Genomic DNA, 65,649 nt, shown 5'->3' on the forward strand with positions numbered 1-65,649 from the left:
GTGCCCAATTTCCTTTCTCACTACGCGCGTTGACTAGTGTGCCCCATCTAGGTGTAACTCTATTCGTTTTTATAACAATTAATCTTTACGTAATGTGATACATTTTAGATAAACAACTTGAAGACACGCTCCGGTCAATAGATGGGTTATTTAGCATTCAATGTAAAATTAATTGTTTGGTGTCTTTGACGGTATGCTTCAGCAGTTCAACTGTCATAGAACACCGATATTTTAGATTTCTCAAACTTGTCGGTAACATCCCAAGCAAGGGCGAGAATATGTCAACCCCACGAAAATATGCCAACCCCATGAAAATATGTCAACCCCGCGAAAATATGTTAACCCCGCGAAAATATGTCAACCTCGCGAAAATATGTGTCAACCACGCGAAAATATGTGTCAACCCCGCGAAAAAATGTAAACCCCGCGAAAATATGTCAACCCCGCGAAAATATGTCAAACCCCGCGAAAATATATCAACCCCGCAAAAATATGTGTCAATCAAGCGAAAATATGTAAGACCCGCCAATATAACCAGCTATACGGTATCTCAACTGATCAAATATACAATATGTACTGCAAGAGCTGCTGAGGTCAATAGACGGGTCATTGACTACTTCATAAGGAAATCATTTCGAAGGATGAGAGTACCTACCGTGAAGATGTGTACATTTCTCTCAGCCACTTAAATGTTCTTTTATCCAATATTGACTTGTATTTGTGCAAAACAATGACAACGTGACATTGTTGTTTTATTATCGTAAAACCAATAGTTCAGAACGTGAAAAGGCCTCAGGTATCATGTTTCTCCCCCTTGGATAAAATCAAGTTTCTATCGATCTAGTATGAAACCAAAGAGCGACCTCTTATCGGTGGGAAACATTTTCAACTAATTTTATCCCAAATAGAGGGTATTGGTAGGTTGATTGCACATTTTGATATTATGACTCAGCTGCCTTCGGTCATTTTAGACGTTATTCGCACATACAAATACAATGGTATTCAAACTTTATGAATGAATCAACGAGGAACTAAATGATTCAAGTCCCAAGTATCCAATCAGAATACTGGACGCCCTTTACCGAACAATCCCGCCTAGGAATATTTGTTCCAGTTCCTATACCTTCATGCTTGACTTAATAGGAACAATAAGCATGACATAAGTGTTCTAGGATGATCGATAAACACCCATTTCTTCTTATTATATTAGGCCTGTTTTCCGCGAACTCTGATACGAACGCGTCCCAACGAGTTAAACTGGGGAATGGCGACCAGTTTGAAAAGTGTATAAATCTCACAGTTTGCACCTTTGCATAACACAAACTGTAGCTTTGTTATAAAATAAAGTGGAAACATTTTAATGCAAAGATGTTCAATGTTTGACCTAAACAAAAAGGATACCAAAGAAACGCTATACATTCAGCTTCAGCGTTACCGGACTGCAAGGGAATGGATTCGTAGTTATCAAAACTACTGATTTTAAAGCGAATCGCGTGACAAGAGAAACTTAACCACAAAGCTAAGGATTTCCTAGTCAGTTATTAGTGAACGTTCGAATAGGGTGATGCAGTTCACAAGTAACTATTCAGAACCTAACTTTACCAGTTGTATAAACTATAAAAGTATGGCTACATCTAAACATTTACCTTTAGTAAATTAAAAAATGCAACTGAAGGAAATAATACTAAGGTTGAATGTTTCCAATTTGCAATAATATTCTCAAATTTCTTCCATGAACTTTGTGTCCCAAATGATTTAAATCCTAATTGTAACCGTGTTTTGGGGAATTGAAACCAGGAAAATAATTCAACTTAGTATTTGCATTTGTATATAGAAATTGTTGTTAGTATTTGTTATTACGGAGGCCGCTTCTTACAAGTGACAAGTTCAATCATGCTCTTTTTCACTCCATTCCGAGAAGCTTATCTCGCAACATTTACGCGTAAATCGTCACATTGGTATTTCCAAAATAGGCAACACGGAATAACTAAGATATTCACTATATTTAACTAGCAACAAAGCTCGTTTCCCCCTTTTTCTCGTTTTTCTTTTTTTATTATTTAACGGAAGAAGTACGATAATAGAACGATGACTTAACCTTTGAATCTACTTTCATTAGTTTTATTCAAACATTATTCATCATTCATACAATTACATAGATAATTTATACTAATTTTGAAATATTTCTTTGGTTGTTTTTTTGTTTATTTAATTTTTGTTCTGTTTTTGTATCATTTGTATAAATTTTGTGATCACCATGGCTATCATCACCCCAAATCAAGTTAGAGTCTTTCCTAAATCTGAAAAAAAACTAGAAGGACGAAGCATTTGAATTATCTCAATACACAGCGTATATTTCTTCGAATCATATACGTCTGTAAATATTGTATTTAATTGTTTGGTTGATTAGAACAACGGCATATAAACAGTCAGGGTCATTGCCATTTGAGGCCGGCCTTCCGTACACTCGTATGCCTTGCGTGTGTGACGTGTATGGAAGACAGCAACATTTTCGTGTTGTGTCTCCTTGTGCATGGAGCTCTTGTCATTTTTATAGTGCTATATCACTGAAGCAGGCCGCCAGAGACACCGAACAAGTACTTCCCAACCGGACACTTTAAATTTGCAGTGATGGGTCTAATTTTGGTGACCACAGTCTAATATTCCAGCCGTGGTCTTACTTTCAGTGACGGGTCTAATTTTCAGTAACCGGTCTAATTTTCAGTGACCGGTCTAATTTTGGTGACCAAGGTCTAATATTCCAGCCGTGGTCTTACTTTGAGTGACGGGTCTAATTTTCAGTGACGGGTCTAATTTTCAGTGACGGGTCTAATTTTCAGTGACCGGTCTAATTTTGGTGACCACAGTCTAATATTCCAGCCGTGGTCTTACTTTCAGTGACGGGTCTAATTTTCAGTGACCGGTCTAATTTTGGTGACCACAGTCTAATATTCCAGCCGTGGTCTTACTTTCAGTGACGGGTCTAATTTTCAGTAACCGGTCTAATTTTCAGTGACCGGTCTAATTTTGGTGACCACAGTCTAATATTCCAGCCGTGGTCTTACTTTCAGTGACGGGTCTAATTTTCAGTGACCGGTCTAATTTTGGTGACCACAGTCTAATATTCCAGCCGTGGTCTTACTTTCAGTGACGGGTCTAATTTTCAGTGACCGGTCTAATTTTGGTGACCACAGTCTAATATTCCAGCCGTGGTCTTACTTTCAGTGACGGGTCTAATTTTCAGTGACCGGTCTAATTTTGGTGACCACAGGCTAATATTCCAGCCGTGGTCTAATTTTCAGTGACGGGTCTTATTTTCAGTGACGGGTCTAATTTTCAGTGACGGGTCTAATTTTCAGTAACCGGTCAAATTTTCAGTGATCGGTCTAATTTTGGTGACCACAGTCTAATATTTGTACCGTGGTCTTATTTTCAGTGACCGGTCTCAATTTGGTGACCACAGTCTAATATTCCAGCCGTGGTCTAATTTTCAGTGACGGGTCTATTTCAGTTACCGGGCTAATTTTGGTGACCACGGTCTAAAATTCCAGTAGTGATCTAATTTTCAGTGACGAGTCTAATTTTGATGATCTTGGCATATTGTAGCTCTTTATGCTGAGCGCTGAGCAGGAGTAGAAACTACCATTTTTACAGACGGTGGTGTGTCAAGGTCATGAAAAAGAACCTAGAGCCTTCCTCACATGGGGAGCGCTCGAGGCATTGGTTGGTTTTTGTGACTTCAGTGTAATCAAACAGCAGATTCCATAATTGTTTATACCACGTAACTAGTCATACTGACAAGGCTAAACTTCACAGACAGTTCCTCAAAGGATTGTATAGATATTAACTACAGGAGGATAAACACTTTAATGTCAGCCTAGCACCTGTAGAAATGCTACATTAACCGACATGTTTCAGTACGATTTCCAAGCTAAATAGAAATAATTACCATTGAATGAATAAGTTACAGCAGTAAATGAAAAGAGAGGAAGTCAAACTCAAAAAACATTGACATTGTCCTCTTTTGTATGTAACATGAGTACTGTTTTAGATACAAATGAAATATGATTTACGGTTTACGACCGTGATACGTATTTACTGTATGTAACGCGATAACTATATTCATGCTTAATAGAACTATATTCATGCTTAATAGATGTCTCACACGAAAATATGCAATGACAAATTGTTCAAAGACATTTTAGTTCAGAAATAATAATGCGCCAAACAAGGTTTTTTGAAGGTCACACTTTTACGACTGAATTATTTTATTGCATAATCCGGACAATCATTGTTAATAACTGTGTCTACAGTACCGGAAATACTCAATAAATCAATTAATTCTGAAGGAACATTTATTGACTTGAGAAAAAGATAGTGATTTCACCAACGATTGAAGGCTTTGTTTTCAGAACATCAAAATAATTACTTTTTACAGAAATACCCAATACTTTAGAGGATGCTTAAATGTCACCTTTCTATCTATCAAAACATGAATGAAACAGGGAACGAGCTTGGTATCATCAGTAAATACTCCTAGGCTTAAATCAAAATAACACGACGCTACATGACATCGCCTTTGTTATCACAATCTTATTTCGGATATTACACAGTTATCTTCCCTTGTGATAAGGTATTCATTGGGACGTCATGTGACGGCGGGTGTAACGTCATACTTTTGAGAGAAACCTTCATGAGTTTCGCTCACAAAATAATGACGTCACCATGGATACCTTCCTGTAAGGGAGACAACCCTGTAAAACGTAAAGACGGAACTCCTGATGCCCCAAATACTACCAGGGTCTTGGATGATACTACACGAATTTCTTGTATAAACTCTTGTCTTTATGTATCGAATAGATTACACTCCACTAGACTTTTTTTTTTTTTTTTACTTATGTTTGAATACCTGTATAATACAAGTTAGCCATTGTACTTATATTTGTATTTGGTTTGCAGGTAACACTTTGGTATCATTCAAGTTTTTTATGTACGTTTTTTTTTATATTAATGTCTGTGTTCAGTGCTGATACTCTGATGTCTCAGCTATACAACTATAAAATTTGCAAGAGTTTTTGCAATTATACACTACACGAACATACCGCAGCCTCTAAAATATATTTATGTTCACACAAACAGATTGCATACAGGGGACCGTTCTTTAATAACTCAAGGCCGTAAAAAACAACCAAGCAAATGATCTAACTTATGCTTATTTCTACGTTGCTGTTTCTATCCTTTGCTTTTGGATTATTTATAGTGGATTTCAGGTTAAAAGAGGGCGGGGGCGGGGGGAGATGTACCTGTACTCATCTATTTATATATTTCTGTTTGATGCATATCTGAATTATTTGATACATGAAATCAACACCTAGGTGCGAAAACCAACTACGTCACAAACATTGTATAATAAGATAGACCATCTTCGATACTCCAGGGCTTCCGATCACTTACGATCTCTAGTAGATGTAGAGACTGTAAGTGATCAGAAGCCCTGGAGTATCGAGGATGAAGATAGACGTGAATAGTAACAACACAGAGGTATGTAGCTCGAGACATTATGTAGTACAAAACAACGGCTTTAACATCAGAAGCCCTGGAGTATCGAGGATGTAGTAGATGTAGAGACTGTAAGTGATCAGAAGCCCTGGAGTATCGAGGATGTAGTAGATGTAGAGACTGTAAGTGATCAGAAGCCCTGGAGTATCGAGGATGTAGTAGATGTAGAGATTGTAAGTGATCAGAAGCCCTGGAGTATCGAGGATGTAGTAGATGTAGAGATTGTAAGTGATCAGAAGCCCTGGAGTATCGAGGATGAAGATAGACGTGAATGATAACAATACAAAGGTATGTAGCTCGAGACATTATGTAGTACAAAACAACGGCTTTAACATCACAAGGTATGTAGCTCGAGACATTATGTAGTACAAAACAACGGCTTTAACATCACAAGGTATGTAGCTCGAGACATTATGTAGTACAAAACAACGGCTTTAACATCACAAGGTATGTAGCTCGAGACATTATGTAGTACAAAACAACGGCTTTAACATCACAAGGTATGTAGCTCGAGACATTATGTAGTACAAAACAACGGCTTTAACATCACAAGGTATGTAGCTCGAGACATTATGTAGTACAAAACAACGGCTTTAACATCACAAGGTATGTAGCTCGAGACATTATGTAGTACAAAACAACGGCTTTAACATCACAAGGTATGTAGCTCGAGACATTATGTAGTACAAAACAACGGCTTTAACATCACAAGGTATGTAGCTCGAGACATTATGTAGTACAAAACAACGGCTTTAACATCACAAGGTATGTAGCTCGAGACATTATGTAGTACAAAACAACGGCTTTAACATCACAAGATATGTAGCTCGAGACATTATGTAGTACAAAACAACGGCTTAAACATCACAAGGTATGTAGCTCGAGACATTATGTAGTACAAAACAACGGCTTTAACATCACAAGGTATGTAGCTCGAGACATTATGTAGTACAAAACAACGGCTTTAACATCACAAGGTATGTAGCTCGAGACATTATGTAGTACAAAACAACGGCTTTAACATCACAAGGTATGTAGCTCGAGACATTATGTAGTACAAAACAACGGCTTTAACATCACAAGGTATGTAGCCTCGAGAACATTATGTAGTACAAAACAACGGCTTTAACATCACAAGGTATGTAGCTCGAGACATTATGTAGTACAAAACAACGGCTTTAACATCACAAGGTATGTAGCTCGAGACATTATGTAGTACAAAACAACGGCTTTAACATCACAAGGTATGTAGCTCGAGACATTATGTAGTACAAAACAACGGCTTTAACATCACAAGCATGGAACAATTGATATTGTTAAATGTTATTTATGTCCCGTCGTAATGTAAGGATAGAGTATGAAATAATAATAAAACAATATAATCAAATTTGTATAGATCACATTTGTAGATCCGATAATAAAGTTCATTGAACAATACATTTTAAAAGACAATAACAATAGGCACCCAAATTAGGAAGTTTAAATAACACTGTTAAGTATGGAAACAGACATCTCTACAGCAATAAAATGATGGCCAGGTACCTGGTATGTTTGTCACAGACACCGACTACTGATAGGTGGTGGAGGATTCGACTGACCTACTGGTCTTTTATAAAGGTATGAAGTTTCCTTCATCCTATAAAACATATCAGTCACAATATATAAAAGGTCTTGTGTGTTTGATAATTGTAGATAAACTCTGCAATGCCTTTCTTTAAAAAAATATGAGCTTTACTCGGATTTAATATTCGTTAGTGTGGAAGCGGCATTGGATGATGCAGAAGACGCTTAACTTTCTGGGACATTTCCCTTTTTCGTGATTCTACATGTCTAATATCCCGATGCATTATTAATGTCCTGTGTGTGATTTGTATTTTTCCAAGTCCAATTTTCCTATTTCCTATATACTTGACCGTTATGTATCGAGCTTCAATGCTATAAAAAAACAGCTGAAAGGCACAGGAACAGTTTTTAAAGGTGATATTTAAAATGCTGTCTTGATATGACCACATTAGCTTAATACAAGGATGTATCAGCCACTACATAGTTTGCGTCTAACATTTTACTTTAGTTATCAGTGATATAACTCTTATATCAATAAATTGGGAAAAATCAATAATCGTGTTCTACAAAAAAGTCAATGTTTAACGTGGATTTTGACCTATTTACTGACCCCGAATATTTGATTGAAATTTAAGAAATTGCTTCGATTCTATTTCTGCGTGGAAAAACCCTTATTGTCTATCAATGGATATATTTATCTTTTAAAACCGTATTTACTTTTGGCACGAAGGTAATGTAAGCGTCCATTATATTTATATCTACGGGGAACTATGGTTCGATAAATTGTACAACACCGGTATGGTGCCTTTCTGGTTTTGATCAATTGTACAATTTCGGTATGGTGCCTTTCTGGTTTTGATCAATTGTACAATTTCGGTATGGTGCCTTTCTGGTTTTGATCAACTGTACAGCATCGGTATGGTGCCTTTCTGGTTTTGATAAATTGTACAGCATCGGTATGGTGCCTTTCTGGTTTTGATAAATTGTACAGCATCGGTATGGTGCCTTTCTGGTTTTGATCAATTGTACAGCATCGGTATGGTGCCTTTCTGGTTTTGATAAAATGTATAACACCGGTATGGTGCCTTTCTGGTTTTGATAAAATGTATAACACCGGTATGGTGCCTTTCTGGTCTTGATAAAATGTACAGCATCGGTATGGTGCCTTTCTGTTTTGATAAAATGTACAGCATCGGTATGGTGCCTTTCTGGTTTTGATCAATTGTACAGCATCGGTATGGTGCCTTTCTGGTTTTGATAAAATGTACAGCATCGGTATGGTGCCTTTCTGATTTTGATAAAATGTACAGCATCGGTATGGTGCCTTTCTGGTTTTGATCAATTGTACAACATCGGTATGGTGCCTTTCTGGTTTTGATAAAATGTACAGCATCGGTATGGTGCCTTTCTGGTTTTGATAAATTGTATAACACCGGTATGGTGCCTTTCTGGTTTTGATAAAATGTACAGCATCGGTATGGTGCCTTTCTGTTTTGATAAAATGTACAGCATCGGTATGGTGCCTTTCTGGTATTGATCAATTGTACAGCATCGGTATGGTGCCTTCCTGGTTTTGATAAAATGTACAGCATCGGTATGGTGCCTTTCTGGTTTTGATCAATTGTACAACATCGGTATGGTGCCTTTCTGGTTTTGATAAAATGTACAGCATCGGTATGGTGCCTTTCTGGTTTTGATCAATTGTACAGCATCGGTATGGTGCCTTTCTGGTTTTGATCAATTGTACAACATCGGTATGGTGCCTTTCTGGTTTTGATAAAATGTACAGCATCGGTATGATGCCTTATTGGTTTTGATAAATTGTACAGCATCGGTATGGTGCCTTTATGGTTTTGATAAAATGTACAGCATCGGTATGGTGCCTTCCTGGTTTTGATAAAATGTACAGCATCGGTATGGTGCATTTCTGGTTTTGATCAATTGAACAACATCGGTATGGTGCATTTCTGGTTTTAATAAAATGTACAGCATCGGTATGATGCCTTATTGGTTTTGATAAATTGTACAACATCGGTATGGTGCCTTTCTGGTTTTGATCAATTGTACAGCATCGGTATGGTGCCTTATTGGTTTTGATAAATTGTACAGCATCGGTATGGTGCCTTTCTGTTTTGATCAATTGTACAGCATCGGTATGGTGCCTTTCTGGTTTTGATCAATTGTACAGCATCGGTATGGTGCCTTTCTGGTTTTGATAAAATGTACAGCATCGGTATGGTGCCTTTCTGTTTTGATCAATTGTACAACATCGGTATGATGCCTTATTGGTTTTGATAAAATGTACAACACCGGTATGGTGCCTTTCTGGTTTTGATCAATTGTACAGCATCGGTATGGTGCCTTTCTGGTTTTGATCAATTGTACAGCATCGGTATGGTGCCTTTCTGGTTTTGATAAAATGTACAGCATCGGTATGGTGCCTTTCTGGTTTTGATCAATTGTACAACATCGGTATGGTGCATTTCTGGTTTTGATAAAATGTGCAGCATCGGTATGATGCCTTATTGGTTTTGATAAATTGTATAACACCGGTATGGTGCCTTTCTGTTTTGATCAATTGTACAGCATCGGTATGGTGCCTTTCTGTTTTGATCAATTGTACAGCATCGGTATGGTGCCTTTCTGTTTTGATCAATTGTACAGCATCGGTATGATGCCTTATTGGTTTTGATAAATTGTATAACACCGGTATGGTGCCTTTCTGTTTTGATCAATTGTACAGCATCGGTATGGTGCCTTTCTGTTTTGATCAATTGTACAGCATCGGTATGGTGCCTTTCTGTTTTGATCAATTGTACAACATCGGTATGGTGCCTTTCTGGTTTTGATCAATTGTACAACATCGGTATGGTGCCTTTCTGGTTTTGATAAAATGTACAGCATCGGTATGATGCCTTATTGATTTTGATCAATTGTACAACACCGGTATGGTGCCTTTCTGGTTTTGATCAATTGTACAGCATCGGTATGGTGCCTTTCTGGTTTTGATCAATTGTACAGCATCGGTATGGTGCCTTTCTGGTTTTGATCAATTGTACAGCATCGGTATTGTGCCTTTCTGGTTTTGATAAAATGTACAGCATCGGTATGGTGCCTTTCTGGTTTTGATCAATTGTACAACATCGGTATGGTGCCTTTCTGGTTTTGATCAATTGTACAACATCGGTATGGTGCCTTTCTGGTTTTGATCAATTGTACAACATCGGTATGGTGCCTTTCTGGTTTTGATAAAATGTACAGCATCGGTATGGTGCCTTTCTGGTTTTGATCAATTGTACAACATCGGTATGGTGCATTTCTGGTTTTGATATACCGTACAGCACCTGTATGTTGCCTTCTGGTTGTCATTATTACGCTGTTACGCGTCAGCGACACAGGTGCCTTAATCAGGTCAGGCTTCTTTCCTCGGGAACTTAACAACTCGGATTTTATCAAACAAAATAACATATTTTGACATTTGCAGTTATTGGAATGAACAAAAGATACGGCCTATTTTTAAGTTTTTAAGATAGCATACCATGGTACGATTTTCTACCAATTTAGACGTAAATATTCAAGTAGCGTTTGTTTCCATTCAGAAGTAGAACAGGTTTGTTTGTGTAATTGGTGTTTAATTCATTCCAGATCTTTTTATCGGTATTTTTACTGTACTAAACAGGCAATCTCTCTACCTCTATATACCGCAATGTTGTGATATAAATCTCATGACAACTATACAGGCTGTGAGTTTGACACGCGTCTTATTCTGCCTGATTGACGCGAGACGATATCTGTACACGCGCTAGCATGGTAAATAATAGACTGATGATAACAATAACAGTATGTCAAATAACACTCAAGGTAAAAAATACAGACATAAGAAACCACTCTAAAGCAAACAATACCACCCGAAGCTTTGTAAATAAACCTCTATTATGAAGGCATTTTGTTGAATTGTGCGGTTGACATCTAAAGGAATCAAATGATTCACAAATTCTCAATTAAGATATTGGAAGATATGTATCAATTTAGCACTGTTCAGAGTTCTGCCATTAAAACCAGTATAATAAAATATTGATATCCCAATTGGTACATGGAATGGTTTGGCAAATTATAAAGCTTGATAATTTTGCCACTGGATAAATTAAGAATGGAGAAAATCCCAGTTCCATAGCAATTACGGTAATCGAGATAATGCAACATTTCTCGAAAACTTATCTGAACCCCAAAGCAATTCATCCCGATTCGGTAGCCTTTGACATGTGACGTCATATGGACAGCGAGATCGACTCTAGCAGAAGTTAGAGTGGCGATTTTCAATAAATAATAATATAATTAACTGTATATTTGTAAATAGTTATTTTGAAGACACAACTACTTTCGTACATGTCAGATGTCTATGTAATACGAAGTGCGAAGCACTGCTTAGGTAACACATACATGGAAATATAAGAAAAACACAATCTTCAAAATTCAATCCTACACACTGACAGCTTAAAGCTTGCAGCCGCCATGTTTTTACCCACTGTAAAAAATTCCATCAGCGTGAATGCGATGCTTTGAAGTCAGCTCAATAAATAATCAAGCGGTTCAAACGCTTTTATGACCCGACGAACGTAATCTTCATCCTGCAGAAGCTTAGTGCTATTGCTCTTTATTTGCAAGCGTTCAAGTGATAGACCACCTTCCAATATAATCATCTGACCCAAAACGGAATATCTGTTACGGAAAATTATTAAAAATTTCGTCTTTCTCTTATGTGAGCCTAACTCGATTTGCCCTCTTCTACTTCCAGAATATAACTTCCGTTCACTCGATTGTAGCTCTTCTACTTCTGGAAGCTCTTCCCTCTGTAGGCTGGAAATCTTCTGAGAAGACTTCTCTTCTTAGAAGAGCGCAAATCGAGTTGAGCTGTGGATTTCCTTCTCAAATGGGGGTTTTGGGACAAGGACAGAGTGTGAATATATGAATAAAAAATAAACAGAAAATTCGGCTCCGTTATTTCCATAAACTTTTTTTACATTGTATAATTAATGGTTTCTGAAACATCTGGCTGCGCCCTTTAAGGCCTTGCCTTCAGTCATATTATATGATAATACCTGATGCTATGCTTATCCTTCAAGATATCCAAGTAGAAACGCCTTTTCAAGCAGGATATGTGCTTATCAAGGGATAAAACCTCGAGAAAGCTAAGTTGATATTCACAATTAAAATTGAATGGTTACTCTTAATATTGAATCAAAAGTTTTGAGGATCAATATCGACTCAGCAATGTATCTTTTTGCACTTAAAATTAAATTCGACACGAAAATATCAGAATAATTAGCAACAAATAAGAACACTAAAGTTTATTGTTTAAACTTTAATTTGTTTTGGTAATACTATCATTCTTTACCGTTGATAATAATAATATGTGCCTATTTACAATTTTGCATCTGAGAGTTATATGCCCTCGCAGGAAGGTATTGGTTTCGATTTCATGTGTGCATAGAAAACGTTGTGAGTTTCGCCGACAAAATAATGTTATGCGCTTTCTGTATTACTACACTTAGTGAAAATATTAACACAACTGTATACCCTCTTCCGCGTTTAACCAGGAGCTATTTCTACGTGACAGTCAACCGGTTTACATCTGGAATTATTTAGTCGCTAGGAAATTTCTGAATTTCGATAACTATTATTTACAGTTTCAAGCTATAAAAAATGCGAAAAATATCGACAAGTTTTTTTGTTGTTTCCCCCATTTTTTTATATAAGTATGTTTCTTTTCTACTCTTAATGTATTCCCTAGTTTAACTTAGCGCTATCTGACATCTGAGATAACACGGATTAACACTGTGTCATATATGTGTGATATAAAAACTTGTCCAGACTCTCTAGGCCTATATAACTTCCGGGTTAACACTTAATCATAAAATGTCACCTAAACATTAACAATTTATATTTACTTCAAATCCCAAAGATATTTACCAAACTTTCAAACAATTTATATAGTTATGTATTGTTACTCCATATCATGATTTATAATTAACCAAGTATTACCTAACTATATAAATAGCTACTACGTTGGCCTGGGCTCCCAGTTGGTGGGATATGCACTAACATGTCGGGACGGTGAAGAAGTGTTTTCCGGATTTCATTACCCACGGAGACCGATTTAGGGCGAAATAGCCCGAGAAACTGGCACTATCGGATAACCTCTCTTCTCGGAAATGGATTGCCATAGAAACGAGTCCTGGAATAATTTAGGTCTTAAGGGACAGGGATATTTTGTTTTGTGTCGTTATGAATAAGACATAGTTGTGAAAGAAGGGTTTGAGAGGATTCTCATATCATTTATTCAATTATAGGATACTTTAAAGAATGAAAAGCAAACTCTTTGTTATGTTGGTGAGTATACTCGTTTTTTTCTTTTGAGCAGAATTACAGTTTTTGATATCGTATTGCGTGTATGTATGTGCAGCTAGAAATACGCCGGTTTTACAGTGTTAAAGCGCACACCTGTGTTTAAGTAAATATACAACGACCTCGATAAGAGATAATATCCCGTCCTGTGTCTACAATGTGATATAGCTGAGAATATACACAGTGATTATAAAATCAAAAATTAAATAGCTGTGATCTAAAAAGTAATCTCAAGAAAACGGTTCTAGACTGAAGTAAAATAGTTCTTTATGAAAGGAAATAGTTACAGCTAAAATTAAAAAGACAATGATTTATAATGAACACTGGTTCTAGGTTAAATGAAATAGATTCAGTTAGTTAGGACAAAAAATGATGTGAAATAAGTCTGAGCTAGAGAAAACATTTACAGGATTTTTTTTAAAAAAAATATAGACATGTAGTTATCGTTTTCAAAGAAACTGAAAATAAATATAAATAATAATAATAAATAACTTTAATAATAAAAAAAAATGAGAAAAGGATATCCCATCCATTCAAAATAAATATTCCGTTACACTTTTTTGCGAGACCCGATTCTCCTATGTTATTCCCCTCCTATCATCAATAACTTTGGGTTGGACTGAACTGGTCAATTTGTAATAAGTTCATCTTGAATTCTAAGTGTGTAAAATACATGGGAATGTCTATGAATTAAAAGAAACCTCGAAAACCATCAATACATTAGACCTTTCAATGAAAGATATTTATCAGCATCATATATTAATTGCAATTGGTTTCCCATGTTGATCCATACTGTCTATGATTTATTCAGGTAACCTGTAAACATAGTTGTACCCCTATATGCACACATAATCTTACAATATCCATGTCAACCTTGAAATGTAACGAAATCTATTTTTATGCATGCTCCACATAAAACTCGACACAAATGTGTGAATTGAAAATGGCCATCTTATAAAGATGATAACATCTTATATAAGATGACGGTTTATTAAAACTAAACCATGTTATATGTGTAAAAATCACATGAAAGTTATCAATTAACACATACAAAATAATGGAATGGTCATAACATCATAATAATTAGTACTCCATATCCAATTAACACATACATTGTAACTGGAGACTCTAAAAATGACCATTCCAATAAACATAGCTGTTCTCTTACAAATAGAGAACAATAAAGATAAAAAATTAAAATTTACAAATTATTACAAAATATTTTCCCTATTGTGGGGATTCGTCAGAATTACGCCTCAGAATTACGCAAAAGAGTCAGATTCGACAGAAATACGCCAAAATGACGTCACCCAAGATGATGCAAAAGAAAAGCTTGTATTAAAGGGAGGGAAGTAGGGTGGGTTTAAAACTTTCCGAAATTGTAAAAATTAATCGTAAAATGAGGTGAAAATGATGGCGCCTGTGAAAATTTTTTGCAGAGATGAAGCTTAATATAGCAACCAATCAGCAATCAGTATTAATATAACAGCCAATGAGAGAGCGCCTTATATTGGGGCTCTACACAGGGTAACTATATAAGATGACGGTTTATTAAAACTAAACCATGTTATATGTGTAAAAATCACATGAAAGTTATCAATTAACACATACAAAATAATGGAATGGTCATAACATCATAATAATTAGTACTCCATATTCAATTAACACATACATTGTAACTGGAGACTCTAAAAATGACCATTCCAATAAACATAGCTGTTCTCTTTTCAAATAGAGAACAATAAAGATAAAAAATTAAAATTTACAAATTATTACAAAATATTTTCCCTATTGTGGGGATTCGTCAGAATTACGCCACAAAGTGAAAATGCTGTCAATCTTGCACTTGCAAAAGAGTCAGCATATTCACTGCCCCACATTTTTGTGTATGGATTATCTAACTGAGGGATATTCATGACAACCCAAAAACGTTCAGTATAATGTATTTATAAGTATATATTATTTGTTCAACTTAGTACGGCAAAGGTTTTATAATATGACATTGTCATGAAGGCTATTTATTTTTTCCGCCGAAGGCTATACTTTAACTGAAGATAAAATCAATGACAATATACACTTCTTATATCATGTACATGTATCATACACGACCAAATCCCCGTCTTAGATACATGATTAACCGTCACCAAATATATATGCTATTAAAATCTGCACATACATGTACAAAAATATCAATCGTTAAAGGCCCACTACCTTTCCGAAACGGCTTTTTATTTTTAAAATGGGAATGTAAAACGAGATCGATAATTTTGTAGAGTCGCAAAAGTTATTGACTTACCGTTAATACTACATATATCATCACCTTCTGAACAATTTAATCAAAATAAATAAAGTGTTAATTGTCATAACGCGTGTCGTCTTATGATTCCCGCCGTCGTCCTAAATACGGCGCGGTAGTTGAATATCACTATGCCAGACAAAAACAGCGAAATGACTCTCCACTGTTTTCATATATTACGCGGTAAATCTTGCATATGTTTGGTGTTGCAACCTCTTCTTAGTCCATCGGTATATATTTTCTGATGTTATTAATGTTTTTAAGAAATCTTTATATTTTGCTCTGGAAAGGTAGTGGGCCTTTAAAACAATGTTAAAAAAAAAACCCAACAATAATACTTAGTGAGATAGTGTAAAGCCGTCATGTGGTAATAGAATTGCTAGGGATCGTCCACGATTCGTATGGGTAAAATCATTTTGATAGTATGCAACGCGCCATTAATGAAACTAAATAGTCCAGATACAAATTGTTAGCTCCTATCTTCATACATTCCCATTTTAAATAAAGTAATAAATGTAAAACATTTCATCAAGAAAAAGTGTTTGATTACTTAACTGTTTCACATGAGGCATCATACACGATTCGTATGGGCAAAATTCTTTTAATAGCATGCAAGGAATTCTTAATGAAATGAAATAATCCCGATATAAAATGTTAGCTCATATCTTCATATAATCTCGTTTTAAATATAGTAATAAATATAAAACATTTCATCAAGAAAAAGTGTTTCATAACTGGACTGTTTCATCTGAGTATTAATGCTTGCCAATTTAAAGGCATCACACACGATTCGTATGGGCAAAATTCTTTTAATAGCATGCAAGGAATTCTTAATGAAATGAAATAATCCCGATACAAAATGTTAGCTCATTTCGTAATATATTCTCATTTTAAATATAGTAATGAATATAAAACATTTCACCAAGAAAAAGTGTTTCATAACTGAACTGTTTCACCTGAGAACTTATGCTTGCTAATCAATTTGAAGGCATCATACTGAAGTAAAAGATACTGTATTGATATATGGTATATACAGGCAAGATTTCTTCACGCGAATATCACGTGAGATTCACGTAAACAATTTTTCGTGATATTCACATTTTTGTTCCGGTTCACGTGAAATCCACGCGAAGAAATACTGCCTGTGTAGGCTTGATAATAATAGGAAATCTTCATCTCAAACAACTCCAGCATCTTTGATTTATTTATAGTATTTAAAATAAAGTCAGTTGAGTTTTTAATTGATATGTTAGGTATATCATATATTATAATGAAAGGGAAAAACTCATGATATATTTATTTTATCGCCAATGTTTGATCTAATGTTCATTTAATTGGTCGCACCACATCTGATTTATTTAGCACTTTAAATTCTCAGGTATAGTGTGCACACATATTGGAGTATCATTAAAAGCACAATCTTCGATTAATCTTTCCACAAAGGAAAAAAAATACAAAAGATACACTAGTAAATTATTGTATTGACACACTACAGCTTTTGTATCAATACTAAAACATACCAGTGTACATATTGCAGTTGTACACTAAATAGATATACGATCTGATGTTACCGTAAGACTATCTTATTGTTAGATAAATATTTGTCTGTAGGACACGCGTGTCAAGCCTCCATACCTGCGACGGGAAGCGATTGGGCCTTAGACACGAAGGAGATGGTATTATTATAGGCCTTTATGAAAACTATTTACAAAAATGTTAACGCTTACGTTTGATTATTTACTAAACATACAAATATTTCCGCTCTTTTATCAATTCAAATGTAAAGGTTTTTCTTGTGGTTTACGTGTTTTACTTTTTTTGGCTTTGCTTATATCTTCCACTATCAGTTTTGGCCATTTAAGTAGTTGACAGGTTTGATAAAGTAGTCCATCAGAATTTCATGAGAAAATCAAAATCAAAATTTAAAACATGTGAAAACTAACATTTGTTTTTATTAGTTGCAGGTGATTGGAATTATACAGATACTATTGTTTGTCACCAATACTGGAGCATACACAAGTAAGAAAGTTACCAAATTGAAGTACGGTATCCAGAAATTTCATGATTTGTTTAAAAATGGCGACGAGAACCCCATGTTCACCCACATAGATCATACAAAGATTGGCTTCACAGATTCAAATTTATTCAAAAAGGACAGAGAGGACATACTATACTCTACCTCAGACGAGAACACGTGCAAACCCTCTACAATCAGCATCACATCCGAGCTAAAAGATTCATCTGTATGTCCTTGGTACACAAAGATGGGTTACGACAATAAAAGGATTCCGCAAACAATTCATATCGCCGAGTGCCTGTGTGAATCGTGCGCTGAAGGATGCTGCCGTGAGGTGTATATAGATTTACCGGTATTACGGTCTTACAGAGGTGAATATGTACCGACATTGGAACCCGTTAGTGTGGCGTGTGTATGTCAACATATGAGTGTGAGGGATCAACATATTCATTGTAGAAAAGGCAAGACATTCAAGCCAGGGCAAGACTCATCTACCTTGCAGGAAAGAAGAAGGGTAAATCAAAATACCCACAGACAATCATCGAAGAACGAAATGACTAAACTAAAAACTCGATCTAGTAAAAGAGTATACTCCCAGCATCGTCAAGGCAAAACAAGGAGAGACAGAAAATTACGCCATAAGAAAGGAAGGCGACGAAAACATAAAAGGAGGAAAAGCAACGTTACAAGATTAAGAACTAGGGAATTGGTATGGTGGAGGGATAAAAACTGTGCCTATTACAGGTATTGTAAACGATGAAATCATCACACCGTGTAAATCTTCACTATCAAGTGTTCTGTATTTGCATACTACACCGTTATAAATATGCCCTTGCAGGTAGGTATTGATTGTAATGTCATGCGTTTGCGAGCGTAACTTCATACTTTTCGGAGATAACGTCATACTTTTCGGAGAAAACGACGTGAATGGCGCTCACAAAATAATGACGGAACATTCGCTACCTACCCGCAACGAAATTAACTTTGTAATATGCAAAGACGGAATACCACAATGTAGCACACATAGTCAGGTTACTTGGTTAGTATTGGTGCAAAAGATATTTGAAATCCGGTTTGGTTGTTTGATATGCACCGTCTGACGTACATGTTCTAGTTTATCATAGGTAACAGGATTGACCAAAGTTAAATAAATTGCATTTGTGGCGTCTTTATTGGCGCGTTTTGTTAAAGATACGCACAATAATATGGCAGTCTTATATATACAGGGTATCCCATAAATCATGTTGTACTTAGAGGAAGAGAGCTCATCTTTTCGACGCAATCAATCGATTAAAAACGATTGTAAAGTTCCTGGTGCAAAACGCAAACCTTCATTGCTATTTCATTACCTAACTGTCCATTGACAGTTTGAAATCATTTATTTAAACAGCTAAAAGACTAGGGTTTTCGTGCTCTCTTATTTGATATGCGTATTCAAGACAACAGTGTATTGTGTATCAGATAACCGTCGACAGTTCAAGCTGTTAATAAAAAAAACCTCTCTATTATTTAAATTCTACTTATCGTATTATTTCTTATTATCTACTTAAAATGAAGTACGAAAAACCGTCTTCGTATTTGCATATTGTTGGTACATTTGTCCTTGAGTTTTGATATTTATTGCTACGTCATAACATCATAATAAATAGAAGAGTCTTTTCACACAAACTGATGACGTAACAATTCATGTTTACCCTGAAGAGCAGATAACTCTCGCAACGACTGAAAGTTATGAATATTATTTGACATTTATGAGTAATTGAACTATAGGGTAATATGCATTGAATGCGAAACATTGGTGGCTGGGAGGAAAATCCTTAGTCAGAATAAACGTACCATAATAGCAAAGATTTGGATAGAATACATGCTATCTTAATCTCTGATAATAGTAAATACACAATTTGAGTAAAAAAATAATCATAAATAATGTAGACTTCGGTTTGCTTCCTCCTGTGATGACTTTCATCCACTTGGTTTGGTCTCACACACCTTCCAAACGTAAATCAGAATTATATTTTGCAATTCAAAATGGCTTTTAATTTCATATGGCAGACACAGTTTGGTTTATTTCAACAAAGACTATATAACCAATTATACTACCCAGGACCCATGTGATTATGTAATCAATGTTTTATATTATTTTGTCATGCACACGTTTGTTATCAGTACGGTATCTAACACGTTAGAAGCATAATATTGCGAGTTATTGTCCTTGGTACACAAGGACAATACACAAAACATGGAATGTTTTCGATATTGTTCACATGTTTTAAAAATGATTATTTTACGGTTGAAAAATTTTGAAATAGTGGGTATTGGATTTAGCAACAAAGTGCTCGGTTCGGGATACAAGTGTTATTTATAGGTACTGATGTCAACTTGTACATACAATTACAAGCATTAACAACATACATACGACAGATTAGAGTCCCATTTTGCTTTTAACAATAATTAGATGAACGGCAAAATTTGTTACCTTTTACAACAAAAATATCACAAAAATATGGCACTTTAAGGGCATTAGTGTTTCGGATTTTACAACGATTAGTTGACAGCATATGTCATAAGATGGTTTTGCTGATGGGATTTATCGAAGATCACTCTAAATACCAGGTTAACATCGTGTGGGTAAGAACATCCTTTGCGGATCACCACTATTAATGCTGCTTAAGGTGACAGACACTACATGTGTAATATCTAATGAAGATAGCTCATCTGTCCATTGCCAGTCATTGTGGTCTTCCTAACCTTTATTCCGTTTCTGCATAATACAGAGTTATTTCCCTTTCAGGAAGAAATCGATTGTGACGTCATTATTTTGTGAGCGGACCTCAAGACATTGGTTTGCTCTGAAAAACATCATTTGTCCTTGTAAATATATGACGACAGTATCATTAGCTACCCGCAATGCGTATTTCTCTGAAAGATGTTCCACCACCGACAGAGCATAACTGATATTCATCATTTGAGCAATAATTGGTACTTAATCGTGTATATATATGTCTAATTAATACAAAAAAATAATATAAAATAATTTATTTTGCCTTTGGCGCATGCGCAATCAGTACTTCATTCCATATAGGATATAGTGACACGGAATTTTTTTCGGGATGCAATTAATTGTTTTTCATATTTTTAAGAATTAGAAGCTCAAATTTTTCAATGGTGGTAATAGGCACAGTAAGTAACTTTTGTAACTGAAGAAAAATCCTAAATCGTCTGCTCCTGTTTTGATAGTGAAAAAAATCCCATTTGTCGGCGGTGGAGCATCTTTAAACCAATGCAAAGACGTTAAAACACAGATTATATATATATGTATATACCAATGTAACGCAAACATATCTGATAGGAGTTTTTGTTACGTAATAAACCATTTAGTTTTCGAAGAAACATTTGCAGATTTTGACGAAAACAGTTGATAAGGTTATGAAAACAGTGTTTTATCTTAAAAGTTATCTTTAGATAGCAGTAAAAAAAAAGAAAAAAAAGGAAAATGAGTTACAGTTTAGATAAAGATTCAGTATACATCATATGGATACAACCATGATTTTACTGCTATATAAGTTTAAATCAATGTAGCTTAAAAGATTCAATGTCACATTATATTTTAGAAGTTTCTTATTACTGTTTTTGCTCTAGCAAAAGTCACATCAAATAATAAATTTAGCTATCTTAGAAGATTTGATGAAAGGTTAACGATTTTTGGCTGATGTAGCACTTGTTTTTATGCCCCAGTGTGACACAATGTGTTTAGGCCAGTTTCTCTGATGTAGCACTTGTTTTTATGCCCCAGTGTGACACAATGTGTTTAGGCCAGTTTCTCTGCAATTTAATTATTGCTGTAGATGTTTGTGAAGATAATTAATTAATCAATGTTTATTTATTTCGCCACAAGGATTGTGTGGATACTATGCATTTAAATTTTCTGTTTTATTTCTGTATATAAATACAATGACAATGGAAGCTCGTTTTACTTTGATGTCGTGTTGGGATTGTTTCGAGTTGTCCTGTGGACTCTTTCTTGAAACGCGAAAAAACCTGCCACGTGATATAGGTTGAATGAATGTCACATTTGGTTTCATTGGCTACAAAAGAGCCCTAACACGTAACTAAAATCACCTTTTATTTCATTTTCTTTTCTGTTGTCACTTTATTCTTTATCTTCACATATGGTGAATCTGTTTTGTTTTATCATATTTGGTTTTATTTAATCCTATTGTATTACATTACACTGTTATATTTATATATATTGTATCTATGCCTGGGTGTGAAAAACAGACAGGTAACATAACTTTAAATATAACGTGTAAAGTATTGCTTTATGATATTGTTTTATTTGACACGGCATCATTCCGTGGTTTTGCATATTACAAAGTAATCTGTTCTTCAGGGCATGCATTTATCTCTATGCTAATAATCCATGTGCAAATATCACATCGCTTTTACTTACAAAATATGATGTTAAAGATGCGCCACCACTGACGAATTATGTGTTTTTTCTCTGTTAAAAACATGAGTAGACGAATTCGTATTTTTGTTCAGTTACAAAAGTTAATTATTTTAGACCACTATTATCGTTCAATAGTTTGAGCTTCTTATTTCACTACAAGATAAAAAATGTTAAAAATAATTCATTGCATCCAGTAAAAATTCCATGACACAATGGCCTAAATAGAAAAGAAGTACTGATTGCTCATGTACAAAAAGCAAAATTAATTATTTTATAAGCATTTTTGTGTTAATTAGACATATATATATACATATATATACAGTCACGATTAAACATCAGTTTTTGTTCAAATGATGCATATCTTTTATGCCATGTCAGCGGCGGAGCATCTTCAACAGAAATTAATAAAATTTGTCTTTGCATAATGAATTATTATCTCAATTTTGGGAAGGTATCGATTGTGACGTCATTATTTTGTGAAATACTTTGTTTTCAAAACATAATTTACCCTTGAAAATGTGTATCATCAGAATGAATATCTGCCCTGTACCCACAGGGAGAGATAAACCTGAAATATGAAAAGTTTGTTGCTTGAACTATAAAGTTAATAAACAAAAGATATGTCTCATTTTCTTAGAAAAAAAAGAGATTGATATGCATTGAAATGCATGTTATATCTATATTTCTTTTTTTAATGATTTAAGGATACGAATACAACTTACGAAACAACTTAAAAATAAAATGGAGAATAAAAAATCCTTTCATAACAGAGCGTTTGCATTGTGTTATGTTGATAAACCAAATGTAAAAAAAAAATGGCGTTCATTATTTTTAGGAAAATATGTATTTAAATTAAATTCCATTTTCAAGACAAACGTTGCGTTATATCATATGTTACGATTAGAGGATACTGTGAAAATGTATTCCTTAAAGAAAAATCCGCATTTCATTACATTGTAATTCTAGGAAAATTTTTATTTATAATAATTCAAATTTGATTTTTAAAAGTACAAAAGTACGCTACTCCATGACCTTTGTATCCTATTTCAATTTATTATTATTAATACTTTAGATTTCTGATTTCTGTCAAATATATCAAGTGCTACACAGGAAAAAGTGCATACACGTTTTACGTACGTTATAAAACGCATGTAAAACGCATGTTGAGGACCACGCATGTAAAACGTACGTACGAAACGTATGTAATACATGTGTTAAACATGCATAATACGCATGGTAAACAGACGTAAAACATAAACGCATGTAAAACGGACGTATCAAAACATGTGTTATACATACGTTTGATCCTATTACAAAATCCACCTTTTTTGTTTTTATGTAGATTTACATTGTCTTTGAAGTTGCACCATATATTTGTCATTTTCAAAAGTAAAGTTTAGTTCCATTTTATTTGTATTTTCGGTTTCTGTCCAATGACTGATATCTTTTCATACATAGTATGTTGTATAATTTCATAATCTTAGGATGATTTTATTTTTCCTACATCAATTTGTCCTTAACGTCACTTTATCACTTACATTTTAAAGGCTGAAATCTTCACTGAAGTCGTGCCCAATGTTCAATTGTTTTCAAATTCTGGCTCAGAGAGTATAGAAATCAAGTTAAAAACTTCAGATGTTTAAACAGAATCTCAGAATAACATTTAAACCGTATTCTATGAATATACAATAAATAAGGATTTCCGGAAAATAAATTTGTCCGGCCATCAGAATCTATCATGTTATAGCACAGGTGTCTGCTTCTGGTTTTGAAAACATACAATAACCTACCCCTACTATATAGTAGGGAAGGTTATTATTTTTTTTAAACCAGAAGCAGACGCCGGACTATGGTATCGAGGATGATCAAACAGCAGTTGTAGACCTACTACATTGTACATCATGAAGCGCTGGTCAGCTGATATTGATCATATGTATTCAGAGCATTAGTCTTCAAAACTGTTAAAATTTAAATATAAAAAGACGGAATCCACATTAGTGGTTTTGCTTCTGTTCACAATCAGTAGATGTACATATAATTGTAGACCTAAATGTATCATCATACGATATTGAAGCTGCTTTATTCTATCATGTGGCTAATATGAGGTTCACTATAAGTTGGTAGAAGACATATATAGATAAAAATGAAACCAAACCATAGAGACTATTAAACATGTATTTGCATATGGGAGTATCATTTTTGAAAAAAAACCAAACAAACAAAGCATTGCAGGTCTTCAATAACATTGATAAAACTATTGTTTTACGTGGATTTGTAGTGTTATTTTAACAGACGTCCGTTTTACATGTGGTGGAAAACAAACGTATGTAAAACATATGCTAAACATACGTTTAACGCATGTTTTGTTCAAACGTATGTTTTACGCATGGTGGCCAAAACATACGTAAAACGCATGTTTTAAACATAAGTTAAACGCATGTTTTTTCAAACGTATGTAAAACATGCGTTGCACTTTTTGCTGTGTAGATTAACACATAAATGAAATTCGGCCTTGAATTTTAAAGTACAACCACATACTAGGGCATACATATTCAATGACATATTCCAAATAGGGAGGTTTGCTGCATGACCTTATTTCAATAGAAATATAATCCGTTGACTTCTAGTTAGCAGGAGGCATTTTAGACTTTTTTTGTAGACCCAACGAAAATGTATAAAAAAATCACTTGTGATCAATACATGTTAATCTTCCATTATTTTATACTTGGAATTTCTACAAGTTGTTGCAATATTATCTCCCTCATAAAAACATTTTACTAATTTATTTTTATTTATCATCAGCATACGGTAATTTAGCATATTAGAAAAATACAGAAATATTAGAAGTATATTTTTTAGCGAAATTAGACATTAGACACAGGTGTAATATAAAAAGTATCTGATCATATCGGCGATGTAGACACGTGTAATGTAGTAAGTCTTTGATGATATCAGTGAGAACATTATCCCCCGTCACACGTATAATGTAAAAAAGGCTCTAATCATATCGGTGAGGCATACACGTGTAATGTAGTAAGTCTCTGATTATATCAGTGAGAACATTATACCCCGTCACACGTATAATGTAAAAAAGGCTCTAATCATATCGGTGAGGTACACACGTGTAATGTAGTAAGTCTCTGATCATATCGGTGAGGTACACACGTGTAATGTAGTAAGTCTCTGATCATATCGATGAGGTACACACGTGTAATGTAGTAAATCTCTGATCATATCGGTGAGGCACACACGTGTAATGTAGTAAGTCTCTGATCATATCGGTGAGGCACACACGTGTAATGTATTAAGTCTCTGATCATATCGGTGACGTACACACGTGTAATGTAGTAAGTCTCTGATCATATCGATGAGGTACACACGTGTAATGTAGTAAATCTCTGATCATATCGGTGAGGTACACATGTGTAATGTAAATAGGTTCTGATTATATCGATGGGTACTCCATTCACCATGTGTGACGTTTATATCTATTGTTTTGTCCGATGTCACATCTTATACACTTGTGTCTATACACGACCTAGATCTGAGCTATCATCGTGGGGTATCCACAACACAAACATATCGGAAATCTACGCGCATATCATATACGATTTATTTCTTCGTCCTTAAAGTTAATAAAAGATATGTCAATACCGCTTAAGCGGCATTGTTCGATGATACTTTTTGCAAAAAAAAAAATTAAAATAAAATAATATATATATATATAAAAAATAAAAAATGAATAAAAATGTAAAGCAATTTTACAATGTTTTAACTTTATTACAATGCAAAAGTAAAGTACAAAAACATATATGATATGGTATCGTATAATGACCTTGAGGAACCAATCATATATCCAACTAAACGATGAAATCTATCAATGCAATGTACATTAGCTAAATTAGATCCAACATCTACTATGAAGCTAGAAACAAATGGAAGAAAATAAATATCAATTAAAAACATGATATAATTAGTGAGGAAATTATCTATATATACATTTTTGACTAAATTCGTGCTATGACGATATCTCTTGATTGCATAGCTATATAGCTGCCCCACAGATAACACCGTATAAGAATAAGATAGGCTAGAACATGGATAGGGCGGTACCCGCTATTATTATCATATATATTGATATCGGAATTCCCATCAGAATATTTATGCAATAACATCATGTCTAATTTAAGCATTGGTGGATTTTCACTTGGACATCTGGGGGAAACTCCCTGCAAGTACCAGCACATGTATAAAATAGTTTTGAAAGATAACAAAGCAATTTAAGTTTGATTTGATAAAGAATTTTAAGATGCACCAGACTGAAAAAAAATATTGTAAAAGCAATTATAATGATTATACTGTTAAAGTACAAAGTAATTGCGTACAAAATTATTTCAGTTATCATTACAATAGCTATGGTATGGATGGGTATCTTTAAGGCTCTATATACCGAGTATACACAAATACCATGTGTATAAAATGCAAATTTTAACTAAAGGCATGAGAAACCAATACAATGATTAATGTCAATGAAACTAGGATTTTCTTCAGAAATCATATCATATAAAGTTAATGTTTTAACGTGTTATAGAGGGTTAAACAAATGTTCAGTTATGACTTAAAATACTATTATATAGCGAAACAATAAACAAAATATTTATGAAACAAATACAAATGTAGTGTGGTTTTTATTACATTTGAGTTCCATTTAAAGTTCCATTATGCTTTTATGAATGCTCTACAAACTAAACATCGATGACCCTTATGAATTTATCTTTATTTAGTTTTGTTCATATATGTACAGTTTCGACAAAAAATGCCTATTAAAAATGTATAAATAGAACACGAATAAAATGACAATGCATTCGCGTCGTTTGTCAATATCGATAGGTTGAAACATACCTTAGGTCAACGGTTCTCATATGTTATATTAGCCACGTGTGGACTGTTGCACCAACAGAGCAAAACAACGGAATCCACATCATTACTACAATCCTGATTAACTACGACATTTTTGATTAAAAAATATCGCCATTAGGATATCAACAATATCATTTGACGAAATTTCGTAATGTTTTACGATTAAATACATAACGAAAAAATAATAGGTACTTAAGCAAGATAACATTATTGCATTTAAAAGGAAAACCTAGGTAAAGTACACCATGTTCTTATTCCTGTACATAGCTTTGCATAACGGAAAGTACCATAGTGTTTGGATATATTAACTGCTCGGATACCGGACGTGAAAAAAATGTTGGAAATGAGAGGTTGGTACCAACAGTATGATGAAACCTATCGTTCAATTTTAATCAACAATTCAATCACCTGAGCAATAACGTTTAAGCATGATCAGGTCAGTTTTATCATTGCACTCTTAGCCGGGTTTCTCTGGCAGCACGACCTGTTATCCATGCGAATATTACACCAACATCTGCTTATAACGATCAACCAGTAAATATTTAAATTCTGAGGAATATACCTTAGTTTTGGAAACCACCAAAATGACGTCAATCATGTTCTTGCCACGGCTAGGATAGACGGTGAATGATCTTTGTCGGAGTTTACACAAGATAGATAGGGTTAACTGCCAGCAAATATTATCTCTGACTCCCCTTTACCATTGGGTAATTGTATAACGAACACAAATGATAGTGATAGACCCACAGGAAAAGAATCTGACTGCAACTAATAGTTTATTCAAAGCCACCAAATTATGATCTACAGTATGATAACAATTGCCCACTTCAGACAAAATGGTCATCCTGAACACATCTGGATCGATATATGTATTGTATTGACAGTCAAACATTCTTTATTAATGTGATGAATAGAACATACATGAAAAGGTCAAGGAACATCACAGCGATTCATCGCCAATATTTGTCTTGTAAATCCACTATACTGAGTGGCGAGACCAAGTAGGTCTCAAATGATTCTAGATAGGATGCAAAGCTATCACACCAATTACACCAGCCACACACGCACTCAGCAAGTGGACACTCCAACCAAAGATTGCAAGCTTATGTAAAGCCTAATCTGCCCCACTAGCCAGCGTTGATAACGGAGACGTCGGCCGAATTCCTGCTAATTTCAACACAGGCTAAAATCTCTTTCAATATACTTCCATAACTTGGCAGATTTAACAACCATCCGCTTGTCTTCTGCAGCTCTTAGTGAATCCGATAAGGGGCTTTGGTACATGTTCGAGTGGATGGTATTTCAATAGGTAAGTATCATACTAGCTTTGTCCTTCAAGGGATCAACATTGATCTTTAATGAGAGTTTGAAAAGAAAAAACGAAGCTATCAATATCAAAAAACATACCAAAAATGTATGAATAGATTTGGTGCTATAAATTCGACATACATTAGTAATAAAACATATCTCATCTCTTCATATAATCTTATTTTTCCATTTTGTTCATATTCTCTATATGAATATTAACATATTTATCTGCTTTTGTGGGAAAGAATTTAGTCTGACGTCATGTGGTTGCAAGCAAAAGGTCATATGGTTAAGACACATACTTTTTACACATAAACTAATGACGTAGAAATCAATACCTTACCAAAAGAGCAGATATATAACTCTTACATGCAAGACGGAATACTACATACTGCCTGGCGATCGGTCAACTTGTTATGGAGTCTCTATATACAAATATGACTAATAATCGAAGCATTAAAACCGTTACCAGTGCATATTTCTAATGCTATCTTGACTGTGCTTCATAATGATGACTATTTTAAGACAAGAATGTTTAATTTGTGATTTTTAGTGTTCTTCGCAAACCTAGTGTTATCTTAAATGCCTTTCTATATGTCATTTTTCGTTATATAACTTATCCACCTCCCCCCCCCCCAAAAAAAAAAAAAAAACCAAAAAAACCCACAATATGTATGTTTTGTTAAGTCAAATCCGGTTTAACACACGTTGGTAGTACCCACTATAAACACTAGCCAATAAAATGACATGATTACTTAGTGACAGAAGTATGTTGCTGGTTTTTTTTCTCTGAAGCGTGCATTTCTTACCTTATTTTGTCATAATTCTCAACCTACAGAACAATTTACAAGTCAACAGTAGTTACTTAAGGTTAGCCATGCTGCATAGAAACCTTTGACCAAGCTAGTTATATAGACATGCAATCTATCGCTAGATTCAACAAGCGATAGTAGCTTTTGGTTTGGACAGCAGGATGAATAGTAACGTGCCACAGTTTTTGCACTTTAAGTGATTTTTGTATGTCGACCATTGCCATGATGGAATATGGGTGTATATATGAGCGATGTTATAGAATACTAATTATTTTAAATATATCGATGTTACTTCTAGAATTAGGAATAACCAGAAACAGATATAAATAGCAAATGAACATGTCGAAATCACGCAAATTCATCCATTCATAAAATAATGTGAACTTTGAACTATTTGGAATGTTGGCCGCTGAATTTGTATACCTGAATAGTGTTATTGGGCATAACAGACTCAAGCTAGTAATATATATAGACGCATAAACTATGTAGGCGGGGTCATTTCAACAGGGAAAAACTTACGCCATTGACAACATGCACAAAACCCATGTCATTTATTACATACAAGCATACGTCGCTGGCAGTGTGCAAACAACCACGACTTCTAAGTATCTACCTCTATCACATGGTCCGATATCCAGCGACATCGGCCATATAGTATATTTTTTACTAGTGGGAACTGTAGCGCTTGTTATTGGCTGGAAATTCATTGTGACGTCAGGACATGACGTCAGACAACAATGGCGTGACGTCCGAATTTGGGGAATTTCTTGCATCACGTTTTGACATTAAAATCTTCGAAATGTAGGTTGCTGTATTTTTTTATCGAAAGTTTTTTTTCATTTCATGAAAATCATATTGGCTCGAAAATATCAGCTTCTTAAACCTATCTCTGTAGTCAGACGGACAGTGTCTTCAATAAAGATGTATTCACTGCTTCCTTAAACATATTAAATTCTTCCAATAAAACAAACATCACATACATTCTTTATCATTGACTCCTTCACGCCAACCCGGAAGATTATTTTTGTTTGTTGGGTGTCGCCTGGTGATGCAAACATCACGTGACCTATTGCACCTTGTGATCTTTGTGATTCTATAAATAGAACCATGGGAAACCATAATCTAAGTTTTATGCCCGCACATTACGGAAATGACGTTATTCATCGACGAATCTGATATTATACCCAAGCATGTTTCATAAAGCTAGAATAACTAAGTCTGTGACGTATAGAAAGACGACGCAATCGTCGATATCTACGCTTGGAAAATTTTCACACACACTTGGTCCAATTTGTATTCTTTGCTTGCGAAATAATTCCATGACGTCTACTTTATGACATGTACGGCTATTTTCAGACTTTAAACAAAATGAATCTTCCAAGTTAAATAGTTACATCGGTTATAAACTTTTTGTATTTGTATTCATGTGGATTGATGAATGAATATGCAGAATGGTGAGTTTTGGTATTACTTACATTACTTTTTATTAGCTCACCTGGCCCGAAGGGCCGGTGAGCTTATGTCATGGCGTGGCGTCCGTCGTCCGTTCGTCCATCGTCAGTCCGTCAATCCGTCCGTCAACATTTCTTTAAAAACGCTACTAGTCATACAGTTCTGCATGGTATGTAACCAAATTCGGTCAAAAACATCCTTGGGGATTGGGAACAGAGTTTGTATACATGTTGGCTCTAACCCCCTGAGAGCAGGAGGGGCGGGGCCCAAGGAGGGAAATAGAGTAAATCCTTGAAATCACTACTTGTCATTAAGTTCTGCATGGAATGTTACCAAATTTGACAAGAAGAGGAACAGAGTTTGTATAAATTTTGGCTCCGATCCCCCGGGGTTAGAAGGGGCGGGGCCCAATAGGGAAGTAGAGGTAAATCCTTTAAATCGATACTAGTCATAGAGTTCTGAATGAAATGTTACCAAATTTAGCAAGAAACGTCCTTTAGGGAAGGGGAACAGAGTTTGTATAAATTTTAGCTCTGGTCCAGGGATGGATATGTCGGTAGTGATAGTAACCCCTGGAATATCGAGCATGTTCCAGGGATTGATATGTTGGTAGTGATAGTAACCCCTGCGATATCAAGTAATGTCCAGGGGTGGATATGTCGGTAGTGATAGGTAAGCTCTGCTAGATCCCATTGCATGTCGTTAATCTGTATCAATAACTCTCTGTTACGAGATTTTGTTATCTGATCTAGACTGCGTCATCTGGTACGATGTGTGTTAAAGCCTTAGTACAGTGACATATATATAGACAGAAGTAGTGATACGATTTGTTTTAGTGTGCTTACCCGTACAGTAGGAGATGTTCTTTGATAGTTAAAATTTGTATTGATCCCATACTACGGTTTTGTTTTAAAAGATTTAGCAGTCCATTATTTATTCTCATACGACCAAAATGAATACCGAACTGTTAGAAATGATAATGCTACATATTTCTTAGTGCATACATATATATATTGTAAGATGCTATCGCTGTTCAGTAACAGGTTATAAACACTTCAGACCACAAAAGAAATTAAATAAATGGAATACTTTCATCCTCCGTAAATTATTGTTTTACTGTTTGGCTTGAAAGCAATGAATGATAAAAACAACACATCTGTGCCACAGGGGGCCAACTCAATGAAAATGGATGTTGTCATTCATTTTTGTATTTGGTGGATGGACTGATGAGTAAATATGACAGTCATGTGATTTTTTTTAAAAAAAAATACGAGATTTGAATTTTTTTTAAAAATCTGGATATTTACTATAAAATCTCTGTTTATAGTTGAGTTGGCCCCATGTGATCTGTGCGTGTTCATTTTTAAAATGAATAAAGGAACTGCATAGACTAGCAGTAAAATGTACCTACAAATAAATTGAATAGCTTAGGCTAACTATATTTGCTAAACTGGAAATAACCGGATATAAATAACATTACATATATTCAGATTGACGAAATAAAAGCCATTCATAAAAGCACGTGAACTACGACCTTTGATAAGCTGCCAGATTATATACTGTACCTGTAACTGTATGCCTTTCATGTTTTAATTTAGAGAATATTTTATAGAATTTATTTAAAGACAACAGGCGAGGTCATGTCAACCCCGACCAAGATCATTATTAAGTAGATCTGTAAACACATTCGAGGAAGCAACAAAAGCTACGTTACTGTTAATAAATATGCTAATTAAACGAAATCATGAATGAAATTTTTTCTGGTTGCTTATTGTTATGCACAAAAGCTACATTACACTGATAATTATCATAATGTGTCATCGAAGTTATGTCCTTGACCAAAACATTAAAACGAAGCGATATATATATATATATTCTGTTATTAGCAAAAGGATGCCCAATTCTATCCATTAGAGCAAATATAACATGATTCTTCAGAAGCTAATCATCTTTTGTTGTGTATCACCAGGCGATACTGTGAAGTCGCCTCACCTAATGCACTTGGTGAACCAGACTGTTCTATAAATAGACCAGGGAAACATTTAATACAACCTGATAGATTTTTCCGTTAATGAATCATTATATTAAAGTTGACTTAGACTTAACTGTATGTCATTCATGTTTTAATTTAGATAATATTTTATAGAATTTATTTAAAGACAACAGGCGAGGTCATGTCTTAATGGTAAACTGCAACATAATACTTCAAAAATGTTCAGCATGTGACGTAAAGAAAGAATCATAAATCAGAATCATATACAATATAATGAAACGAATCTAAGAAGTTTTTTTATTTTACAAGCCTAATTAAAAGATATTTTTATCATCGTATAACAAAAATTCGCACTTTTAAGAGTTTAAAGGTCAATATGTGTTTCGAAAATTCAGCGGAGGCCGACATTTTCTCGCACTGTCTTCGAATCATGACGTCACGTCATTGTGTAATCACGTCAGGCTATGACGTCAAAATAGATTTCTAGTCAATAAAAAAACTCCAAGTTGCATCACACTTATGACAAATGCAAAAATTATAACATCAATGAAATCACTGGATATCGAACGGACTGGGTGATAAATATAAACATATCATCATTGATAATTATATATGTATATCCGTAATCCGTAGCACACCCGTAGTCGGTTACAACCAAACGAAGCGTAGTTGAGTTTAGAGAGGTTGTTGTACACCGTACATTAACTTGCGAAATACTTCCATGACGTCTAGTCAATTGCTATTTGAGGCGTCAACGAAACAAAACTTCCAAAATAAATTGTTTTCAATGCTTAATTTTTTATGTTTGTATTCATTTGGATGTTTGAATGGTGAGCATGGTGAGTTCTTATATTACATTATTTTCGAAGAATGTTTTAGATGAACGAAAATTGAATTTACTATAATAAATACAAAAATTGTTAAGATGCAATGTACAATTTATATTTCTGTATTTGATATTAGAACAAAAGCAATTGTTGTCAAATTGGTTTTCGAGTCATTCTCAAACATCATTTTTTGTTAGAAATAAGTGTTATTGATATTATACTTGAAATGCAATTGGTTATTCTAAATTTTCATCGTTCATACATGAACCATCCTATCATGAAAATGATGAATACAAACACATTAAAATATCCGAAACAAAGAAGAAAAAAATTATAAACAGATACCAGGGAAGGGAATTGAGTGCTGGGAAAAAGTTTTATGAGTGAAACTCGCCCAATGGAAAGTCTATGTCAAATCCGGGTAAAGGCTTAATGGCGAGCGGACATAATATGCAGAGAGGAAACATTTATTTTCTTATAACTGACATATTGTGATTAAATTTGCATACTTTGCCATCGTCTATATTTTGAATACAAAAACCATATTTTCATATATATTATGGAACATTTTACGTTTATTCAACTGCAGGACTTTTCAATTTGTGGTTTTATCAACTAGATACAAATTATATATTAGATAATTAGATATACACCGATAGGTTGTAGACAAAGAACAAGAAGCTGGGACCATCTAGTTCCTTAGTGGTAAAAAAGACAAGATGCATATTCACAAGAAGAGAGAAACACTGCATTATTTCAACTATCAAGTCTCAACCATTTACATTTAATTATATGTATGCCCACACTTAAAGATTTACATATTAACTATGTGTAGTAACAATAAAAAGTGTACAACACCAGTAAAATAGGTAGTACTTGTAAGGTTGCTATGGAAATAAATGACGTCACACTAGGATTACCAGGTGTAACAGATTCTGTATCGACAGACGCATATCGAATGTCAAACATTATCAAGGTTTACTTAATATCATCCAAGAGATTTCTTTTTACTGGTAGTCTATCTTATATGATTAACATGCCATTATGACACTTACTACAGTAAGCTAGATTTATTCAATATTTCGGTTTATTTCTTACTTTTCATATAAACATACCAGATGGGAAATTATGAACCTGGTGTGCTATATAAGTGTTAGAAGCCGTCAAAACATCATCGACCTCTAGTCAGAATCCATAGAATCTATCAACTTCCCCAAGTGAGATATTAAATGTTTGTCATAGTCAGCAAGTTTAGGCCACGGTACGGTAATATTTAGTTAAACGTATGAAACGATTATGAACATAGTTATAATCATTCATATTCCTAATTATTCCTAATCGATGAAAACCATTGTCGTATGGTCAGTACCTGGCAACCATCTTTTATTGGATTCGAACTTGAACCCAGAGTTTGTGGGTAATAGCTTGGTGGATTCGCCCTAGCATGTCTTAACTAAACTTCTCTAGACTATAGAAGTTGTTAACAACCCTAAACAAACTCTAGAAATAGCTCAACCAAAAATACCATTGTAGATATTTTAATATAAAAAAGAGCATTACGTCTGTGCATGTGTGTATACATAGTTTATATAAATAGCTGACAAGAAGCTTACCTCTACACACAGGTACATTAAAAATCACCGCCAGTATTTAACACCTGTATCCCAGACCGAATATATAAAACACAAACTTAATATCCACACCTTTGAAAAATAACTCCACTGAAAGCGTAAATAAACTGTAACATGTGTTACTCCACGTTGAGGACGAATCTCCTGGTATCTGTTATGTATTGGTAGTAATTGCCTTTATGACCATGTGCATGTATGAGTAGACAGAAAACCGAGAACTGATTTACACATCGCTGTTAAAATGTTATTTCACCTGTGGTACAAGCTATAGAGGTTGTAATCAGATAGTTTTGTTACGGAAGCCTTGGTAACTGCTGTTTTTATTTGTTAAGGTTTTTTAATAATGTCGGTGTGTTAACCGACTAACAGGACGCTTGGTATCAAACATACTATAGAATTGTAAACACTGTTTATTGTTTTTCTGACCCAGTTTGTAGTTCTTCCCCCGGATATTAATATCAATGCGTTATCAGCTGTGTACTCAATACTATCTGGTTTACCACTGATTAATACCTTTAGACGACCTCTGTCCGTGAATGATGGTGAATGAGAAAAATCGAATGATATGTATATAAATTGTTTACTTACATAATAATGAAATGGTTGTGATGTCATCTATTGTCATTTTATGGAGTGTATAAAAATAGATATACCCAAATGTAAGTTTAAAAGTTTCCAACCATTGAGATTGAAGTAGGTTTTTTTTCGACTTTTCACAACGCCGAAAGTTTCTCTTCTGACGCATGTGCATGCAAAAAGTTTGCTAGCTGTTGGCGGAGAAAATCAGGCGTTTTAATATCTGAACCCCATAAAATCAGGATATCATATATTCAAAAATGTATGTTCTTATCAATTGTAAAAATAGATTTCCTTGTTTTTCACTAAAAAGTTGCTCAATATCGAAATTACTGTACTATATGTACATATAATAGAATCTATCAGGTAATTTTTACCTCTTTATTTTGTTCTTAGAGCTGTAATCTTTCAATAACAGTGGAATAACTATCGCTATTGTAAACAAAATTGCCATAATTGTATTTAGATTATTGAATGCTGAGCGAGAACACCTTCACGCCCCCCCCCCCCCCCCCCCCCCCCCCCCTTGCGTGAGGACACTATTGTTCGAGGAGTTGTTCCCAGGACATCCTGACCCTGGCCCCATCAAAATACTTGTATGGAGTAAAAAAATCTATATGAACAAATGTAAATTTAAAGGGACTAAATCGTTAAAAAATCATGTAATAAACGATAAAACGAATTATAGAACTGAAAACTGAAAATAATTGTAAAAGTTGTGTACTTTGTGTTAATAACAAAATTTAAAAGTTTGTATAACCATTTTGTTCAAAATGGAGAAAAAACTGAAAATAAATAGAAACGACCTAGTAACTATTTCATATTATTATCTTTCGGAGAGGTAAACAATCCCTGTGTGCATGCGCGATGTGGGAACATTCACCGAAGGAAATCTCATCTGTCTAATGGACATATCTGCTATCGACTGAAAACACCAATTTATCGACTACAAGTTCCTGATTACTGTGTTAAATCTAATTAGTGAAGAGTTTCTAAGTGTAAATATTCATATATTGTACAACTTTTTGCAGCTATAAAGAAGAGTTTTCATTATATTATATGGTTTTATACTTGCTTCTACCATTATTTTATTACATTTGTCATGATATTAAGTACATTTGTACTAGTCCGCTAAACCTGACAATATCATTAGTTTTTTTTTTAAATGGCCGAATATATAGACTTTATGATAAGGAAAAATGGAAACAAAAACTAATAATATAGGCATGTTTAGCGGACTAAAGAGGTACATGTATTTCTTTTATCATTATATCAATATTTGAAATTCCCTATATATCCTTAGTTATATAATGTCTATCCGTCTAATGGACATTCCCTATATATCTCTAGTTATAGTCTCTATCCGTCTAATGGACATTCCTTCTATAGCCCTATATCTAGTTATAATATATGTCCGTCTAATGGACATTCCCTATAAATACCTAGTTATAGTCTCTATCCGTCGAATGGAAATTCCCTATTATACAGATATTTCATGGGTTACTGTGCTCTAGTTCATAATATTTACCCCTCGGTGGTGGTAATCAACAAATATTATATTTTTTACATAATCACTATTTTTCCAGTTGAATATTTTATAAAACGAATACGACAATCACTTAACAAAATCCCCAGCACCGTACAGAGAAGCTCCAAGTCCTATTGAAGATTGACGTATTACCCACGTACGTCCACAGGGACCTGGCACGATTTGTTTTAACTAACAGTATACATACATGTATATATATTATAGTATCAAGGGTATGAACTCGATGGCCGAGAAAAACGGACCTATTTTTTTTAAACCGTAATTATTTTAATAAATATGTTCTATACAACATTGACGGATATCTTACCTTAAAGAGAAATAATTTATCTTTCCATTGAGTGTTTCATGAACAAAATTGGCCAAGTATTGACGAAGTTACATTTCATAGTCATGAGTATTCGTAAAGAGAAATAACTCCTAGTCTACCGCAGGCACCACAAATCCACAATGTGTAATATTTGTTGTTTTAGCTTTTGTTTCGAGAAATTAAACGGAAAATTTAAGTAAAAAAAAAACCCAAAAGACCCAACATTTTATGAATATATAAAAAAATAAATTCACAAATCAATATTTAATACAAGAATGTTTGGGTATTAATTGGTTGAACTCAATTTTTATGTGTTAGTTATCTAAAGTATCAAACATTAAAATGTTTACGAAAGCTTGTTGTCATTTTTATTATTATTATTTTATGTTGATAAACTCATTATTGGTATATATTTCTAGACAGAATGAACAATTCGGTATCTAGGGTCCATTGTTAAGATACTACCTATACCGACTCAATTTAGATCAGATACTACTTTCGCAAGAATTACATCAATAGGATGGTAATATCAATGGTATGACTTTATATTGTTGAAGAGAATACATATCCAATGAATTGACAAATTAATATCTTCCCATATCCCTCCCGTTCCGACCTGCTTACTTCTTATGCATCCCTGGAAGTCGTAATACAATCATTTCAAATAAATTTCTATATGCAAAGTGTTTTATAATATTTGGTTTAGCAGAAGGAGGTTCAACTGACATTATAACAGAAATGTAATTAGACAAGTAAATTAAATAAAGCAATCACATCAGAAATGAATGTTGGTTAACATAAAGGAATGACTATCATGATAATGAATATAGGATTATATATCAAATCTTCATATTTCCTGGGCATGTTCATACTAGTTTATTGTATGTGATCTTCAATTAGGATTACTAGTAAGGACCAAGTCAGCCATTAAATCGATTTCACTTCACATGCTTTATGTGAAACTCGGTTATTTTGAAATAAAGTGTTTATTCCCTGCTCTTGTGTTCTTTTAAGATATTTTTCTCATCACAGATCCTTATAGATTAGTATTGCTTTTAATTCTGTAATAACACACAAAACAACATGATATAACATCAACTATTGATTTCGTTCATCCTCCGGACTATTAACTAACTGTTATGTTCGTATAATAAAATGTTACCTGTAGTTTCATACACGTCAATTTGATGATCAATGCCTAAATGGATCAACCGTTTACGATGACACATTTGTGGGGAATCCAGTTGATATCATAGCACGGGGTTACATAGGTTTGACAATATGGCATTGAAAACGTGGCGGAATTTTTTACCTGAGAAAAGCTTCTGAGTCACTTATGATATTTTTCATAAACAAAAATTACTTCTCTGCCTCCATCATCCAATAAATTCTCTCTCTGAATAGGATATTTCGCGTGTCACAACTGTTATATAATTCTTGTGACGTCATGATACCGGCAATCATGATAATTTACAGCACGATTTGAAGACGACGGCGGAAAATGACTGCTTTTCCCACATTACTTGAAAATGCTAATTTGATGACAATAACGATAACTAAAAAATAATAGTGAAACAATCATATACTGCACAGTATCTTGCATATTTATCTTGCATATTTCATTAGTTCTTAAGCAAGAACATATTTTGTTTGTATAAAAAGGATTCAGAAGATATACTGCAGTATACTTCACAATATACAGATTAAAATTGGATCTTTCATTTCATTAGATTTGAAGATATGCCTTTTTAAAATTTGACTTCATTTTTAAAAGATCCAAAGCTATTACAAAAATTCTTCTAAAATAATGAAATCATACTGAAAGCAAAGTGTCAATTTATTACTAAATTATTCAATTTTTCTTGTACCGAACATTTTTATTAGCTTAAAAATCTACTTTATCAGCCCATAAAGGAAAAAATGGCGTCGCCGTTTGTAACGTCGCTTCTGATTGGCTGAAATAACGACATAAGAATTTTATAGAAATAAGTCAGAGTCCTAAAATGAATTTGAAATTTTGAAGAGATTAACTTTAAATGAATTCATTGAATCATAGGATTAATTTGAATTGAATTTTTATGTTATGGCGATATTACACAAAATCTACTCTAAATGTACTCTAAATAAATCTGTATTAGTTAATCCTTAAATATCTAGATTTTAAAATATTAAGATAGTATTATCAAATGGATACACTAATTCCTTTATTTATTAATTTATTTATAATTTATTTATCTATATTTTTTTGTTTTTATATTATAGTTTTTTTCTCCGTATTTTTTTCAATTAGTTTTTTATGATTTATTGCATATTAACTTTGATTGTGCCTATTTTGTCATGCATTTAGCAAGTGCACAAAGAAACTCGTGTATAGGGAATGTCCAATAGATGTCAAATGATTACGGCGCATGGAACTTATAGCGGACATGTTTAAACAGGCAACCTTTTTAGCGAGTAACAAACGGCCTGTAATGTCCTTTATTATCCTTTTTCGTATTTCTATATATGATACGTTGTAGAACCCGTTTCCGGTTTTACCACAACGGTATTTAATAGAATTATTTCATCATATGAAAATACCAATGCTCTTGTCTGATTTCAAACTTCCTTCCTATAATGAGGCATTTCTTTTGTTTGTGGGTCAAGGCAATACAGACGGACGAGGAAGTATGGTGGTAGTATAATGGAAGGAGGTTTATAATTAGACAAAAAACGGAAAATATGTCTACGATCAGCTGTTTGAGCGTAACAAAAATTAATTGGTAGGAGGTTCGACTTGGTCTATTTCCTTCCTTATATTTCACGTTACGTACTTTTACGTCACAGAATGTTTGTTTACAATTGTTACCAAGGTTTTTGTTTGATGTATAAATAAATAAACATGACTACACCAAAACTATTCCTTGCGACGAAAAATCAATTAGATCATCAGTTTTTTTCTACAATACTATAGGAACTTGTAGCGTGGAAGTAGGTTCCCCGGCGGCAAATATTCTAAAATTCCCTGAATCAGAAGGATGACTTATACATTTATAAATTATTGTTGTTATATAAGATACATACAATGCCTACCTATGAATAGCAGAATTGGTGGCGAGAGTTAAAAATTAGTCTGGCGCTATACTGACAATGAAGGTAAACGTTCCTTCACTTTTTATTATCTATAATGATAGTATGTTCGAGGTAAGTGGACATATGGGAGTTGCATAGTTTCCAGGAGAGTATATGATTAATACCAACACAGTATTATAACTAAAGCTATTTAGGTTTAGATTCATGCTCTTTTATTTGGGTGAATGAAGTTATGACTGTTGAAAATTTTAGTAGATCTGGCAGAAAACAAATGGCATGGTATACACTTTCTATTATTTTGATTTTCTTTCGCATTAAAGTTTTATTTTCCTTTTCATTTCAATACATGAAATACAATACCAGGTCTACAGTAGAATACACAGAAAATTAACATATGTTCTATTATGTATTTCCGAAAACAACCGATGAAACCACACTCGCACAATGTTTGTTCAGCTATAATGATAGTAATTAATTGTTCGGTTATGCTTACTTATGCTGTCCAAGGTCAAATAATGGTATATGCTATCAGGATAATGTAAACGATAAAATCACCATTGTGGTAATATCTTGTTCATTTTTACATTCTAGTTTAGTTTTTAACGTATAAGTATTTGGTATCTTTCTTTAGAATATTTCATTATTAAACAAACAAAGAAACGCTTTCAAAAATTTTTTTTTTTTCTATATTGTAGCAAATCCCGATTTTCCATTCCATCATTATCTGGTACATTGTGCGTTTGACTGAGTCGGCGGAGTGTGTTGGAAGAAAAGATCCTGAAGAACCCAGATTTAGTGAAGTGAAGGACGAATACTTGAATCGGGTGCTTGGTCCACTCTTTCACATTCTTCGTGTTGACCAATGGAAGAACATTGAGGAAATCGGATTAAACAGCAAAAATGTGTTCAGTCAATCAAGAAACAAAAAGTGTCCTAAAAAGATAAACACGAAATCAATAAAATACGGCCATATGTCTACATGTCCCTCTGATATTAAGTTTACGTACGATGAAAATAGGCTACCTATAGTGCTTCCTTTCGCTGTATGCAGGTGTACACATTGTATACCTGTTGATGGCTGTGACGAGGAGTGTAGGTCACAAACCACGTGTCAACCCGTCTACACGTACAAGACCATATATAGAAAACAATGTACATCGCGGGAGATCTACGAGTGGATAAGTGATGTTGTAAAGATACCCGTGGGCTGCACGTGTGGTGTAAAACACGAACCCAAGTCCTAAACAACCAAAACACCTTCCCCAAATATAAGGAAAACTGCTGGATATGACCGAAATGATGGTGAACGAGCTATGAACCGCCAATGTTTCTATTGCCAGATGGAACCGTTATCCGAGGTATTAAATAGGTCAAATAAGTGTAGATAAGTGCCAAATTATGGGTCATTTGATGACCTTTAGTCAGAAAATAGTTAAGGGGATTGAATCATATCATTTTCTTCCAGACAGACTTACTATTGAGTCTGTGATTAATTTACATTGTATATTCATATATTGTTATATTTTAAACGCACAATTGATATTGAAAACAGGGTTGTCGATTTTATGGTGAATATAACAAAATCAAGAATTTCAATATTACAAGACGGATGACATGGAAAAATTTCAAATAGAAATATAGAATAAAATATTTTGTCTAGAGGGATCCTGCTGGTCATGGAAACCATTTTAATATATATTATTTAACATTCCGCCATATATTCTACGCCAAATTATTCCTAAGTTATACATTTTTTTAATGATATCACATATAATATGAATCATGTGTACTGGGTGCTAAATCTTTCAAATAAGACTACAGTAGTTAGACATTTTACATTACCGAAACCGAAAGTTTTTTAAATGCATACGTTTTGTCCTACTTGTTTTCTCATGATAAACTAATTCCTCTGTAAGTAATTTGAGGAAATGTTGGCAAAAAGTATATTGATTTTTTTTTTCAATAACAATTTCAAATAAGAAATCCTAGTATATTACATAAGATTTGTCACAAATAGCTTTTCACATTAAAACGAAATCCCAACATTTTAATTACTGATATGTAATTTTGTGAAATTTCTCTTTGTAATTTTGAATTAAAATAATCAGAAGGCTCTTCTTTTGATAATTAAATAATTGTGCTATCAGGTCACGAAAAGTGTTTCTGGGTTAAAGTCAACTGCTCAAAATATTTCATTTAAAAACTTAATCAAATAATGAAAATCTGATATCCATTTTGAATATAAAATCTAACTCATTATCTTTCCATATTTATCCTTCCTTCAAAATTGTCTACCGGCGATAAGTACTCACTCAGAAAAACATAATTTCCGTAAGGACAACCCTCAGAAACCCAGTGTAACTCCCACTACGCTTTGTTTATATGAGACCGCAAAGTAGTGTAGGCTGATGACGTGGGTAACTGTCGGTAATTGAGAGCAAATTATTCACAATTCTCTCTTTGGCAGTTTTCTTGCATGCTCGCTAACGTTGGAGCAAACTCTGTGATGACATACATAAAACGGGTACAATGCATTTCAAGTTGTCTATTAAATGTATATGTTTTCATATACATTGGCAAATGTTACAGCGCGAGTTGTAAATGAAAGAGTACATTTTTCATATTTTGTATTTTGTACAACATTGCAGTGTAGCATTCTGATAACATTGTTACACTGTCTGCATTATAAATTATTTATACTTATTTCTGTTTGTGCTTTTTATTAAAGTAAAATGAAATTTAATACATTCTTTGTGTTCATTTACCTGTCATGTAAATCGCACCTTGCCTATCGAAGATGTGTAAATGGCACTTCCTCGTAAATCAGCGATCATGAGATTTTTATGATTTATCTCGGGATTTTTGTCAATCATTTTTTTCTGACCATTCCCCGTTAATCACTTTTCGAAGATTTCTGTGTATTATTTGTCGCCATGCCACGTGTTCGCAAACGCACGTGTACCTAGTCAATGTCGTGTGGTGTTACTAAAAAAATAATAACAATTGTATTATCATGTCAGGATAGTGTTGTACACACTTGTACCTGTTACACAGGTGACTGTGTTCGGGTGGGTGTGTTCGGATGGGTGTTTTAGGGTGTCTGAATTCGGGTGACTGTGTTCGAGTTACTGTTTGAGGATGTCAGTGTTCGGGTGGCTGTGTTCGGATGGCTGTTTGAGGGTGTCTGTGTTCGGGTGGCTGCTTGAGGATGTCTGTGTTCGGGTGGCTATTTGAGGGTGTCTGTGTTGGGGTGGCTGTTTGAGGATGTCTGTGTTGTCTGTGTTGGGGTGGCTGTTTGAGGATGTCGGTGTTCGGGTGAGTATTTGAGGATAGCTGTGTTCGGGTGGCTGTGTTCGGGTGATTGTTTGAGGATAGCTGTGTTCGGGTGGCTGTTTGGGGATGTCCGTGTTCGGTTGGCTGAGTTCGTGTGGCTGTTTTCGGGTGGCTGTTTTAGGATGTCTGTGTTCGGGTGGCTGTGTTCGGGGGGCTGTGTTCGGGTGGCTGTTTGAGGATGTCTGTGTTCTTGTGGCTGTTTGAGTATGTCTGTGTTCGGGTGGCTATTTGAAGGTGTCTATGTTCGGGTGGCTGAGTTCGTGTGGCTGTGTTCGGGTGGCTGTTTGAGGATGTCTGTGTTCGGGTGGCTGTTTGAACATGTCTGTGTTCGGGTGGCTGTTTGAGGATGTCTGTGTTCGGGTGGCTGTTTGAGGTTGGCTGTGTTCGGGTGGCTGTTTGAGGGTGGCTGTGTTCGGGTGTCTCTGTTCGGGTTACTGTTTTTGGGTGGCTGTTTGAGAGTGTATGTGTTCGGGTGGCTGTGTTCGGGTGGCTGAATTCGGGTTACTGTTTGAGAATGTCTGTGTTCGGGTGGCTGTGTTCGGGTTACTGTTTGAGGGTGGCTGTGTTCGGGTGGCTGTTTGAGGATGTCTGTGTTCGGGTGGCTGTGTTCGGGTGGCTGTGTTCGGGTGGCTGTGTTCGGGTGGCTGTTTGAGGGTGTCTCTGTTCGGGTGGCTGTGTTTGGGTGTTTGTTTGAGGGTGTCTGTGTTCGGGTGCCTGTTTGAGGATGTCTGTGTTCGGATGACTGTTTGAGGGTGTCTGTTTTAGTCTGGAAACCCAGTCACACTGAAAAAAAAATGATATGAACAAAACGATGCTTGCTATACCTATGTTATTAGCTGGTATTAACAGCGATTTTACATATATCCAATTTCAAAATATCCACAGGGGACAAATTTAATGAAAATGGTTGTTGTCTAATAAACGAGAGATTTTATTTGTAAATATCCCTATTTTTTAATAATTCAAATCTCGTATTTTCTGAGAAATAAATCACATGTCTATTAGGTATATTCATCAATTCATCCACCAAATACAAAAACATGTATGGCAACATTATTGCATTGCCCCCTCCCCGCCCTTTGCAAAATGGCAACATATCTTCGTGTGAGTTCTCTAGCTCTTAACAAGGTGTTTTTCACTGTCACGTTATCCTTAGTAACCATTGAGGCATTATAAGTCTTTGTAAGGCTGTTCATAACACATGAAAAATAATCGTACAATGGACTTTGTATATGTTGATATCAATTTCTATAACGGTAAGAATTGGTCACACATATTGCGCTGACCTGACATTTACCTGAGTCTGACCTATATTTGCTGCTGATCTGTTTCCAATATTTTATAGCACTTGTTGTTAACACCTTATCAATCGGCTATTTTATGGGTATAACTACGTAGTTGCATGATTTTGGCGATTTTACGTAATCAATGTTTTTGTGTTTATCATGAAATTCATATGATATTCAGGAAAACTCTTCAGCTTAAGTATTTATCATCGATATAAACGTTTAATTTAAAAATTGTCTGTTTTATTATCATAACTCATACAAAGGATTTTTTACCCAAAAATATCAGATTAATTAGAATGTTAAACAGTCAAAATGTGTGATAACTTTACATAAGTGACATTTTTGGATTGCTCTAGTCTCTACGGCCGTGTATAACCAGCAACCATCATAAGAAGAAGATAGTACTGGTACCTACTTAAAGCTCATTATAGGGTTTTGACTAATTCTACGCCGTTGTCGCTTCTAAAACTAATCGCAATTTTATCATGGTTTTTTTCAAAATGTCATTTTGTTGCATATAATACATTCACAAATACATTGTTCATAACAAAACATATTTAATTTATTACAAGCGCATACATTATAACACTACAAGAAAAACGAATAAATAAATAAAATTTCAATTAAAAATAAAAATATGAATGACGCACTATATAGCTTAATTACAAAAGTAATTTGACAAATTAAATACGGTATGAAACTTAAAATATTGTTCTTTGAATATTTTTCTCATTTTTTACATGAACAATACAAAACAAAAAATACATCTTAGCGTCAACAAATTACTATTTCTAGATATATGTTTTCAGAAACTATGTTGGATTTACTTTAAAGATACAAGCAACGGGATTTGCGTTGACAAAATCATGCAATTGTCATGTATGGAGAATTGAATTGCAGTCGCGATTTTTTCGAATTTATTTCAAAATGGCAGAAAAACTGCAATAAAATGATCGAGGTATGAGAGAAAAATAAGCCTCGGGTTTTACAACATTTGTGGCCCTCGGATAGAATATCCCTATCCTTCATATTACAAAATGCTTCGTTTTATAACCGTTACAATTGATGTTTTCATAATACTCCATTTATAGCCATATTTAACTATAGTAAACATATTTAGAATCAGGATTGTTTCTAATCATTATCTTACACAGGTTTTACCTGTACGACATATCGTATCCGGACCTGCGCGGTCACGGTTTTTAGCTCACCTGGCCTGAAGGGCCCATGAGCTTATGTCATGGTGAGGCGTCCGTCTTCCGTCGTCCGTCCATCCTTCCAAATTTTGGCAAGTAACATCATTGGGGGAAGGGACACAGTGTTTATATAAATTTATGCTCTGTCCCCCAGGGTGCAGGAGGGGCGGGGCCCAATAGGGGGAATCCTTTAAATCGCTATTGGTCAAAGAGTTCTGCATGGATTGTGACCAAATTTGGTCAGAAACATCCTTGGCGTAGAGAAAGAGATTTTATACAATTTTTAGCTCTGACCCCCTGGGGGCAGGAGGGGCGGGACCCAATAGGGGAAATATGGTAAATCCTTTAAATCGTTTGTAGTCATATAGTTCTGAATGAAATGTAACCAAATTTGGCCAGAAACATCCTCGGGGGAATGGGAAGAAAATTTGTATAAATTTTAGCTCTGACCCCCGGGGACAGGAAGGGCGGGGCCCAATATGGGAAATAGAGATAAATCCTTTAAATCATTAATTGTCATAGAGTTCTGCATGGAATGTAACCAACTTTTGTCAAAAACATCCTTGGGGAAAGGGGAACAGAGCTTGTCTATATTTTAGCCCTGGCAACGCGAGGGCAGGAGGAGCGTGCTCAATATGGGAATAGAGGTAAATCCTTTAAATCGCTACTGGTCATAGAGTTCTGCATGGAATGTAACCAAATTTGGCCAGAAACATCCTTGGGGGAATGGGAAGAGAGTTTGTATAAATTTTGGCTCTGACCCCCCGGGAACAGGAGGGGAGTGACCAAAAAGGGGAAATTCTTTAAAACGCTACTTGTCTTAGAGTTCTGTATGGAATATAACCAAATATGGCCAGAAACATCCTTGGGTGAAGGGGAACAGAGTTTGTCTAAATTTTGGCTCTGACCCGCTAGGGACGGGACCCTATAGGGGGAAAAGAGGTAAAGCCTTTAAATTGCTACTAGTCATAGAGTTCTGCATGGAATGTAAGCAAATTCTGCCAGAAATATATTTGGTGAACAAGTAACATTGTTTGTATATATTTTATAAAGAATTGGTCCCAATTTATAGGGAAATTAGAGGTTGATCTTTAAATCCCTTCAGAAAAGAAACAATGATCCTTTATTAGACCCTTACTTGTTATTACAATCATCAGGTGAGCGATACAGGCCCTCTGGGCCTGTAGTTTATTAGAAATGCGGGCGCTAGCGTTGATCACACCTTAAGGTCGAATCGACACATTTTCGCACATTGTGTTATGAAACGTATTTGGCATATATATAGAGGTCCCACGGTATTTTTGTTTAGAATTTACAAGACATACGAACAAATCAGCTCGACTGTTTTCCTGTAGGAAGGTAGGGCAGTTAGCCCAAATCTCAGGTGTACGTTATTTGCGCTCACGTTCGGGATAGAGAAACAAGAGACTGTATTTCCTCAATCGTTTCATCAAAAAGAAAGTACAGAATGACGTCATCTAACCTCAGTCCAAGGTCATCTGTATCATTACCCAAGGTAGGAGTGGTCTGCATATTATTTTGCCTTAGTTAGTAATTAGAGGTTTTTTTTTGAAGAAAAAAACCAACAACATTAAGTTGCATGATGATAATTTTTTGATAATTTACGAGATATTCAACTTTGTTAAATCTGCTTTTATATCTCGGTTATACAAGTAATATATATCAAACACAGATATTTGAAGTAACGTGCTTCATTTACTTAATAGTTAGAGCAAACAGTACACATTGTTAAAATTGACGTTATAATGGATATATCCAATCCATACATACCATTAGACATTTCCTGATGACAATGGTATGAAGGACAAAAATGTTTTGTCATGGCTAACATTGTAAATGCTGGTAAAATATGCAAAAAGGGTTTCGGAACATATTTGTGTCATCAATTGTACAAGGAGAGCGTGTTTGACCGGATGTGATTTTACAAAAGCATACCGATAGAGTAGTTAAATGATGACATGTATATATGCATGGCGGTTAAAAATTATGACATGAATTAGACATGTTAGAAGGCATTGCAATTATAAAAAAAATGATTCTATTACTAATACATATTTAAGACCTCACCACATTAATCAAAAGCTGGTTTCGAGAAAAGAGATCAATCGCTGTATTTGGGACAAAACATGAAGATTTGTGGGAAAAGGCTAAATAAAGCTTTACGAAACATTTTAAATAAATTTATGATTGCATCATTTTCCTCCAAAACATAAGTATTCTGGGAAAGTTACAAACATTAAATTGCTAAATTTTATCATGTTTTTCTCTATTCATTGCATTCAAGAAAGCAAATAAATAATGAAGGATTTGCTTTAATACAACTCAATAATTACTGTTTTAGGATTTTGAAAGAAGACGGTTATCCCATGGTGTACCCATGAGGCGCGAGTCCGTTCACGGACCGGGAGCCGTGGGAAACACCCTATTACCTAAAGTATCACCTGCCAACCGGCGTCACTCCGCTCCGATTACCTCCCTCGGGAGCACCACACAACCATTACGTAAAGGTTCAGGTGGCACCGCTTCCAATGGCGACTTACATGGGATTGCCATGAAAGCCCTCATGGAGCAAAAAGAGAAAAGGCTGCGCATCCAGCAGGAAAGGAATAGATGCGAGGGTATAATGCCACACAGAAGAAGAGTCTCCATACCATCCATTGATGAGATTCTCCCCTCGATCAGCGAAACATCCGGGAAAATACCCCAAAACAGCACTAAGAGGTTACTACAGAGAAACAGTTCCGTCTATCGTATCCACAAGTTCCTGGCAGACATCAAAGACAATTTGCCTACTGAAGTTCAGCTGGAGATTGAAGACCTCAAACGAACAAATTCTCAGATGTCGGATTTACAAAGGGACCGTATTGTACACGACCCCATGTCCTACTCTACAATTGACATGTAAAACAAGCAATGTATGAATGATTCCATTTGAAACTGATGTATCTACCACCGCAAGCGTATTTGACTGGTTTTATAATATAGTTGACAACGTTAATTAGATTGAAATGGAGTACAAAAAACGCCAATAAACAAAATAATTCTTCGAAAATCTTAGTGGAAACCATTGTAAAAATAAGATTTTTGAAATGTAACTGGTACACGGTTAAAGCTTAGTATTTTCACTTGCACACATTTGACATTCGTAATATCACTCATGTAACAAGTTTGTTTGTTATCCCGGTTATCACATGACGTGGACTTTTATCGAGATACTTCGGTCAAAAGTGTACTTTTATCGAGATACTTCGGTCAAAAGTGTACTTTTATCGAGATACTTCGGTCAAAAGTGTACTTTTATCGAGATACTTCGGTCAAAAGTGTACTTTTATCGAGATACTTCGGTCAAAAGTGTACTTTTATCGAGATACTTCGGTCAAAAGTGTACTTTTATCGAGATACTTCGGTCAAAAGTGTACTTTTATCGAGATACTTCGGTCAAAAGTGTACTTTTATCGAGATACTTCGGTCAAAAGTCTACTTATGTTCTTCTTATGGAAATTAATTTCGAAAAGGTTTACAGCTTTATATCTTTTTACTCTAGTTATATTGTTTATGAGTTTTTTGTTGGTTTTTATATCGTAAGTTTGATTTAAGTGCTATATCAATATCCCATATATCTTTATTTGTGTTTCCACAATCATTTTAACAATCATAAATATATATATATATATATATATATATATATGAATACGTAAGCGGTAATCAAAAGTTTTTGAGAAGATAATATTTTGTTATTATATAGCGTTCTACGTATTGTTTTCTCTATTTTGTTTGTAAAATAAAATCTAAAGTAATGTGGTTCAATTTCATAATAAAGTCATTGTTACTAAAAGCTCTTGTCCTCTGTTCTTTTATTTTTTTTTACATGCGGCGATAAAACTGTTGGCGTACGTAGCTATCTACCACCTTTTCTGCAGTCCTGGATTGTGAGTTCTATTTTGGGCTGTTAGCATGTGCTGACTGCAGGTTGGGGAATTTGTCCAGGTCGATTGACCTATTACTCCCTGACATATCCATGTTTACATGGCCAAAATCACAAGATCATCAAAAGGTCCCAAAGAATTACAAAGAATGATACGAAACTAAAGTCCTAATCTGACCGCGACCGTGTTTGTAACACACATACACACACAAACACACAGCTAACAGTTTGTTTTACTGTTCCGATTGCTGAAAGTAATAAGATCGGCTGCAAAAGAAGGAATGGTTGCAGACCAAACAGTATACTGGTCCGAAAATATTAAATACCTACCGCAAACACTTTTACCAAATAAATGTGCTGTATTACGTCATCAGAATATTTTTGTGCAAAATACACAGCTTGCTGATACAAAAGTAGACTCGTTATGTTATACCTAAAAACGATGTAAAAGTTATATGTGCCGTGTTTTTCATACTCGGGAATCAAGAAGAGCTTTTATTATGCTATACTCCACCAAAATTTACCAGTATTTTGATAATTACATTTCTTTTTATGAATAAATTTTAATTACACTTTGTCAAGTAAAAATAAGAGCTGAAAATGATTTTTGGCAGAACTGAAACGCTCCATCTTTATCTCCGAATATTATTGATATCACCTGATAAATACCGAGTACCGTTGATAAAGGCAAATACGCTTAATATTTTAGAGCAAATGGACCGATTTGTGTTGAGGAATCTCAGAACCTAAACAAGCATTGTTTAATGTTCCCCTCTTCTGTTTACTTCAATGTTGTTTGTAATAACACTTACTGTAATTCAACTTATTTTACAGCGATTTTATAGCGTTTTCATTCCTTGTGACTGCAATTTAACTTAGCGATATACAGTTTAACTTAATGCTTGTTATTAAATTTTAGTTCTCTGTGATTTATTTTTCGATAACTAATAGAGTAATAATTCGCAAAACTTAATCTCAGCTTAAATTAAATTGGATTATATCAAATGATTGGTAAACATACAAAAAATAATGTTGTTTTAGAAAGAGCTTTTCTTCCTGCTTTGTAAATGGAAACTCGTTGTTAACAGGATATAAATAACAAAGTTTACTTCTAAAAATAGTAATGAAAATAAATAAAAAAAATAAAAAATAATTAAATAAGTCTGCAATATCTACTATTATACCGTAATGGCTAAGATGATCCGTGATCCTGTCTAACTTGGCCAGGTTAAGTAAAGTTTGACCGTTATTCGTTATTCCAGCGTCACCTGTTTTGATGGATGCAGAGCAATTAAACAAAGTCATTTTTTGTATAATTCCTTGGAAAAACTATAATATTTTGGAATTTTTAAGTAAATATTTAAAGTTCTTTCATATGTGGATATGAAGACTAGGAAGTCACAAAATGAATTTGCATTAAAAGAATGAGTTTTTCTCTCTTACATCGATGTTTTCATTACAATTTTCCCGCCATTTTGAATAAAGAGTAGATATAAGGGAAATGCATTATATAATTTGAAAAAAAAAGAAATAACACTTTATTCTAGATGTATATTTCACAGACTATTTTATCAATCATCAACATTATCGTTTATAAACCACAATAAAATTGATAGTAATTTTGGATTCATTTCAGTATTGGCATAAACGTAAAACTTGATTGCCTTTATAAACTGATATACGTAAGCTCAATACGTGTACTTTCATTTCATATCTACTTAACATAGAATGTTTTCATGTTGGTAACCATATTTATGGGTTTTTCTATTCAATCATCAATCATCTTTAAGGGATCAATATCTTAACAAGGGATTCGCGAATCTTTACAACGGATTCATGAAATAAATAACTGTTAATGGAACTATAATTGTTTCATACGTTTAAATCACAGTCTTAATATCAATGCATCTTGCAGAAAATTATTAAGTAAGGTTACGTTAGCTAAAACCTTGTGTAATAAGTTATTTGGTCGTGAGACCTTTCCTCCATCCCATAACCACCAAAAAATCGTAAATCCCACAGACGTTATCTAGCAAATCCACACGACATCGGTAGAATAGTGTATCGATAAAACAGGGAAGGTAGCCATGTTATCAGCCGAAAACACTGATTGCGAAAAAGTGTTGACCTTAATTTCCGAGGCTTATTATAGCTTTGAAAATAATCAAAATTGTATCTATCTCAAGTATATGATTTATACAACAGCAGAAAACCCCAAAACAACAAGTTAGGACGACCAAAATTGATTTACAAAAAGTACATCTATCGAAAAATAATTTCACCGAGCATTGTTTTGACAAAAAAATTCAAATAGATGAATTTTATATCTTTTTGAAAACATCCAGGTTATATTATATTGTGACTTGTTGCATTGTTGACATTGTATTCTGTATATGGTCATCTGAAAACGGTCTATTATTGCAGGGAAGTTATGTTATGTTGTAGATCGTGAGAAAGTGTCTCTGAAATATTAAACAGGATTATGAATGATGCGTAGTAAGTTGAGTTTAATTTCTGAACAGTGAATTGCGTGATTAGGTGTTGCATAACAACATAAAAGTATTTCTAATTTTCCTCTTTTCTGTTAACAGCCCGGCTATTATCTCGGCCTATCAGGGTACTAGTATGGGGCCTACACAAGGCCTGACTTTAGAACAAGGAACTGGATGGATATGCGACTACAAACAGAATATCTGTGGATAGGTATTTACACGATCTATGTTTCCTCCTAAGTAATGTTTAAATATATCAGTTGGTAATTGATTTCTAAATTTGTAGAATAAAAAACCCATAAATTAGAGATATTAAAGCCAGATTTTTTTGTAAAGTGATAATGTTATAGACCGATACAATGGATTTAACACTTACGGTAATTATGTATTTTATACCTGATAGTTTACACATGAAAGACGTTTTCAAATATCCTAGGAAAGCTTATGACATTTTACATCCTAAACTATTAAAAAGGATTGATAACTTTGACATTTCGTACAATGGTATACTTATATCAAAAATAAGAATAAAATCTTTCTCACCTCAAATTAATTAATTTATTTCAATTAATTCTATCAAAATGCTACAAAGTTCAATCATCTGAGTGCTTCAGATTATATTATACACTTCATTAACTATTATAAATTTCAGCATAATTTCATTTTTCATTATTATGTTGTGAGTTATGGAGATACACTTCAAGATCTATTGTCTCACACAACTTTTGTTCATATCAACCATAGTTTAGTCTTTGCTGGTGAGACCGTTCTTTATGTATTAGTATTAAACCAATTCACATCCAATACCTCGATTTCAAGATACCAAAACGACGTGGGTTAAGTACTATTTGCTATCGATCAGTCTCATCTTCCAGTGACGACATCATTTTACGTGATGTTTGAGGGGTCACAATCACCGGAAGGTGGGACTAATCGATAATAAATCGTATGTCGTTTTGGATATCATTTACCTGCCCATTAAATGTTTGGAGTGGATAGTTCAGGTGTAGAAAATGCACTTAAAATCGATATCTTGTCTATCGATTATGGTGTAGGCATTTTGTTCTTCCGCAATCCAGTTTTTTTTAAGTTTTGATCCTTGACATTATTGATTTACTGTTCTAAAAATGCGTGTTTTCAGATATTTCCGGTAATTTTTTTTTTAAATTATGTATACAATGAACGATGTTAAAGATCAACAATGTAAAGTAATATTGAAAGCCTTGCTTATAATATTTTTAAAATAGAAAATAGTTTTTGCGCGAGTTTTGACATTTTGTTGAAACCACGTCAAAATAACTGTAAAAACAACCAAACTATTTCGAAGTCAAAGTCAAAGTACACTGAGGATAGTTCTTCAGTCAGCAGAAATTAATGCTGTAGATATGCGTTACACAAGGTAAAAACCTTGGGACACTTTCGGACATTATGTGGGTGTAGTTAATATTAGAAAACATCAGATTACATTTTGTTAAGAAAAATCTACTGGATGTTTTCCCTTTTTTAATCGAAATCAACAAAATATGTTTTGTTCTGTGTTGTTAATCATTTGTGTAGCTCTCCGATAACTTACGTTTTACTGTCTTCTTAATTTCTGTCTTATAAGTGAGTTACATTATTAGACCGCCACTAGGTAACATACAAGGCTAGTACAGGTAACATACAGGACTAGTACAGGTAACATACAGGGCTAGTACATGTAACATACAGGACTAGTACAGATAATGATGATCACATACACTAAAGTAGACACTTACAGAAATATTTATTTATTTATCATTTTGTTACAGATTTCCTGGGTCCTGGTCTTGACTGTACTACAACAGACGTCGTCAACGCTCGCGTCTGGTGTGAGGAAATGCAAAAACGACCATGTGCCAGAAAATGTAATCCGTGACGTCATAGCCAATGACTTCATGGATCGTGCACTCCACAGGTCCTTCAACCTAATACCACCCCTTAGGAATAATCTGAAGAGGGATTCTAAAGCGGACCAATTGTTTAGGAACACCAAGAAAAAAGGAGGGGTGTACAATCTGTTTGGAGACAAGTCGTGCCCAAACAATACCGACTCCAAATCTGCTGACGTTATTTACAGGTCCACGTGCCCATGGTATATCTCCATGGACGTAGACGAAAACCGGTTGCCCAGAGTGATGGCGTTCGCGCGTTGCAAATGTAAACACTGTGTTGGCCAGACGGGTAATATATGCATGCCCGTGTATTCTTACCCGACGGTGCTTCGCCGGATATGTCGGCCCGAAGGGTACCAATATATTCCTGTCACAGAAAAACATCCGGTAGCCTGCACATGCGCGGTAGTGCGAGAATTATCCATGGAAATTGTCACCAAAGTTATAAAACCGAATGGAGACTCGAACTAAGCTGTTTTATGGCGAATTGTTCCTCTTCTACTAATCGAATGTATTACTAGTAGGATAGTAGTAACATTGAATTATCTACAAAGATGAATTCATGAGCACCTCTTTAATTACCGTCCTTTTGATCAGCAGATGTCTCAAAATACAAAAGTAAATTCGATGTATGAATTTATAAATTTACATACGTATTTATATTTGAAATATACCTTTCTTTCCAAACATTGTTAATTCTTACTTTTGTTAGCATGCATTTAAACTATTTTATTGAACCTTATTTTGTTTTACATGATATTCTAATTGAATATTTTGTTTGGGTTACATATGATATATTTGTATGTAGTTCGCGTTGTCCTCATCAACTAGGTATTGCAGCTAATAATGAATTCCTTCAAGTTATGTTTTATTGAAATAGTCATTTTTGTTGTGCTTTATTTAGCAACATCAGGGTACCTTCTGTTAACATTATTTTACAACATGTGAAGTTTTTTTTTTATGTGATCATCGGAAACACGTTGTATGAACGGATGATTTTGTCATTTTATATTCCCCACGTTCCGGTAATTATGACGTCACAAACACCGAAACGTGATACTTATGGTAATCAAACGAGGAGATTTTACTACCTCGAACCTGTCGTACCACAAGGCATTTATTTGATAAGGAAATAATGTTTATATGAACTTATCAAAGGTTTAGTCGACTACATTGTGCTATGTGATAGGTTTTGCCATTATGTAAAAGGGTATATTATTCTATCATGTTATCATTGATTTCATAAGGAAATCATAGTCATGTCAAACTATTTTGTGTTTTGTGTAAGTCATTACGTAACAACATTTTACTGCTAAACCAGTGTGTTATCATAGATGCCACAAGCAAATGATGTCCATGTTATATATGATTTATGATTATTATATATATTTGCGTATCATATGCCTTTTACAATTGTCATTTTTGCCCATATCAAACTTTGTTGTGCTAAATTAGGTAACAACATTTTACTACTAATCCGGTTATTGGTTGTCACCGATGCCACAAGGAAATGATTTCCATGTTTATATATACTTTATAATTATATTATATATCACATGTCCTGTACAATTATGCCCATGCCAAACTTTATTATCTTATAACATTTTACTACTGCCACAAGGAAATGATGCCCATGTTTACATATGTGTGGTTATCGTATAGTATTTATGTCTGTGTGTCATTAGAAATAACCCAGTTTATAATCACTAATGTTTGATATTTTGTAAATAATAAATGTATAAATGAGTGTCGTATCCGTTGTTACTACTACATGTCGTTTAACGACTATCAGTCCATACAGAACTACCTTCAAATCTGGCACAAACGTTTCATTCTATGTTGATATATTTTTATAACTGTAAATATCAACTCCAGAATTTCCATTCCACGCCTTTATCCAAGTAACCATATACTGTAAATAAATTTTCTCTCTATGCATGTAAAATCGCGAAAGCTGATCTCCGCGAATTAATAACTATCTCCCTTCAATTGAAATGAATTTCCATTCAATTTTTAAATCCACGACTGTTAATCTTCAGTAAGTGAATAATTATATTCAGCCTTTGTATATGTCAGAGTGTTTACCCTGGCAGGTAAATACTGTTTGTGACGTCATTACTTTGTGTGCGTCGTTTTCTCTGATAAAATATGACGTCACAATCTACACCTACCAACAGCGGGAAATATATACAAACAGAGAATGAACGATAATGTGTTGGGGAGAAAACATTAAGATAACCAAATTATAACATACAATAAAAAAAATACTGCCAAAGCGTTTAACATATTACTCAAAATCTATTTTTAGATATTTCCGTAAACATTACAAAGATCTAATGAACCCGGATATTTACAATGAGAGTTTCCTCCCCTTGACCTCCGACTCGTTCCTTATGGTACGAAGGCCGCCTACAACATTCTGTTTACACCATACATCACCACGTAAACAGCAGAGCTACGCTTCCTTGTTCTGTTATCTCTTTATGTTAATTTGTTTATATTGTTAAGTAGTGTAGAGGGACCAGGATCAATCCGTACTAATAGTGTGAGTGTTATGTATATCTATACATCAGCTGTTAGGAAATGTTAAAACAATACTAAATGATGTAATTACACATAGGTGTATATGATGAAAAATACAACATGCCTATTATAAACATGATCAAGGTCAACATATAACGCTGTCTGACCTCAAATACAAGTCAAGGTCACAATGTAAAATTATATTTCAATAATGTGTGTCAAACAAAATCACGATAACTACACAAATAGTGTATAGCGGATGCTCATATTTCGGCGTGGTTTAAATTTCGCCATTTTTAAGTGATATATTGTAACCATGACGTTAGGGGAGCAACACAATATTATATCAATAAAAAATAAAGATAATCTTCTGTAGTCAGACACTTGTTCCAGTACGGTTCTTGGGAAGGGCGATATCTTCCTATGGGGTATCAAAGAAATTGTCTTCATAGAAAGTGCTGTTTATTGTGTTTAATTCCACACAATGTTGAATGGATGGCGTATTTAATAATCAAATGACAGTTGATGGACATAAATTTACTAAATATTAGTTGAATATTTAGATTTAATTTTTATTTACAAAAATTGCAAAATATGGACACTGCACGGGAAAACGGTACCTCAATAGTGAGGTATTGTAACCCCATTCATACAAAAACATAGCATTTATGCTTGTGTAAGCAATTAAATTTTGTACGAATATTAGTAAACTTCAATTTAGACTGTAAATTATATATATTATACAAACAATACAAATTTGTTCGGCGTAAAATCAAGTAAAAACGGCGAAATATGGACACTCGCTCTATATGTATGTGCGCTTTCCACATGAAGTTTTCTGACATATTCAGACTCTCCGACAAACAGCAATGTTTTGGTTTGCTATTCTGAATGAGAATGAGATTAATTATACCATTTCAATTAACCTTTTCCGTTTACATCGTAAACAGCGTTTGCTGTTATAATGTGGATTTTTACAGAATTTTCTGCATCTGTCGCGACGTTTTTTCTTTCCTTTACAACCTTTTCCTTTCATTGTGCCACTGGTTGTCTCCCTTATTGTTTCATTACGACAATTGGTTCCGTTGACTTCTTGATTACCTCAAAATCAAAAACAAAACAATAACAATTATACAAAACGAACATTTAAAAATGTATACTATAAAAACGTAATTAAAAGATGATTGAACGATAACTTTAAATGCGTAGATTTGCATTAAGAAGATCAAGTGCTCCAACAGAGTTAGCTGCCTCATCGGTGGTTCTTCCCATAAATATCTTATTCAATTCAGATTTATTATCAATTGATTTCCGGTATGTAAGAAATAAAATAGACATCGGAGATTGGTAAAAATATTAAATCCATGAAAGTTATTACTACTGGTCAAGAACAATTTGTAATTTTCTCCAAAGTATATTACTACTGGTCAAGAACAATTTGTAATTTTCTCCATAATCGATTCTTCAGTGATTATTTGGAAAATGTATTCGTTTTTAAACAGCGGAGTACAATATTTACTAACAAGTTTTAATGCAGATGCTTTGCTTTTGAAAGTAATTCTTCCAATGTTAAAATATGACATATTGGCTGAGTGGGAAGACACCCTAAAACTGATAATTGATTGCAGTTCACGCTCTATTAAATAATTATATTAAGAAAGTAATTTTTTATTTGCTTACGAGCACTGATTTATTTGCTGGTTTAACAATAATGGTTACTTCAAATTACAAGAATGACAAACTCTATAAGGTTAAACGTTATAAACTTTACAATGTACATGTATATGGTCATGTTTTAAAAGTTGTAAATGGAAAGGTATTTTAAAGAAAAGAAGTTATGTCCACGAAGCAGTGAACTAAATACTTAAAATTAACACCAATATTTGTAATAAAAATGGCTAGTAGTTGAAGGGTCCTGCTAATTATAATACCAAGAGCGAGAGAACAAAAAGAAATAAAATAAAAATCAATAACGTACTACAGAAACTCAAAGTAGAACATAATACAAAAGCAAATATACGCAAACTTTTTGTACGACGTTATAGTTTTATGGAGACCTTCTGACCTTTGTAAACCGGAATAACAAATGTCCCATGCTTTATCGACAACATCGGTCAAGACATAGATGAAGAAAGTCACTGCTTATGACAAATTATCGTACGGCATAACAAGAAACGCAAATCAAAGATCACGAAAATACTGTAAACGCACATATTTTAGCAGTAATCGTAGCTCAGAGCTCTTTGCGACAAATATACTGATCTAAAATGTAATTGCGCAATATGCATTTTCTGTATAAAGTAAATATAAACTGAAAACTGTTGGATATGCCGCCCTTTTACAACAATATATATCAAAATGACCAAATGCTTACCTTGGTTGTTGTTGAGGACACAAGTCAGACCAACAGAGACAGTAATGGTTCTCTCCTCCAGGACACATTTGTCACCAGAACATTGAGTTTTCCACAACACCTTCATTCTCCAACGAATGGCTTCACACGTAAAGTTGTCTGACATATTGGCTTTGTTCCCGTTACAGGTAGATGGCAGTCCTTGAGTCTCGTCCATCACGAGAATTCGGCGTGGAATCCGCCTGATGTTATCATCAATTGTGAAGGTCCATGGACAAATAGCTCGACTGTAATCATCAACAGAGTCCGCTACAACGTCTTCTGTCGGAATGTGTCTAAATGTAATATTTGGATACGTTTGTAATCTGTCAGTTGTTTCCTGAACGAATGTGTCTGCCATGACGCCAATTATCGTAACCAGTACCAATGTGAAAATCATCCTGAGAAAAAGCATAAAATCAAAAGTAAGCAAATAAGTTTCTACTAAAGTCATCAAAACTCGAAAAAACCGTGCAATTTGTCGTCTTATAGGGCTCGGCATTGGTGCTTAACGATTCTTAATTAGGAAAACACGACTGCATATCAATACTAGGAATAGATAGTACACATTATCAAAATAAGAATACGAATACTTACTCATTAAATTACATGTAGATGATTTTCAATTAATATATTGCCATGAAACAAAATTTCCAAACAGAAGTTATCAACATTTCTTCAAATCAATATATGAAATTAAGCTGTAAATACCGTATAACGTCTAGAATGTTTGCGTGCTCTTTTTGTAAGGAATATAAGTTCTTACTGAACAGTGTATCAAGTACATCACAACGAATGTATTGAATTGCCAAACACGAGAGGTTGTTTTACCCTATGAATCAAACATCTGCAGCACCACAAAGGCCACTTGTCAAGAGAAGAAATTATATCCACTGTCAACCTCATATGGTTGTTTAAATAAATCGATGCTTTATCAACAGTAAAACACATAATTAACCATGATAGTAATTGTCATATTGCAGTTCATATTTACCTTACACAAGAACCCATCTCGGCGAATGCACGTGAGCGTAGTGGTTACGACTGACGATGTGTGATTGTAAAACACACGTGCCATTCTATAAGAACATTCGGTCAGCTGGTGTCGGCGTATTTAGAAGCTTTTAGCAGGAGACTGTGCCGTAACTAGCCTCATGCCCTACTTGATATTACAGTACTACTGCCATTACCCCTCTCCTTCTAACAGCATCATCATCATCATCATCGTCGTCGTCGTCGTCCTCCTCCACCTTGTCGTCGTCTACATTTGTTATCGATTATAAGGTTATAATGTACTATAACTGGACATGTTATTTTCTTCTTCAGTAATCTATTGAAAAACACAAGGCTTTGAAAACCATTCCAATAGACAAACTGACACACATTTTATTATGCCTTATAATCATTGGTTTTGACAACACAGAATTTATGTACGGTAAAAATCTTGATTTTAATTTTTAATGCCTTATGCAGGTTTAGATAGAAACTCACTTTACATTTACATGAACTAAAACACTGTATAGATGTGAAATGAAATTATAGACCATACCTTGGCGTATTGGTCTAACCGTAATCATTCCATTACATTGTGTATCTTTAAATATTCACACCATTAATAGCTATGTTATGAATATTATCATTAATTAACAAGGGCAAAAGAAGTAATATTAGCAGGATTTTCCAGATGACACGGGATCCCATCAAACGTAAGTCTGTAGGATACGAATTACTTCAAATGGTAAATATGGGACAAGGAAGTAATTCCAACCGTGTGGACAAAACAAAATTGCCAAATTTTCAAGGCGATCTGCCCCTTTATTAAGACACTCAAAACGAACACGATAACATAATATGACACGAACAGTAAAACGGGACAATGAAAGAAGTCAAATATTTAACTGCGCAATTAACCCTTCGGCAAGTGGCAGCCAAAGTACCAAAAAGTAGCCATGTTGTTCGGCAGAACGCTACAATATGCATCATTAATTAACATATACTTTGGGAAAGTACAGTAAATTTGCAAATAAGTTTTGATTGTCAGTGTAAATAGAAATGGCGTTGTCGATACGATCGACAGTGACGTCGTTTAAATTTCCTAATTCAAATACCAATTAATCTATGCTATTGCAAAATTAATTAACACGGAATATTTAGTGATTGATAGCAGGTTACTTCGTAATGAACCGCTGTATAATTTGAGTTATAGTTAATCCCGTCTGTTAACCATTACATTATTAATACTGGATGGTTGTAGGTGAATGTAGCGGTGTTTCCCCTATACTAAATTTCATGTTATTTTCATTACTTTTAACATAAGTCTGTAAGTATAGGAGAAACACCTCTGGGATAATTCACAAACTATTACACTGCCAAAGGTAACTATTCGCCAGTAGTAGGTGATAATAGTAGACTTTGCTCCGACTATACCTTAAGTTATAACAAAAGATGACATTACAGCCACGTTTTAAGAAGAAAGAGTGGCATCGCTGTGATAACCAGAGTAGTGATCCCAGGAGATTAGGGCATCAGTACTTTGCTTTATTAGAGACAAGTTAGTATTAGCTGACGAGGATGTAGAGACACGTGGGAATTAGCTGACGTGTATACATCCTACCATCCCACCCTGTCTTGTAATTCCTCTTATTATAAAACTGTTTTGCATGACATTGGTTTAACTTATTTGCATAAAGATATCACCAAACATTTATCAAAGGTTTTCAGAAGGGACATTATCCATACAGATCGTTGGTATGCTTTTTTCTTTTCTTGATGTTCTCGCTTTCTCCATAAGGTATTAACGACAGCCTGTGGTATATCCAATTTCTGTCATGTTTCATGTGTCTACAGAGTATATTTTGAATCAAATCAATACTACGTGTACAAAATGACTAGTTTTGTAATATTTATTGATTGTACTAGCTGGTACTTTATTTCAACCAAAGAAAATCGGTGCGTTGTTGTACAATGTCGGGTAATGGTTATGTAAAATTGGAGAGTTAACAATATAATTTACAACTTATGTGTAGCATAATAATAAACCGTAAGAAACTCCAGATATTCCGGTGATGGTGCATTGATAGCCAGAGTACTATTCCCATGAGATTATGGCACCAGTACTTATCAAAAGGGAAGTTGGAGTTGTCTGACAAGTATTTTACCTGATACCAAAATCTCCTCTAAATACCCTGTGATTCCTCTTATACAGTAAATGTGCTGCATGACAGTGGCACATCTCATTTGCATATAGGTAATATCATCGAACGTTTATCAAACGTTTTCAGAAGGAAGGCAACTCGTACACATTTTTATGTTGTGTATTTTCCCCCGTTCTCTCCATATGTCATTAACAGTAATTGCTTGCTATATTTTCAGTTATATTTATGATTTTGGTGTCGTTAGAAGTTATTGTGAACGAATTTCATAGAGTACTATGTTCCCACGAGCAACAGTACTTAATCCGAGCCTATTTCTTCGGCGACACAATTTGGCACTTCCAGTGTATTTGTACCGAAAGTTTTCGACTGTTAGTCTATATTTTTTTTTCTTGTATTCCTGCTCGAAGTGTGCGGCGATTTTTTTTAATTTCTCACTGAACGAAATAAGGTTGTACACGAACATGTATTGCTCTACAGTATCTTAATTTCTACAGTATTTTATGATACCCGAAATACAACCACATGTGCTTTCTTTTCTGCATGTAAACGCATGAACTTTACAATTTTGTATACATCACACTCTGACTTCCGCCAAAGTTAGTGTAGATTACCCCTTCAATGAGATGGAAAGTCTAAACAATCGTTAAAGGATCTCTAAGTTGTGTGCTTTGACAAGTAATTTTTATTTATCTTTTATTCTTTGATGATTTTATAGACAGCTGTAACTGATTGATTAACGAACAGCAATACTTGGGGAAAGTTACAGACAGACAAAGACGTATTTACAGGATAGCTTATTCCGTGGCAAGGTGTTGTATGATACAAGACAGTGAAGGAAATGCTGAATCTGATTGGACAATCGAGAAACCCGGAAATGGTGCGAGTTCATTGACATACCAAACGATCAGCTACAAATGAACGCAATGAAACCAAAGTGACGTAAACACGTTACAGTTTGTGCTTTCCTTTATTTTCTTTGCTGTTGATTGCTTTTCAAACCAAGATTACTTAATCATTTGCCACGTGTAGTTTCATTGAAATCATTCTGCCTTTGTTATTTCTACATTGTAAAGTTATTTCCTATTTGTGTTTGTAATATGGAGATAACATTTAGCAATATTATTTATGTTCATTAAAGTGTTTAATAAATTAATTTTGCTTGCAACAAGCATTTCCATTGGGGCGGCCTTAAAACTTTACTTTATCAACCCATAAAGGAAACATAGCGTTTTCGTTTGTAACGTCACTTCTGATTGGCTGAGACAACGACGTAATGATTTCATAAAATGGAGTCCTAAAATAAATTTGGATTCAGAATATACTCATTTTTATGTTATATCTCCATAACATAAAAATGTATTCAAGTTAAACTTTTCAATAGGAGAAAAACATGTATAACCGTGACAGCTATTTAATAGAGATAGGTGATATGGTAGCGTGGAAACAAAACATGGATTGAGGATTTTGATTTATTCAAATTTTGAGCTATTTTTTCATTTTTGTAATTGCTTATTTTTTAATAGTAATATATTGTGATCAACAAATATGATTTGTTATATTAGAATCATTCGGAATCAATCTCATAATTATTCCCATCATCTGCTATTTACTTATAGCCCTCCTTAGTATGATCATCACATTTTCTGTACACATTTACTGTTTAAACGGATATGTTCCAATGCTTGAGGAATTTTCTCACACAAATGAAAGCTAACTAGTTTCCACATTGAATGTGATCTTTTTTTTATTAATAAAGCTTGTTCTGAAAAAAATAAATAAAACAAATCCACGAACCCAGACTTCGGATCTCAATGCTTCGATGTCATTAAAAAGGTTGTTATCTAAAACACATATAAACTCGGATTTCATAGTTTAAACCTCACTAACCATTTTCAGTTGAATATGTTGTAATTGTGATACATTTTGACCTATAAGAGTTGATGGCTTTATTCCAGTTGACACCATGTTTCTTCGTTTCCTTTAACGATATGAGAAGTTTTGTGTGTCCGTTGTGACAAAATATGTTTTCTTTATCAGACTCAAATTCGTACATAACTTGAGTGACACCGCTTACTCTTCCGCGTCACATCGTTCTAAGCGCCTCGTACCTCTTAGGGCATATTCGATACGCCAGGGGGTAATATTACTGACGTTATATCCACCCTTGGACTATATCATAGTAAAACAGAAGGAAGTTCAATCACAGCCTGGACCCGGCACCATACAAATTTCTGAGACGTATCATAGACTTGAGTAAAACATCTGTCTGAGAATAGTTTGATGGTGCCGGGCCCTGCAAAGACTTCCTTTGAAGACTACAGAGAGGGCGACTCCCAAAACAACTTCAAAGCAACAGAGCCAACCACTGTATCGTTATACGGCTCTTTTGATGTGCATCAAAGGACTAAAATGCATGTTCTTTTCCGTTGCCTTCACTTTTACTATGAGATATTCCAGGGGTGGATATGACATCAGTAATAGTAACTCATGGAGTATCGAGAATGCTTTTAGGAGTTCCTGTGTGAGTATGTTATATATCATATTTTACTGTTGTATTAAGTTTTTGGCGTCGGTTAATTCTTATTATACTAGTACTTGAACTTAACTTTGTTGATAAAAAGTGTATATGCCAGCGGCGTAGCTAGGTCTGGATAGGCCTGCATGCATGGGTGT

At 34.4% G+C, this 65,649-nt stretch overlaps 1 protein-coding gene across 6 annotated transcripts; it reads left to right on the forward strand.

Annotated features, from left to right (window-relative positions):
* Positions 1-7,032: 7,032 nt before the first annotated feature.
* LOC138332310 (uncharacterized) lies at positions 7,033-54,920 on the forward strand. Of its 6 annotated transcripts, XM_069280354.1 has the most exons (5): positions 12,949-13,512; positions 17,435-17,499; positions 17,782-18,584; positions 53,093-53,204; positions 54,784-54,920. In XM_069280354.1, the coding sequence occupies exons 2-4, from the start codon at positions 17,497-17,499 to the stop codon at positions 53,202-53,204; spliced, it is 918 nt and encodes a 305-aa protein (XP_069136455.1). In that variant the 5' UTR covers positions 12,949-13,512; positions 17,435-17,496; the 3' UTR covers positions 54,784-54,920. The 6 variants fall into 6 exon arrangements, 5 of the variants coding, with proteins under 5 accessions (XP_069136451.1, XP_069136453.1, XP_069136454.1 ...); XM_069280350.1 differs by lacking the exons at positions 12,949-13,512; positions 17,435-17,499 and adding an exon at positions 7,033-7,176; XM_069280353.1 differs by lacking the exon at positions 17,435-17,499 and having other exon boundaries at positions 12,947-13,512; positions 17,788-18,584.
* Positions 54,921-65,649: the final 10,729 nt, after the last annotated feature.

The sequence above is a fragment of the Argopecten irradians genome, chromosome 9 (assembly GCF_041381155.1).
Source record: "Argopecten irradians isolate NY chromosome 9, Ai_NY, whole genome shotgun sequence".
NCBI classification, from domain to species: Eukaryota; Metazoa; Mollusca; class Bivalvia; order Pectinida; family Pectinidae; genus Argopecten; species Argopecten irradians.

Coding starts and splice junctions, on each gene's coding strand:
- LOC138332310 (XM_069280350.1), top strand. CDS start 7,087: ATGATGGCCAGGTACCTGGTATGTTTGTCACAGACACCGACTACTGAT. Junction 7,177..17,781: donor CCTACTGGTCTTTTATAAAG/GTATGAAGTTTC, acceptor TGTTTTTATTAG/TTGCAGGTGATTGGAATTAT. Junction 18,585..53,092: donor AAAAACTGTGCCTATTACAG/GTATTGTAAACG, acceptor TTCTGTTAACAG/CCCGGCTATTATCTCGGCCT.